The sequence below is a fragment of the Chelonia mydas genome, chromosome 11, assembly GCF_015237465.2.
Source record: "Chelonia mydas isolate rCheMyd1 chromosome 11, rCheMyd1.pri.v2, whole genome shotgun sequence".
In the NCBI taxonomy this organism is placed as follows: domain Eukaryota; kingdom Metazoa; phylum Chordata; order Testudines; family Cheloniidae; genus Chelonia; species Chelonia mydas.
Window position 1 is genome coordinate 75,296,963 of NC_051251.2, and position 72,089 is coordinate 75,369,051.

General features: G+C 47.2%; 1 protein-coding gene across 1 annotated transcript; it reads left to right on the top strand.

Moving 5' to 3' along the window:
• The first annotated feature begins 630 nt into the window (after positions 1-630).
• Positions 631-59,722, top strand: PCBP3 (poly(rC) binding protein 3). Its single transcript, XM_043525811.1, has 12 exons — positions 631-849; positions 1,652-1,675; positions 2,946-2,978; positions 3,617-3,733; positions 10,960-11,091; positions 11,596-11,724; positions 14,537-14,611; positions 25,717-25,758; positions 39,195-39,273; positions 40,188-40,247; positions 45,698-45,750; positions 58,953-59,722. Exons 1-12 carry the CDS (start codon positions 835-837, stop codon positions 59,124-59,126), a joined length of 933 nt encoding a protein of 310 aa, XP_043381746.1. The 5' UTR covers positions 631-834; the 3' UTR covers positions 59,127-59,722.
• Positions 59,723-72,089: the final 12,367 nt, after the last annotated feature.

The following is a 72,089-nucleotide window of genomic DNA, read 5'->3' on the forward strand; positions in this document are numbered from 1 at the left end:
TCCTGCAACCCCCCATGACTGCAGCCCCCTGCCCTCATCCCTGCACCCCCGCACGACCCCAGCCCCCTGCCCTGAGCCCTACATCCCCCGCACACCCCAGCCCTCTGCCCTGACCCCTACACCCCCACACACACATCGCCGCCCTCTGCCCTGAGCCCTGCACCCCCCCAAGACCCCAGCCCCCTGCCCTGATCCCTACACCCCCCCACACACACACCCGAGCCCTCTGCCCTGATCCCCCCAGCCCTCTGCCCTGATCTCGCACCCCCCACACACTGTAGCCCTCTGCCCTGAGCCCTGCACCCCCCCCCCCCACACCCCAGCCCTCTGCCTTGAGCCCTGCACCCTCCACACCCTGCCGGCCCCACTCAGCCCGCTGCCGGTGTGGGGTCCTGGCTGCAGGCCCCGCTAAGCCTGCTGCTGGTCTGGGGTTCTGGCTGCCAGCCCCTTGCCAGCTGGTGCCCCAGCCGCTGGCCCCGCTCAGCCCACTGCTAGTCTGGGGTCCTGGCCGCTGGCCTTGCTCAGCCTGCTGCCGGCCTAGGTGAACAGAACCCCAGGCTGGCAGCGGGCCAAGCGGGCCGGCGACATAAGATCAGCATTTTAATTTAATTTTAAATGAAACTTCTTAAACATTTTGAAAACCTTGTTTACTTTACAAATGACAATAGTTTAGTTCTATAATATATAGACTTATAGAGAGAGACCTTCTAAAAACGTTAAAATCTATGACTGGCATGCGAAACCTTAAACTAAAGTGAATCAGTGAAGACTCGGCACGCTGCTTCGGAAAGGCTGCCGACCCCTGCTCTAGAGGAAGGTCCAATTCTCCGACTGATGGCGTTTGGGAAGGTGTGAGCCTCCTCCCCCATGTGTCAGTAGTGCTCTGAGTGACAGTCATTCCTCTCTCTTGCTCACTGTGGGGATGGCTGTGCTAATCAGCCGCCACACAAACCGCTTCTGAACTCGCCGGGAAGTCGCGTGGCGTAATACAGCCTAGCTGGGAATGTGCAGCCAGCCGCTCTGCTTGGCTGGCTGACCGTGCCAGAAGACAGGCATGCCCATGTGCTGGAGCAGGGCCGTGTACCGTGGAACTGAAACACAACCGATGGCTCCATTCTGAGAGTCCTGTGTAGGAGACATCTTTTCTTTAAAAAAAATTAACCCCCCTTTAATTCATAGATATTGGTTTTTGCACATGATGCACGAGAGTGCGAGAGCTGTGTTCTAGGCTGCCTCGCAGCCAGCTTGTCCAGGAGATCATGCAACCACTCGGCTTCACTTTCCAGACATCCAGGCCCCATTCAGGAAAGCATGTTCTTACGTGCAGCCCTGAACAGGGGTGATCTCTAGAACGGGGGCCATAGTTGAGAACCAACACGGTCTATGAGGCACCTCAGAAAGAAAACAGCGTTTATACCCTCCTCAGGGCAGAGCAGCACGTACCTTTGGGAAACACATGTGACCACCCCCTCTGAAATAAAGAAGTAATTCCCTTTCTGCTCTGTGTTTTTTGGGGCTGTTTGAAAATCGCTCTGGTGGTTCATAATTCATTGAGCTCAGTGCGTGCACCAGCTCCTGTACGTCACTAGGAGATTTTATTGGAGTTTCGTAAATTCTGTAATTTCTGTCTTTGTGTTTGGGTCTTTTTTAGGAAGTTGGAAGCATCATTGGGAAGGTAAATATTTCTTCATATTCCATCATTGTACATGTTAGTTGCATAGTAGTTATAACCTGTATTTTTACAGCTGTTAATTATTACATTATACACCTCTGACAATTGGCATCATGTGGCTCTATTGCTCTGATTGCAGGAGAGATTATTCAGGTATCTGAAGAAGAAATCAAATGATGTTCTCCTTTCCAAATGCATCTAAAATACTGTCAGTTTTCGAGTCTTACTGTTGCTATATCACTCTGGCTACTAATATGTATGTTCATTCTGGGAAGGTGATAATTTTGTTCCCACTGATACATTAAGGAAAAAGATGAATCTCATCACAAGAGTAGCAAGATGTCAGTAAATAGATTGGTCTTCACAACCTTGGTAGCTGTAGCTCACGAAAGCTCATGCTCAAATAAATTGGTTAGTCTCTAAGGTGCCACAAGTACTCCTTTTCTTTTGTCATAACAACAAAGAAATTCCTCCAATTCCTCTACAGCAGAGTACTGAGTTATAGGTGACCTGTTTACACAACTGCGCCAATTACAATTACAACCTTCCTGAAAAGTGGACAGGTGCTTATGTGTTAAAATTCAAAATGGGATGGCACTTACAGTAAAGAACATAGACTATCATTGGCCCCAGTGGACCTTCATGAAAAGTGCCATGATACTCCATGGCACTGCCCCCAAAGAACAATGCTTGCAGTGACATTACTACAGCGTTATGGAGGACCATTGCTGGAGTGTTTTTACAGGTTGGTAGGTCGGTAGAAGACGGGGTCATTACAATGACTGGTAAGAGGGAGGACGCCTGTCCCTCTACACATGGCCCTTATTTTTTCCATTATTTTCTTATCAAACTTAGATTGTTTAGTCAACTTTTTGATGGATATGAATGTCTTTGAGCTTCTTCCATGGAGAAGGACATTTGGAAAGGAAGAAACTCATTGTGAATCTCTATCAGAATGATCTGAATGCTGTTTTGTCAGTGAAGTGAGCAGACTTGATTCTAGTACATGCAGGGATAAAATCTGTAGAGTATGAAAAGGAAATTGTTAATAGCCCATTTTCAGAGTACAAATACACTTCAAAGCTCTAGCAGGGCGGGACTGAAGAGCGGGAGCAGGGGGTGAACTCTTCTCCCAGCTTTCTAAACTGTATTGTATGTATTTGTATTTTATGAAAGTGTATTAAAAACTTTCTGAAGTTTCAGTATCGGGACAGATGTTTGGATGAAGCTATTGATGATATTCTAATGGTTGTGTTTCTGCATCTTATTTCAGAAAGGAGAGACGGTGAAAAAGATGCGGGAGGAGGTGAGCTACCCAGACATTTGAAATGATTTCTAATGAAAGCGACATGGAGACTAATGGAAAGGCCTTTCTCCCATGGCCCAGTTCGTGGAAGCTTCAGTGAATAGTTGCCTAGAGCTTTGCAGACATTTGATTTTAGCTGTGAGAAAATGTGCAATTAGTCACTTACTCAGTTTTAAAGACCATTGACCCATTATTCAAGAAATTTAAGCAAGCTGCAGAATAATAAAAGTAGGCTATGGCCAGAGACCCTTTGTCAGTTTTTATTTATGCCGTACTCAGGAAAGCTCCCATTAACTTCAGTGGAGATTCACCTGAACCAGTAATTTGCCTTACAAGTTCATGGTCCGAGCACTTTGAGCTTTTGTGCACTGCTTGGCTGTCATAGCCGAATAAAAGGTTTGTTTGTTTTTTAAATGAGCCTGACCCCTGCCAGCGTACCTTTACATTAGAGGGGAGCCACCAGCAGTCCACAGGGGTGCAGGGCTCTGCCTACACACTGGTCAGATTGCAGGAGCTGAGGTCACTGGTGAACCTCTAGCCTGTTTCTCTAGGTCAGTAGCCAGCTCTGGTTCAGTGTGTGGCTGCCAGGTTGATGGGCTTTTTAATGGGATGAGAAGATTTTTTTCTTTTCTTTCTAGAGTGGAGCAAGAATCAACATCTCAGAGGGAAACTGTCCGGAAAGAATTGTGACCATCACAGGCCCCACTGATGCCATCTTCAAGGCTTTTGCCATGATTGCTTACAAATTCGAGGAGGTAAGGAAACACACACACTCCTTTGCAGACGGAGAACTGGTGACCTGCTTTTTGGTCAGGTCATTAGGAATGGTCCCCCAGTTCCATGGGGGACCATCCCTAATGCTGCCAAGACCATTAAAGTCTGGTGGAAATAATTGTGGGTCAGCGCACATGTTTATCATGCTGCCGTGCCTACAGCTCACTATTATGATGTAGCATTACCTGGCATTGTCATAAAGCGCAGTGTTAGAAGGTTGCGATGTAATGTCAGGACACAGCTGTCACCTCAGGCTGGGGATGGGGGTAACAGGACAAAGTTTCTAGGCCTGAGCATCAGGTAGTGAGGCGGGGTGGGAATGCTTTCTGAGGCGGCTGCAGCCCTCTCTTGCTGTGCACCCTCTGGCTGCTGCGGTGAGGAGCCAATGGGTGTGATGTCGGTGGCAGTGCTGTATCAGGGAATGCTACCAGACGGACCTGGTAAGAGGGCCCGGGAGCTTGGGAAGCAGGGGAGACGGAAAGGTGAGGCAGAGGGGGAAGGGGAGAGCTGGGGGGAGCATGCGTGTGTGAGTGTGTATGTGAGTGTGCATGTGTGCACACGTGTGTGGGGAACAGGGGTGGTGGAGAGGGTGGGAGGGAGGAAAATCACTGAGGGATGAAGAGGTGACGCACTGGTCAGAAGCTGGAGTGAACAAGTCCGCACAGAGCCACCTCGTGCTGGGAGATACAGAGTGGCCCTGTTTCCATTCTTGATTTGGAGCCTGTCATCCTGGCAACAGATTCATTCCAGCCCTGAGAGTGAGATCCGTCCGTTTCTTAGTGGAGAAGGGGGTAGCCCTCTCGCAACAGGAAGGTCACTACCTGGCATCGTTTCCGGTAGTCTCAGCAGAGAGGCCAAGAACCAAAATGGGCTGGATTAGAACCAGAAGTACTTATTTTTAGAGCTCGTGCCTGCTGGCTAAGGTTGAGCTGCCTGGATGGGGTGGTATGGAATAGGCCAGCATGGGCGCTGCACCTGTTCCTGAGTGGGGAAAGTCCGTTTCCGCACCTCAAAAGTACAGTACTTTTCAGAATACCCAGCACTTTTCATCGGTAGATCTCACAGCACATTACAAAGGAGGTCAGTATCATTAGCCCCACTCTACAGATGGGGAAACTGAGGCATGGGGCAGTACAGTAACTTGCCCAAAGTCAACCAGTGGCAGAGCCAGGGCTAGGAATCCCAGGACAGGGCACTCTCCACTAGACCACACCCCTTCACTACACAACAGATGAAAAATACAGCCACCGAAATCCCTCTGCAGTAGAGGGCTTTGTGCATTACACAGAAAGTGGATTTGCCATTATACGGAGTTGTGAGCATTGATGGCACAAGAAGCAGTCTCTTCCAGGGAGGGCGAGAAAAGCAAAAGCTTTACTCCTAGGTAAAACTGTGAGGAGATATAGTTCACAGGTGGTATGTGCTGGGGCAGATACCATCCCTGTATATTACATGGTCGCTGTCTCTAATTTTGCCAGCAGGTGATCTCCTTCAGGTTTTGCCTCACGTTTAATTCAGTCTTTGCCCATTGTCTTTCTGCCAAGTGTAAGGGTTCCATGTAGTCTTGTGGGAATAGAGGCAAATTCAGCCCCTTAATCGGTGCCCTCGTGCTTCCTGGTTGCATCCTCTCAAGACAGCCCTTCTCATGCTGATGGGAATAGGAAGGAGGTATCTGTAGACTTGATACAGATTGTTCCATTGAGGTTCACTTACTCAACAGATAGATCTAACAAATATTTATTAAGGGAAAACACTCAGCAAACAGTGATCAATAACTTACAAGTAGGAAGCTCATTAGGACGATCTCATCACAATCACCGCAGCACTGACAATACAGCTTCAACTTCCCTTTGTTACACAAATTATTTATACCTTTTTGTTATCTTGTCTTATACATATGTATTAGTCTCTCATTTCCATGTCAACTCTTCTCCCCCATCAGTACAGGTGTCATGTTAGTTCAAACCGATCCTTTCTAGCTTTTTAGTGATTTTATCTGTTCTTGTTCTCACAAACACGAGTGCTCTGTAATTTCTCACACATGCATGGTTCTACTTACGCTTATACCGTTAAATGTTCTAAGCACAGACTCTTAAAATCCCCAGCAGGCTTCTGTCAGGCCTACATACGCCTTCGCTCCCAAAACTCCCCACTGTGAAGCCATAGAATCCTTTCTAAGGCTTCATCTAAGCCTGTATTTTATATACATCTCTTCTCTTTCCCAACTGCCTCCTACCCTTCCAGATCAATGCAATTAACACCCCTACGAGTAAGGCTTGCACAATTGCGAAGTCCACTGATATCATACGTATCCATGGATGTTCCCCAATATTATATACTAACTCCCACCATGGGGCATTTCCCAGAGTATTTATGTCACTTTGAATATTTCAACTCTCTTGTCTTAAGGTCAACAAACGTTCTGGGCATATGGTCATTGAGGCCTGCACATTTCAATGCAGTGGTGGTATGACTCAGCTTAGCTTTATCACGCAGTCTAGGGCAGCACCAATCAGATGAGCATCAGCTGAAACACTGTGGATCTCATGCTGGGGAACTGAAAAAATTACCTTGTCCCCTAGTCAGGTAACATTTCTTGGCAGAAGACTGGCCAGTCATAACAGCATGTTTGTGTCCCATACTGGAAGTGTCTGGCCCAAGAGCTTATACAATATTTGCCTTCCCCAGCCCTTGCAACCTTGGCTGACCTTGTCCCCCTTGCCTCAGCCATACTGTGCAATTCCAGGTTTCTTCATCCAAAATGAAACCCCATGCCAGCAATGCACTCTGCAGTACATCACAAAAACACAACCAAGTACGAGGCCTCTTGGAACAATGTGAGGTATCTGGGGCTTTCCAGACTCCCACACCCATTCTCTCTAGTGTCTGAGGATGAGTGACATGTTCCTTTGAGATGTGATCTGTCACGGAAGTTTCCAACGTACCTATGGACTGGACACTATACACTCTTAATGCCTCACTTAGTCCTGTGGCCACTGCACTTCTAGTACCATAGAAAGGATCCATGTTTCATCAAGTTTGCACCTTTCCTCAGCATAACAGACCCTTGAGTAGCACCTAACCTTGCACCAATCTACTCCCCTTATTTCTGTCTAGCATCTTATTTGTTCTGAACCCAGGCACTTCCGCACCTCGAGTTTCCTTTAGTCCTACCTGTAGCTCCAGTATTAGGAAGCTGCCTTACCTTATGCCATACTATATCATGCCTTTGATACATGTGGATGATTCATAATTTTTCCCATTTCATTGATTGCTGCTTCCACTTCCCTAAGTTCTCAGCTGTCCTGTTATCCTAGCATCCTGGACAGCCTTTAAATGCTCCCCATACCCCCATGCTGTTGTTGACAGGTTTTGTAATTGAAGTCTCATTTACTGGTTTTCCTCCCACAATACTGTGATATCTATATGATTCCATAGGGAAGTTCCCAACACCCCAACTCCTAATACTGGTCCTAAATCTCTTTCTTTTATATTTCTTCCTCTTTCTCTTTCCCTTCTCAAGCCACCAAATTTCCTCCTCTTCCACCCCATCCATTGACTGTCTGAAATTTGGTACCACTTTCGCTGGCATTTGCCTATAGAAATGCACGTATTTTGCATGACAGAGCTTCTGTGCTAATGTAAAAATGGTTCAGTTCAACACTGCAGGTATCATTTGGTACTGTACATTATTATACACAATCTGGTGTTCACGATTTATCACTAGTCTGTTGTCAGGTCTCACTTCTATTTCGGGCATGTTTCATCACCTTGCTTCAATTCTGGAGTAGGAGGCATTGTTACTCCAGCGTGTTCAGGAGTGGTGGTGGTACTCTGCCAGTCCTTCATCGCATGCTGAGAGAGGGTCAACGTCTCGGTCACTTTGCTGGCATGATAGGTGGTAGTCCAGCAATCTGCTGAAGTCACTGTATTAGATCCCACGTGTCTTACCTGTGCCCTATGAATGGTTAGGTTATCCATTACCATCCCATGTAACGCACTGCCCCGTCTAAGTCCCCCGTCCAAGTACCTGCTCCCGAGAGTCGCTTGTGCTGCAGGATCCGCCACCTTGACTGTGGTCCAGTCTGCACCAGGATAGGGCAGGCTTTCCTGCATGATTACCCGGGAGCCATACGGCTAAAGTGGCATTCTCCCCCTCGTGCGTTGTCATGGCCTTGTTCCTCTGCTGGATCACGAATTTCACAGACCCCAAGGCAGTGCATGTTATGCCTCCCACGATGGTCAACACCTGAAAAAGAAAACAATTATTCTCACTTCCCTCTACTTACATCAGTGGATTCCCTTCTGTCCTGCTGCCTGTACAGTTTCAGCTGCATAGCATGCAACCGCCGATACACCATTGATACCTGAACCAGGTGTACTGATGGACTAGTCTTGTCCATTACATAGCAGTGACCCTCCCAAATGGCTTTTGGAAGTGGCCTTTTATCTAAGACATGCTGCACAAGTACCTGATCTCGCACTTCATTCTCCTCACCAGAAGCTTGGTCATCAGAATATCTTTTCATTTTTCCTTGGGCTTCCCCTAGGTTTCCTGCCACCATCTTGTGTCTATCTTGTATATGCCATACCAATGCCTTGGCCCACTGATCTGTTACAATGCCCTACTGCATTACATCTGCGACTGGGATAATGAATAAGCGTTCCCAGAGTCTCATCTCCCTTCCAGTGATAGCCTCTGTCAGGGTTCCTTCCCCACTCTGAACTCTGGGGTACAGATGTGGGGACCTGCATGAAAGACCCCCTAAGCTTATTCTTACCAGCTTAGGTTAAAACTTCCCCAAGGCACAGATTCCTTTCTTGCCTTGGGATCGCTGCCACCACCAAGTGATTTAACAAACAATCAGGGAAAAAGAAAAGAAGGACTTGTGGCACCCTAGAGACTAACAAATGTATTTGAGCATAAGCTTTCGTGAACTACAGCTCACTTCATTGGATGCATGCAGTGGAAAATACAGTGGGGAGGTTTTATATACACAGAGAACATGAAACAATGGGTGTTACCATACACACTATAATGAGAGTGATCAGGTAAAGGTGAGCTATTACCAGCAGGAGAGTGGGGGTGGGGTGAGGGGGAAGAAAACTTTTGTAGTGATAATCAAGGTGGGCCATTTCCAGCAGTTGACAAGAATGTGTGAGGAAGTGTAGGGTGGTGGGGGGGGGGAATAAACATGGGGAAATAGTTTTATTTTATGTAATGACCCATCCACTCCCAGTCTTTATTCAAGCCTAAGTTAATTGTGTCCAGTTTGCAAATTAATTCCAATTCAACAGTCTCTTGTTGGAGTCTGTTTTTGAAGTTTTTTTTGTTGAAGAATTGCCACTTTTAGGTTTGTAATCGAGTGTGCAAAGAGATTGAAGTGTTCTCCGACTGGTTTTTGAATGTTATAATTTTGATGTCTGATTTCAACAAAAAAACTTCAAAAACAGACTCCAACGAGAGACTGCTGAATTGGAATTAATTTGCAAACTGGACACAATTAACTTAGGCTAGAATAAAGACTGGGAGTGGATGGGTCATTACACAAAGTAAAACTATTTCCCCATGTTTATTCCCCACACCCACCCTACTGTTCCTCACACGTTCTTGTCAACTGCTGGAAATGGCCCACCTTGATTATCACTACAAAAAGTCCCCCTCTCCCCGCTCTCCTCCTGGTAATAGCTCACCTTACCTGATCACTGTCATTACAGTGTGTATGGTAACACCCATTGTTTCATGTTCTCTGTGTATATAAATCTCCCCACTGTATTTTCCACTACACGCATCCGATGAAGAGAGCTGTAGCTCACAAAAACTTATGCTCAAATAAATTTGTTAGTCTCTAAGGTGCCACAAGTCATCCTTTTTCTTTTTGCGGATACAGACTATCACAGCTGCTACTCTTAAACCAATCAGGGAAAGGACCACTTGGAGTCCTATTCCCCCAAAATATTCCCCCAAGCCTATACCCCCTTTCCAGGGGAAGGCTTGAGCACATATCCTCACCAATTGGTTACAAAGGGATGACAGACCCAACCCCCTGGGTCTTAGAACAATGAAAAAAATCATTCAGGTTCTTAAAAAGAAGGATTTTATTTAAAGAGAAAAAGGTAAAAGAATCCCCTCTGTGCTTAGGCTGGTAGTTAACCTTACAGAAAATTCAAAGAGCACAGAGGAACCCCCTCTAGCCCTAGTTTCAAAGTTACAACAAAACAGGAATAAACCTCCCTCTAGCAAAGGGAAAATTCACAAGTTGAGAAAACAAAGATAAACTAATACGCCTTGCTTGGATGTTACTTACAAGTTTGAAACAAGAGAGACTTGTTCAGAAAGATCTGGAGAACATGGATTGATGTCCGGTCCCTCTTAGTCCCAAGAGCGAACGGCCACACAAACAAAGAACCCAAAACAAAACCTCTCCCCACCTGATTTGAAAGTATCTTTTGTCCCCATTGGTTCCTTTGGTCAGGTGCCAACCAGGTTACTTGAGCTTCTTAACCCCCGACAGGTAAGGAGGAATTTAGGCTTACCCCTATGGTTATGACAGCCTCAAAAGGAGCAATCCCTGTACCCTTCACCAAACTTCCTTTATGGGCATTAAAACACCTTCTTCAACATGGTTTTGTCAGTCCAGTTGGCTCATACCACCAACCCCCAGCGTTGCAGGTGGTATTGTGTATGGAATTTTGGATCAAGTTCTAGTAACTCACAAACCTCCCTCATCACCTTTCCCATAAATCCATTATCACGATCCACAGCCTTCGGAAAACCTCACCTAGAGAACATCTCTTCTGTTAGCACCTTAGCTGTTGGGGTGGCTGTACAGCCTTGAGTCGGGATAGCTTCTGTCCACCTAATAAAATATCTACAATTACCAAAATATACTTGTTCCCTCTAGTGGCTGTAGGTAATTCTCCAGTATAGTCCATTTGGATTCCTTCCCAAGTACTGGGAGGTACGGTCTGTGGACAGCTACGGGTGTAGAGCAGTGACTGGAACCAGACAGACACCTAAGAGAGATAATTATGAGCTATGGAAATAGTTGATCGACAGTGCTTTTGGTTTCTGACCGCACGCTATGGTCCTATGTGCAGTCTAAGGCAAGATTAAGCTGTCCCCTTCTGTGTATATTTTCACCGGTTGGGATAGGGTGTGTATGGCAGAATAATAGAGCCTGTTTTCATTTTTCCCCTTCCCAAGGACATAATCAACTCAATGAGTAACAGCACTGCTACCAGTAAACCACCAGTAACACTGAGGTTGGTCGTGCCTGCTAGCCAGTGTGGATCACTGATTGGCAAAGGAGGCTCCAAGATTAAGGAAATCAGGGAGGTAAGGCAGACCTTTTTCTTAAACCTCCCTTTTAAGTGCACTGTTTAAAAGCTACATTTAACTCAAGTGAGAATGGAAACTGACTCTGCAGCGGGTATCCACATGCAGCCAGCTTCACAAATAGCGTCGCCTCCAGCAAAACGCCTGCCACCAGAAGCTGACTCGGAAATGCTAAACCAGGACTTTTGATTTCCTAAGGATCCCAGCATGTAACTGACATGGGCTCCTGCCAGCACTGGCATGACATTGCATTTGACTTCTACAGGCCTTGAAGACTGACATATTCACTGTGTGCATGGCGTGGCAAGAGGAGGGAGCGTGATTGTCATGTAATGTTTGCAAAGCAATTCTTAACCAGGGTCTAACACACCAAAAATCGAGCACATTGAAGTTACAGCTGACTACAAAAAGGAAGGGAAGGTGTTTTCATTCTTACAGCTGCTGCGCATTCAACTTTGCTATTCTTCCTCTCTCTCTCTCTCTCTCCCTTCCTGCTTTCTCCAGTCAACAGGTGCTCAGGTTCAAGTGGCGGGGGACATGCTGCCCAACTCCACAGAACGGGCAGTGACAATTTCGGGGACCCCCGATGCAATTATCCAGTGTGTCAAACAGATCTGTGTGGTGATGCTGGAGGTACAGTCTGTAACAATGGGGGTAAAGTATATAGGAAAAGCTATCAACAACCAAACTACAGTGAAAACCCTGGAATAGCTATTGATGTTATTGTTCACCCTCACTTACTGGTACCATTAGTTTAAAATCCTCACCATGTGTTTTTGCCCAGCCATGCATTCTGTTAATTTACTAGGTATGGAGTCTGGGGCTGAACTCTAACTTAACTGAGAAGTGAAATATGATGTTTTCTCTTTAGATTTGAAATGAGATGGAGGGGCAGTCAGCAGTAGAGTCACAAGAAGGTTGCTTTTGAAATTAGGAGGCCATAGGCTCTCTCCCTTATACTGGATAGCTTGTGCGGTGGGACAGAGACGGCTTAGTGCGAGAAAAGCAAGGGGAGTAGGAAGGGCATAGAGAGAAATAAGATCTGTGACGTGAGCTGGAGCTAGTCCATGGAGCATTTGAAAAATTAGGAAGATCATTTTGAACTGGATCCTGAACTGAAGGGGGCAGTGGTATTGTGTGAGGACCGGAGCGATATGGTCACTGCATTGAGTGTGTGAGAGAAGGCAGGAATCAGCCTTCTGCACACTGGAGGCTGGGGAGTTCTTAGCAAAGGAAGTTGGGAGAGGGAGGAGGATTTTGGCAGAGGTGGGTTTGGAGCAGTAGTAATCACAGGCCGGGCTGCACAGGTGATGGACAGGTTTGCAGCACCAGGTACCTGTTTGGAGATGCAGAATTCAGTGCCCATTATGGCAGTAGAGGCAAATGGGAAGCCTGCGTCAGAATGGGAGATAGGTCTACAAGCTGAAGTATTGATAATTATTGTAATGCTTTACAATGATTTTCACTACAATCCTGTCACCTTTCTGGTACTTAACCAGTGGAATTCTCATTTTCCCTATGTTGTTAATGCAGTATGAGAGAAAGCAGACTTGTGACTATCGAGCCCTGAAATTCTGTAGCTCATTTGGGGGGTTTGATTGCACAGGTTTCTGTGTGTTAATATTTATTGTGAGGTTCTTAATACTCATATTGATTTTATATGCCATGCATTCTGCAGATAGTAGTTGTGTGTGTAATTACAATTATAGATATAAACTATAATGACCTATAAATACGTACTGTATATAATATAAACAATAATGGATACGAATCCAAACATTTTGGTCTGAAATCTCATAGGGAGAGGCTTTCGCAAGATTTCTTTCGTGCATTAACAATGATTTGGTTATCAGACAGAACTCGGCATACACCTCTCACAAACACCAGTAAGAGCAATAGTCACAGAATACAGCTCGTGCATTGCCTTCACAACAGACAGGTCAGGCTGAAGCAGGAGACTGAATTGGCAAATGGTATTGACTTGTGGCAGGATGAAAAGACAGAGGGTGTGTGTCGGGGAGAACCCTCCCAATGGCATATGGCTACATGGTGGCTCTTCGGTCACTGCTCACTCACTCCACCAGCACACTGTTGGGGTTTGTGTGCGTGTGCAGCTTGCACAATTGCTGCGTGTGCTGTCCCTGTTCTGTGGATAAGCAGAGGACTTGAATCTCCGATGCCCCCAGGGTGATCCCTTTCATAAGTACGGTAACATCACGGAAAGGGGTCTCAAGAGCTGTATGCTATTTCCTCTTTAAACCAGGAAGTGAGGAAATCACTTTCCACGGAGTGTAATAAACAGAATTTCTTATTTGCAGGTTTATAATAAAATGCTTTTCTTCTAAAATATAGAGACCACGGGAGAGGCGGGGTAATTTCCAAGCCTTTGTTTGTGAGCTGCCCTGTGTGTGTATATTACAGTCACCAGTTCATTACTATCGTTATTGATACGACTGCACCACATAGCAGGCCCCATTCCACTAAAGCCCTGCAGTGTCCTGTATGGATACATAGTAACCAGATAGTCTCTGCCCCAAAGACCTTGCAATAGTAGCTGTACAACCAGGCACAAAACCGTTCATAAGATTAGAAGTGGGCCCAGCAGCACGGGTGGCCTATCTGCGTTGGAGGAAACTAAAAAGGATTTTTTTAAGTGGAGAAGACAAAGATGGTCAATCTGTTGTACAACCTTCTCACTCTTTCTAATTTCCCCCAACACACTGATAGTTGCTGTGCTCTACAATAGTGCCCCAGCATCGTATCCAACACCTGACACCACCGATGCGATGCTGTAATCAGGTGTTGAGATGTACAGCGTAGCTTGATGATGGTAACAAAGGCCATGCTATGAAGACAACTTCCCTGTATGTACGCCTAACGAGTTATCTCCCTAGCAACCCTGCTGCGTGTCCCATAGCCAGCACATCCTGCTATTGCCACGTGTCTCTGGGTACATGTGTTCTTCAATGAGAGTTTGAGGGGTGCTGTTCAGATGTTCTCTCATGCACAAAAGCCTGGTAAATTATGAATGTAGATTAACAGAGAAATCAGTCTATACAGTGTGTGTGGGGATGAGTGCTGGAGAGGGAAATAGATTATGCTGAGAAGGTGCACTGGCGTAACGCCCGTAGGAAAGGGAATTGCTGAGAAGCCTCACCTCATTTACTTTAATGACTTCTCTTCCCCCACCCCCCCACTCACATGACTGTTTCCCTTGTCTCCTCTCATTTGGAAATCATATTCGCCCAGTCCCAACGGCAATGTTTCTGTTAAAGGTATTGAAGGAATCTCTGTGGGGCAAGGACAGTCTGATAGAATTCATGGGCCTTGTGATGTCGATGTCCATGACCTGGGTTGGGTTGGTTGCTTTCTAACTTTCTTTTTACTGATGTTTCAGGAAAGCTGTTCTAATGTTCTCTCTCCCTCTCCTTGTCCCTTTTCCTAGTCCCCACCGAAAGGTGCCACCATTCCCTATCGCCCAAAGCCCGCCTCCACCCCTGTCATTTTTGCAGGTGGTCAGGTAAGAGCCGACCCGCTTGCGGCCTCCACTGCCAACCTCAGCCTCTTACTGCAGCACCAGCCGCTGCCTGTTAGTGCACTCAGGTTTTCTCGCCTTCTCACTTGCATGGTTTCATCCCATTCATATTGTGCCAAAGCAGCTGGACTGAAAGCTCTTTGCTAAACTGCTCTTGGTTAATTTGCCGGAATACCTGGCTTAGTTGCTCCATCCATGGGGGCGAGTATGAAAAATTCTTCCTCTGGCCAAATTGCTGGGAATAGAAGTGAATTTTACAGTCCGCTTCCATGCTGTCTTGCATTCTAGGAAACAACTGAACATTTGTAGCAGGCAGGCAGGCAGCACTCAGGGTGGAATGTGCTCTTCCCCACATTTGGGGCTTGAGTCTGCAAAGGAAGGTGCTGGGCGCGCTAGTCCTGATCCAGGAAAGAACCTTAGCCCGTGCATATTCAGCACACGATGAAGGGCTGTGCTGCGTTTGTCTCGGAGAACCGAGCACCTTGCAGGATTGCTCCCTTCGTGCTGTGAGACAAGGGCCGTGAGGAACGGGAACGCTTTCCACTAGTTTGTTTGGGATGCTTACACGCAGTGAAAATACCACTTGTGATGTAAAACATCACGCTTTGGCATGGGTTTGCTACGGCTCCATCTTTGCTGGAACCTTAGCTTTATTTTTCATATATTCTGCTCAGTTTTGAGCAACATTTCACCTTTAGATGCAGAGAAATGAAGGCGTTTTCACTGACATTTTCCCATTTTCTAGTGAAAATGAGCTTTTCATATGAAGATAGGCCAGCTAATATTTTCTCAGAGGAATCCAGAAGCTTTCTAACGTCTCGTATTTTCAGTGTCACTCGGAAAGTTTCACACAGCTCTAATTAAACATCACTTCGGTAGCAGTAGGACTGGACTTGGAGCTAGGCTGCTCAGCGCTTCCCAGGGAAAACTCAGCCCCTTGGGTCCTAATGGGGTCCTAAGTCCTTACTTACACAAACCTCGCATTAAAGTTTTGCCTGAATTGGGCCTTTTATTAAAGCCCACAGCACAGGGCGGTGTTGCACGTTTTTTGCACAGTTAGCGGAAGGTAATGCGGTACCAGTAACGCGTGCTACGGCATAATCGCCATTGTTTTTAATGGAGGGACTGAAAAATAACAGGGAGTATTGCACTGGCTTCAGTACCTGTAAATCAGAGCAGAGTTTGGCCCACGATTAGGGAACTTTGAATGTGTTTATAATAACCCTTTGAAAGTGAATCTGCACTTTCTTTTCCATAGAGACTCGTGCCTTTCATGGCACTCACCCACATTGGCTTGCCGGAGATTTGCAGAGAGTCTGAACTCTTGGCTGCTGGCACTGCTTTTTGCTTAAGATAATCAATGCACATTTTAAAAAATCAGACACGGATCAAGAATTACATGGATTTTAAAAGCTGATCTACACTATGAAGTAAATGTTAGCATCCCCACCTCTTCTGTAGCTTTGAGATTTCTCATTACTCCTCAAGCGTGGAAGTGATGGTCAGCGAGTCCCCCGTGAGACCTGCATTGCCATATTTATTACCCATCATTCCTTAGGGCTGGAGCTGGCTGCTCTAAACACCTCGTTGCACTAGTTTAACTGAAGTCACTTTAAAAAATCAGTTTAGTTAAAGCAATGCAAACCTCTGGGTGGAAACCCTGAAACTGCCTTCTAAAACCAATCTGAATTAAACCCAGGCAACATTGTAGAGAGAGGGTTTAAGTGCTCAGGGCATTTTCAGATGTGTAGGTAGCCATATTCTGAAGTTCGGGGTCCAGCATGCAATGACATTAATAACACTTATGTCATCTGTCTAATCTAATTGTCTCCGATCAAACTCGGTTTTCTATAGGATTCATCATGTTGCATCTAAGAAACAAATTAGGATCGGAATTCTCCCAGGCTCCAGTAATTTCCCTTCAAGCCAGAATGATAGCAAACAGAAACATATGTGACCAAAAATCCCCAAATCATCCTTTTGGGTGCCTCAGTGAGTGGGAGCCCAATTGGAAACACTCAAGGCTGATTTTCAGAAGGGACGAGCACCTGCGGGTGCCATTGACTTTCAGGGGAGTCCTGGGAGTCAGGCCCCAGTTCTCTCCAAGTAGATGCTCAAAAATGGAGTCACTCCAATGTGTGTCCTTGGGAAAATGGGCATTAGTAGCCAATTTATATCTTTGTGGTAGCTCAACATCTGTGTGCCTTCCAAGACAGCCCTGTTTAAAGCATGTTGTTCCCCCAGCCCATAATTGCTAGCGGAAGTGCAAACCAAGTATGGGAGCACATGATAAGGGGACACAGCAGAATGAATTTTAACCAGGTGCCAAAAGCATCACCACCCTCTGAGCAGCAGTCCTGCAGACGAGCTTTGGGTCCAGCTGTGGAGTGAACTGTTTCTTCTCAAAAGGGAGAGTAAGATGGAAGGAACTTCCCCCTGCTGTTAAATTGTTGGTGTCTTGAGCAGAGGTTTATTTCAAGGGAAGAAGTGGGGCTCTAGGGGTCGGAAGTCCTCATTGGCTGTATAAAGGAAAACTCCTTAGCTACTCTGCATAGGAAGCTATTAGTTGTAAGGGCTCTGCCTCAGAAGGGGCAAGTGCCCTGTCCTGTGATTGGAGGAACAAATGTATGGGGGAAAATGCCCCCAGCTGCCTCAGGTCTCCCCATGTATACAGCAGGGCTGAGGAATGTCAGGGGTTCAGTGCCAGACTCCCACGTAACCTCACCCCCGCAGGCAGGGTCCAGCTCACCATCCTCAGCTACAATTCCTGGCACAGGTACTGCCCCCCATCACTTCCCCCAACAATCCCCCCATCAGCCTCAGGCTCTGCCACACCCCACCCACCTCAGGCTGTTCCACCCCCACAACAGCCCCACAACGGCCTCAGGCTCTGCCACACCCCACCCACCTCAGGCTGTTCCACCCCCACAACAACCCCCCAACGGCCTCAGGCTCTGCCGCACCCCACCCACCTCAGGCTGTTCCATCCCCCCAACAGCCCTCCAGCAGCCTCAGGCTCTGCCGCACCCCACCCACCTCAGGCTGTTCCATCCCCCCAACAACCCTCCAACTGCCTCAGGCTCTGCCACACCCCACCCACCTCAGGCTGTTCCATCCCCACAACAACCCTCCAACTGCCTCAGGCTCTGCCACACCCCACCCACCTCAGGCTGTTCCATCCCCCCAACAACCCCCAACAGCCTCAGGCTCTGCCACACCCCACCCACCTCAGGCTGTTCCATCCCCCCAACAACCCCCAACAGCCTCAGGCTCTGCCACACCCCACCCACCTCAGGCTGTTCCATCCCCACAACAACCCTCCAACGGCCTCAGGCTCTACCACACCCCACCCACCTCAGGCTGTTCCATCCCCACAACAACCCCCAACAGCCTCAGGCTCTGCCACACCCCACCCACCTCAGGCTGTTCCATCCCCCCCAACAACCCTCCAACGGCCTCAGGCTCTGCCACACCCCACCCACCTCAGGCTGTTCCACCCCCCCCAACAACCCTCCAACGGCCTCAGGCTCTGCCACACCCCACCCACCTCAGGCTGTTCCATCCCCCCAACAGCCCCCCAACGGCCTCAGGCTCTGCCACACCCCACCCAGCTCAGGCTGTTCCATCCCCCCAACAGCCCCCCAACGGCCTCAGGCTCTGCCACACCCCACCCACCTCAGGCTGTTCCATCCCCCCAACAACCCCCCAATGGCCTCAGGCTCTGCCACACCCCACCCACTTCAGGCTGTTCCACCCCCACAACAACCCCCAACAGCCTCAGGCTCTGCCACACCCCACCCACCTCAGGCTGTTCCATCCCCCCAACAACCCCCAACAGCCTCAGGCTCTGCCACACCCCACCCACCTCAGGCTGTTCCACCCCCCCAACAACCCCCAACAGCCTCAGGCTCTGCCACACCCCACCCACCTCAGGCTGTTCCATCCCCCCAACAACCCTCCAACGGCCTCAGGCTCTGCCACACCCCACCCACCTCAGGCTGTTCCATCCCCCAAACAACCCCCAACAGCCTCAGGCTCTGCCACACCCCACCCACCTCAGGCTGTTCCATCCCCCAAACAACCCCCAACAGCCTCAGGTTCTGCCACACCCCACCCACCTCAGGCTGTTCCATCCCCCCAACAGCCCCCCAATGGCCTCAGGCTCTGCCACACCCCACCCACCTCAGGCTGTTCCATCCCCACAACAACCCCCCAATGGCCTCAGGCTCTGCCACACCCCACCCACCTCAGGCTGTTCCATCCCCCCAACAACAGCCCTCCAACGGCCTCAGGCTCTGCCACACCCCACCCAGCTCAGGCTGTTCCATCCCCCCAACAGCCCTCCAACGGCCTCAGGCTCTGCCGCACCCCACCCACCTCAGGCTGTTCCACCCCCACAACAACCCCCAACAGCCTCAGGCTCTGCCACACCCCACCCACCTCAGGCTGTTCCATCCCCCCAACAACAGCCCTCCAACGGCCTCAGGCTCTGCCACACCCCACCCAGCTCAGGCTGTTCCATCCCCACAACAACCCCCCAACGGCCTCAGGCTCTGCCGCACCCCACCCACCTCAGGCTGTTCCATCCCCACAACAACCCCCCAACGGCCTCAGGCTCTGCCACACCCCACCCACCTCAGGCTGTTCCATCCCCCCAACAACAGCCCTCCAACGGCCTCAGGCTCTGCCACACCCCACCCACCTCAGGCTGTTCCACCCCACAACAACCCTCCAACGGCCTCAGGCTCTGCCACACCCCACCCAGCTCAGGCTGTTCCATCCCCCCAACAACCCTCCAACGGCCTCAGGCTCTGCCACACCCCACCCACCTCAGGCTGTTCCATCCCCACAACAACCCCCAACAGCCTCAGGCTCTGCCACACCCCACCCACCTCAGGCTGTTCCATCCCCCAAACAACCCCCAACAGCCTCAGGTTCTGCCACACCCCACCACCTCAGGCTGTTCCATCCCCCAAACAACCCCCAACAGCCTCAGGTTCTGCCACACCCCACCCACCTCAGGCTGTTCCATCCCCCAAACAACCCCCAACAGCCTCAGGTTCTGCCACACCCCACCACCTCAGGCTGTTCCACCCCACAACAACCCTCCAACGGCCTCAGGTTCTGCCACACCCCACCCACCTCAGGCTGTTCCATCCCCCAAACAACCCCCAACAGCCTCAGGTTCTGCCACACCCCACCCACCTCAGGCTGTTCCATCCCCCCAACAACCTCCAGCTGCCTCAGGCTCTGCCACACCCCACCCACCTCAGGCTGTTCCATCCCCCCAACAACCCCCAACAGCCTCAGGCTCTGCCACACCCCACCCACTTCAGGCTGTTCCACCCCCCCAGCAGCCCCCCAATGGCCTCAGGCTCTGCCACACCCCACCCACCTCAGGCTGTTCCATCCCCCCAACAACCCCCAACAGCCTCAGGCTCTGCCACACCCCACCCACCTCAGGCTGTTCCACCCCCCCAACAGCCCCCCAATGGCCTCAGGCTCTGCCACACCCCACCCACCTCAGGCTGTTCCACCCCCCTGCCAACAGCCCTCCAACGGCCTCAGGCTCTCCCCCACCAGCAATCCTGCCAACCCCTGAGGCTCTCCCCCCGTCCCCACTTCAGGCTGTTCCATCCCCAACATCCCCCCACAGTCTCAGGGTCTCCCATCCCCTCAGCAACCCGCACCAGCCTCAGGCTCCACCAGCGCTTTCTCTCCACCCCACCCCACCCACAATGACTCAGTGAACCCAGTCCGCCACACTCTGAGCCTGACTCCCTGAGATGCTCTGGCCCCCACTGACTTTTGCAGGCTCCCCAGTCACTGCTGACTTCCCATTCCCCAGCTGCTCGTGCATCTGCCCGACCCAACCTCCTGTGCAGAGAGGGAGTGCTCCTGCCTCCTTGCCAGTGCAGTCCCGGGGCACCCTGAGGGGAGTCGGGGACGGTTCTTGGTGACACATGGCACCCCCGGAGCTGGGCAGGACTCGGCAGCCCTGATCCTGGATGGGGAGAAGGGGAAGAGGGGAGTGCCACTTCCACGGTGTGCTCCGGATCCGTTGGGAGCCCCTCTGTAGGGAGTGTGCAAGGGAAGGCTCTGCGGATTAGCAGGGCGCAGGGCTAGGGGCTGGCTGGGCACTGCAGATTCCACTGCTCCCCAGCACCAAGGTCGTACAGGTTAGTGCACGCTGCGCCTTCAGCAACTCGTTACAGCTTCCCCCTCCATGCTTCCAAGAGCCCCCCCCCACCTCTGAGCCTGGCAACGTGGCTCTTTCAGGAGCCACCCAAAGATCCCGGCCCTCTGTGCGGATGGCGCAGTTTAGGCCCCACAACCCCTGTCTCTCCAGGGAGGGAAGGCCCCACACCTGACGGATTGCATGGGACCTCCAGCGTCAAAGCAACTTGTCCCTTTGGGTCACTGGTATGCCACATAGCAGCAGCAGGGAGGTGTTTGAGAAAACTCCAGGGTGGACAGGGTCCATGGGGGAATGGGAAGTTGGATGTAGATCAGCTCAAGGTGCATTTTGACCTGTAGTAAAACTCCAGTATTTTCAAATATATTTACAGTGGTTCCCATTAAAATGTCAGTGTTTTCTGACAATTAGCACTCTATGGTTTTTCCATGTGCTTTGGACTGGCAATATCTCTGGGGTTTCTGTTGGGAAATGTTGACCTTTTAAAAACAACTACTCTACCCAGTTTATTTTTGAAGAAAGTTGATTTGCATCTGTCCGAGACACCGTCCTATCTGTGGCTAACTCTGTATGTAATCATCGAAAGATATCACAGAATAGCCTCAAGAGGTTGGACTGTTTATTTTGGACATTATTTAATGTTGTGCTTATTGGACCATTTTTCATTTCTACATCTCTAGTTACTGAGTCCCCATTACAAATAAGTATGTATATTACTGATACCTTTGGAGCTGATTTGTAATTCGGAGCTGACCAATGAACTATGTTCAGAGCCTGGTCATTTAAACAAAATTAAAGCAAAATATCAAATGGAAATTTAAAGGAAAAATTGAACAATTTAGAGAACATCCTCAGTCTGTTTTCCTTCCTATTACTATACCCTGTGTGAATACAGCCCAGGGAGTGAAAGATTTAGCGATGGGAATTTAACCCTTTGGAGACCGTGGACATGTATAATGCCAGTAAAATATATTACCTCACCCACCTTATCTTTGTCAATGTTCTAAGAATCAGATAATAGAATTTTTGATGGCAAGAAACCACTGAATTGGCTTTTGTTTCCAATTTCTCTACACTTGTTATTGATCTTCACCCCACCAAGCTGAGGATGTTACTGAGCCAAACAGCTTGTTGTTTGCAACGAGTGATGTAACTTTTCAAAGGTTACCAGACTTTCCTCTTCTTTGCTGTCTTTACTCTCCCTTTACAAAGTGTTATCCATCCTTTATGCCATTTATTTTGGAATCATCTGAAAAATGTTTTAATTAATCAGATATGTTTTATTACCCAGTAAACTCCTTAGCACTAGGGCGTCTACAGCTTTTGGCAGACAATAATGCTTATTTTCAAAGTGATAAAAAGAGTATGTTAAAGGATTGTTGCAAAACTTTACTGAAGATACCTAGGAAACACCCTGAACTACAGAGGGTGAAATTCACCACAATGCAGAGAGCCACCACAAGGCCTACATGCCACTTAAATGCCACTTGCGCTCTATTTTGAGGGCATAAGTGAGACATAAATGGCACACTGGACTTCTGCTGCATCTCTGCTCAGGGTTTCATTTCACCCTAATGTAGTAACATAATGTATGTACAGATTAAAAGTGTATAAATACTGGACATTTTATAATTTTAAACAAAATATTTCTCATTTTCTAAGACCCGAGAGCAGGATTTTGTGTTACCCCTACAAAAGCTAACGATGACATCACAAACACCTAAATAACTGAAGGGTTTAGGGTCTGATTCTGAGCTCACTTACACCATCAATGACGTAAAACAGAATTGGACCTTTCATTGCTAATTCTACACATTACAGGCCATTCTGTCACTGATTTGAGTGTTTCTTTCTCAACAAACTCTTCCAAGATGCTGAGCTGCAGGGCTGAGCAAACCTTTTGTCAGACCTGAGAAGCAAATCACACTCACTCTGCACAACGTTGCTGTTTCGGTGATCTTTGCTATGTCCCTTTTGGACAGTGAATAGAGACAATTCATCTGCAGTGGCCAGGAGGGGGAAATCGCAGTCTGTTGAAGTCAGTACCAAGGACAGAGACATTTCCTTAGCCCCCTTTTCCCTACACCAGCCACAGACCCTGGACTGACGTCTATGGGCTGAAATTTTCAAAGCCACATGTGGGATTTGGATGTCCAATTCCTGCTAACTGTAAGGGAAACTGGGTGTCCTAATCTCTTACCTGGCTTTGCAAATCCCAGCCATAATGTTTTGCAGGGTAGATGAATATGACTAAAGGATTCAGTTCTGCCAGTGGAAACCTTCCTCTGGCTACACTCCCACTGACAGGTGGAAGTTCTGTCTGGAGGAAGGACACTATAGCTGCACTGTTAGGCTGTGGTTTCAGAATGATCTATTCTGGGTAGGACTATAGGCCATGTACAGGGGGGAAAGGGAAGTAGTTGGTGCCCTTTGCAGTTGGTACGTTCTGTGCACATCGTATGCTTTCTCATGCTCCGGCCATAAGTGTAGCAGCAAGCTGGCAAATTCAGAGCCCTGGTTAATACCGACTTTCCAAATATCTGCTGTATATTAAGTTGTGGGATGTCACTTTTCATCCCCCCTCCCCCACAACAAAACTATTTAGCTCTATCAATTATGGTGCAAGCTATTAGAAAGCTAGGGCCCAGCCCTGACTTGAGGTTGCTGAGCTCCTGTCAGATGGCCAGTCCCTGAGGGATCAGGCTGGTCATTAGAGGTGACTCAGGCTTGCAGGTGCATTGTCTGTTCAGTTGTGCAACTTCTAAATTCAAGCTGGACTATCATGAAAGGATGGTCTCTAGATAAAAGAAAAAGGTTCTCAGAAATAAATTCAAACCCGCAGCCCACCCTCTCTCTAAGGATTGGTCTCTGCAGCATGGTGTGATTTACGGCTCGGGCAGAAGTACCCGCACTAGCTTTCATCTGGCTCGCACGCTAAAAAGGATGCAGTGATGGGGGCTTCAGGGGAGGCTAGCAATGACAACACGGACCCAGGGAGGCCAAGCGGGCTTGTACAGCCCATGCTGCCATGTCTTTACTGCTATTTTTAGTGAGCTAGCTACATTAAAGCTAGCGCGGGTATGTCTACCTTCCCCCTCCACCACTGCAGCATAGATGTGACCTAAATGCCTCCTGCCTGACTTGTAATGGTCTCAGTTCCACAGCATGTAGAATGCCCATCAGCTCCTAGAAGGAACTTCCATGATACACACAGGGAACAGATGGTCAGTGTAACCCCTAAGAACCACACGTGATATGTCTTTCATGGCACAGCATGGAATCCAGGGATGAATACATTAATTTGCTTTCCACTCAAATGTTTCCATAGCTGTGACCTCCCAGCCCTGGTCTACACTGCAAGCTTATGTCGGTATAACGACATTGCTCAGGGGGTGGAAAACCAGTGACATAGCTCCTGCCTCTCGGGGAAGTGGAGTACTTGCACCGACCGGGGAAGCTCTCCCATCAGCATAGGTAGCGTCATGACTAAGCACTGCCATGGCGCAGCTGGCGCGCTGTAAGTGTAGACAAGCCCTCAGTCTCAGCCCCTGTGATACAGTAGTGCCGACTACATATCTCCTCTTCAGTACAAACACAGCAGCATTCTGATCTCCCAACATGGCGCCCTTTCCTGTAACCTCGTAACTAGGGTCCTACCAATTTCATGGCCCTGAAAAACATGTCACAGACTGTGAAATAAGCCCTTCTCCATGAAATCTGATCTCCCCCTTACTGCTAGGACCGCCTCAGTCAGGGGGCTCCTAGCTGCAAGTCCTGGCTAGGCTGGGAAGGGAGAGGACTTGTCCTTCCCCTGCACGGCCACTCTCGTTCTCAGGGGCAGATCAGACCCACCTTGGAGTGCCTCCCCCTGCTGCAGGAAGCTCCAGCCCCAGAGGTTCCTGCAGCTGGAGGAGACTTGTGGAGGTGGGTCCAATATCCCTCTGCTCCTGGGAGCACCTCAGCTCGGGGGGCTCCTAGCTGTGAGTCCCTGCTAGTCTGGGAAGGGTCAGGACTTGTCCTTCCCTTGCGTGGCAGCTCTGGAATGGCAGGATCAGACCCACTTCCTGGTACCTTGTGGGTTGGGACCCCATGATTACAACACTGTGAAATTTCAGATGTAAACAACAAAAAACATTAAATTGACCAATTTAAAAACCCTCTGGCCATGAAATTGATCAAAATGGACCCTGAGTTTGATAGGGCCCTACTCATAACCTTAGAGTTATTTAATCAGATTCACACTGGAGAGGTTGGAAGTTGTCACATGACAAGGGATTTTCCAAGCTAGCCCGCTGCCGCTATGTATTTATACAGCTTCCCAAGCATGTGGCTGTTCAAAACCTTCAGGGCAATTTGTGCATTGGGTGTAAGGGCTGTGCAGCAATTCTGCGGTGACATCCCAGTGCTGACCTCTAAATGAGGATCTGTAATCCAAAGAGCGGCACTTGGGGACTCATACGTACCTTTGCTATAATTGTGTATTGTTAAGGGACGGCTCTGCAGTGGGCATTTGTAGTGGGCAGCGCTGCTCTCTGTGACAGAAATCATTTCAAGCCGAGAGGCAGGCTCATGGCGTAATGCGAAGGTTAACAGTGTGCCGTCAGCCTGGGGGGCTGAGTGCTTTATAGTGGCTAGTCCAAAAAACCAGTGCTGACACCCGTTGTGAGAGGAGCGGTTTTAAGAGTGATGATAGGGTTCTTTATGGGGAGGGGGTGGACGCCTGGTCTGGCTTCATTTATACATAAAAATACTTTCCCAAAAATCGTAGGGGGCTTCTCCCCTTCCCAGATTGGCTATTAAAAGGGGAAGGGATTTAGATGAAAGCTGCAGCTGAGGCATAGGGCTTAAATAGACCCGACATCCAAGTCTAATGACATATCTTTTCCTTTCACAGGCCTATACAATTCAGGGACAATATGCAATTCCACACCCGGATGTGAGTTTTACCCTAATTTTTCTTATACCCATTTTGCTCTTTTATGTCACCTGCATGATACTGTTAATTACTACGAATATTAATATTAGACAATAATATTAATAGCATATTCTCAAAGTAACAGTCTCTGTGTAGTATCTGTAATACCTTGAATAGCCTTTTAACCTATTAGCACTAAACTTTATTAATATTGAGGACTTGGCCTGATGTTAAATTCTTTGTATTGTTCAGTGCTATCCCTTTACTAAGACAAACCCTATATGCATTTTGTGCCCCAGAGAATGGTCAAAAATAGTCTTTTCCCTCTGTGTCCCTCCCTCCATAAAATGTTGCTAATGAAATGCGTACACTGGCTTATCCGGGTGCTCTCATGGGGGGGTAGGTATGTTTGAAACCTTAGAGACTTATGGCTGTCTCATAGACTTTGCTTTCTAAAAGCGGTGCCTTCCCACAGGTTGGTCTGTCTTTGGGTATGTTGTCAGTTGTATTGCAAAGGAAGTCTGGGTGTCTGGTGCTGCTGAATTCTCTCCCCACTATTATTTTAGACTGAGGATTGATTTTGCAGTCAAACTGATCAGTCACCTAAGCATAGATACACCCATTCCTTGTGTTTTGGCGGAAGGGACGAAATGTCCCAAGCTCTCTCTTTGACATGGCTTACAAGCAACATGCAAAAGTTCCCTAGAAATGAAGGGCAGTACAGGTTGCTGTGTTGAGTTCAATTCCCAGTCAGGGCTGTATAGGAAGGCCCTTCGTGCTCTCTGTCTTTTCTGGTAAGGGTGAGGATTTTTTTCTGTTGATCTTAATGTTAGTCAAGGGGGGAGGCAACAGACGGAGGAGAGAAAGAAAAGGAGGTTCTGTGCCAGATTCATTCCTGGTTAATGCTTATTTCTAGTGAGAAAAGCTGGGCACAGGTGAGCAGGGAGTAGACACATCCCCTCTGCAGCTTTCACCCATGTGGCTCATATGCAGCCCCCAGCAGAAATTTAAAATTATCCTTCTTGACAGGTCCCCCAAGGGAAGGCGGGATGGATACGGACGCCACCATCTCCAGGAGACAACTCTCTCCTGGGGTATAGGCCTGTTCCGTATCTTCCCTTGCTGGCCCGGTCTCTGTCATTTTGCAGCATTCCCTCCTTAGTGGGAGGAGACACAGGGAAGAAGGCAAAACCATATGTTTTATAATAGTGGGTGTGAACGAGGGCACGTGCAGAGGCGGGGTGAAAAGAGGCAGTCTCTTAGCCTTCCATAGGTGGAAGGAAGAACTCCCAGCTACACTGCTCTCGGTGAGTGCTCGAGTAAGAGTGAGTCTAGTAAGACCTCAAGGGTGGGGACCACTTTTACAACAGGTGTGCTTATTCAGGTGGGTGGTTTAAGCCAATTGGCTTCTATCCAGGACCCCATCCATCTCTAGGAAAGCAAGGACATGGTCCCGCCCAGAGTCAAAGAGGAGGCGAGACAGAGCTGGGTGTCCTCTGCCTCTTGGTGACCCTTTGGCCCTGAGGTCTTTATGACCTTCCCCAGTGGCTTCACACAGGTGCTGAAGGGGAGTGACAGAGACACCACAGCAGGCAGCCAAAACAGCCCTTTGCACTCTCCTAAAATAAGCCACTTTTAAGGACTACAGCCCTGACCTGCCAGGGGCCACAGCTGGATCAGCAGCACCTTGTAGTCACTAGTACCTAAGGCCACTGACCAACCTAGCAGTGTGAGCCCAGATGTCCCACCTCTGTTCGTTGTCGTGAGGAGACCACTGACTGCCAAGACCATGCTATTGCCATGCCCTGGCCCAGCTGGAAGCCTGATTGAATGACACTGTGGCGGCTTGCTCAACTCACCCAGATCTGTGAGCCACTGCGTTACCGCTGTGCCTTAGCGGGAGGGTGCTTTGCTGCACCCTGGGAATCTGTCCCTGAAACCCTGCAGCATCTGCCAGTCCAGCCCTGCCCCGCAGCGATCCCCACTCCCGGAGTTCACAGGGACGTCTCCCTGCAGCGTCCAGCCCCTCTCCCTGGGACCCGCTGCCTCCAGAGAGAGCGAGCACACAGCACCCTGCTAGGCTGGCTGAGGACTCCCCCTCCCCTGCTAACACACAGCACTGGGATGGGTGTGTAACAAAACAAGTCTGAGTTTATTAACAAAGGACATAGGCTTAAGTGATTGCAAGTACGGGTGAAAGCGATATGAGAGGTGTGACAAAGTCAAGTGGCGCAGCTTCAAGAGGGTGGTCCTCTTGGGTTGCGGGAGGTGGGCGGGTGTGTTAGCCCTAGAAAGATAAAGGCCCTTTTCCCTATAGCGGGGGTCGGCAACCTTCGGCACGTGGCCCATCAGGGTAATCCGCTGGTGGGCACCGAGACATTTCGTTTATGTTGACTGGCCGCAGGCGCGGCCCCCCCCCGCAGCTCCCAGTGGCCATGGTTCCCCGTTCCTGGCCAATGGGAGCTGCAGGAAGTGGCGCGGGCCACAGGGACATGCTGGCCACCGCTTCCCGCAGCTCCCATTGCCTGGGAACAGCGAACCGCAGCCACTGGGAGCTGCGGCGGTCCATGCCTGAAGACAGTCAACGTAAACAAAATGTCTCGCGACCCGCTGCTGATTAACCTGATGGGCCGCGTGCCAAAGGTTGCCAACCCCTGCCCTATAAGCTGAGAAGGGGCTATCTCAGGTCAACTAGGGACACCTGAATGCAATTAAGGGCTGCCTGAGGCCTTTAAAAACCCCTCCTCAGGGAGCTGGGAAGGAAAGAGACAAGCTGGTGCAGGGCAGTAGGGGGATAGGCTTCTCCAGGGTAAGAGGATGCTCTCATCTCTACAGGGGAAACAACCAAGCTGACTGCCTGTTTAGGGGAAGGACCTGCACCTGGGGCCAACAACAGGACAACCCCCCTCCAGGGAGGGGGGCAGGAAAAGGAATCCCCCTTTATTTTGTGTTTGTGAATTTGTTTCTTTTGTTTGGTGGAGGAGCCCTCGTTGGGCCTGCCCCGAGGCCTACCTCGAAAACATTGATAAATAAACCCCGAGTGGGAAGACAAACACTGTCCAGGGTGGACTGATTTACCCCAGGCACCGCCAGAGAGGGAAGTGCTATGCCCAGTGAGACAAAGAAGGTGTCTTACCACAAGGTTATAAACAAAATGAACAAAAGACACTTTCCAGTGACTAAACTGTAACTTCAGCAAGTTACTATCTTTCTCTGAGCAGGTTTCTTATCTATAGTCCATTCCTAGAGACTTCAGGCTCCTTGGTTGAAGGAATGACCCCTGAAATCCACCCCCCTCTTTTTTTGCTTTTTGAAACCCAAAATGGAATTTTTTCATTATTTCATTTTTACCTTTTTCTACCACCGCCTATTTCAGAGGCAAAAAGGAAGGGAAGAAAAGGGGAAAACATAAAAACGAAAATAGTGCAAAGTGCAAAGTCATGCACTTAGTAACCAACAACAAGAATTTTTGGTATAAGCTGGGAACGTAACAGAGGAGGAGAAAGAAAGAGAGAAACATGGGTGTATTACTCTCTCTAAATACATCAAAGGGATAAACACCAGGGAGGGAGAGAAGTTATTTAAGTTAAGCGCCAGTGTTAACACATGAACAAATGGATATAAACTGACCATTAACAAGTTTTCTAACCATCAGAGGAGTGAAGTCCTGGAACAGCCTCCCAAGGGGAGCAGTGGGGGGCAAAAAACTAGCTTGTTTCAAGACTGAGCTTGAAATTTATGGAGGGGATGGTATGATAAGATTACCTACAGTGGCATGTGGCTCATCTGACTGCTAGTAGCAAAAATCCCCAACAGCTGGAGATGGGACACTGGGTGGGGAGGGCTCTGAGTTACTACAGACAATTCTTTCCCAGGTGTCTGACTGGTGGGTCTTGCCCACATGTTCAGAGTCTAACTGATGGCCATATTTGGGGTCAGGAAGAAATTTCCCCCTGGGTCAGACTGGTAGAGACCCTAGGGGATTTTTGCCTTCCTCTGCAGCATGGGGCACGGGTCACTTGCTGGTTTGAACTAGTGTCAATGGTGGATTCTCTGTAACTTGAAGACTTTAAATCATGATTTGAGGGTTCAGTAACTCAGCCAGAGGTTCGGGTCTTTTAGAGGAGGGGTTCTCAACCTTTTCTTTCTGAGGCCCCCCCAGACATACTATAAAAACTCCATGGCCCACCTGTGCCCCAAGAACTGGTTTTCTGCATCTAAAAGTGAGTGCCAGCGTTAGGGGGTAGCAAGCAGGTCAATTGCCCAGGACCCCATGCCACAGGGGGCACCGTGAAGCTAAGTTGCTCAGGCTTCTGCTTCAGCCCCAGGTGGTGAGGCTCAGGGCCCCACGCTTCAGCCCCATGCAGTAGGACTCTGGCTTTCTGCCCTGGGTCCCAGCAAATCTAACACTGGTCCTGCTTGGCAGACCTGAAACCTGCTCGCGCCCCAGACCCCTGGTTGAGAACTACTGTTTTAGAAGATGGGGTGGGTGAGATTCTGTGGCCTACAATGTGCGGGAGGTCAGACTAGACGATCACGATGGTCCCTTCAGGCCTTAAAGTCCATGAGTCGCGGAGACCAGACTCTTAGAGCTGGTCCATTGCTGCATTAGCATAGTGGAAGGACCCTCCTGCAGGAAGTGGTGATTAGACCATGATGAAGGCATATTCCTCTGCGTACTATGGTCAGGCTGTTGCCTAAGATGAGCTCCATTGTGTCTGTTGGCTTGCACAGCCTCAGAGACGGTTCAGGATATGATAAACCCGTGAGGGTCATGAATACTGATCCTAGTGATTTAATGGAATATCAAGCTCATATTCTGTTAGTCTGTTTGCAAATGCATTCTGTGGGCCTCATGATGTGATTTTGTCAGATCTTTTAAGCTATGAAGGTTGGCCATAATCAGTACTTGGATGTGAGACTTCCAGCTACGACATATACCGGCAGGTGCTTTAGAAAGTAATACTGGAGATTCAGTAGGTGGAGCTCTTCCCTCGGAGGCAGTACTGAGGTCAGACATCATATGGGGTTAGTAGCTTTGTGCTGCTAGAACCCTAACTTTTACACAAAGTGTAAAGCGGAGGTCCTGATCAGTTGTGTTCAGTAGAAATGCCTTTGCACTTTCCACAAAAATGAGTGCCATGGTGAAATTCTACTCCCTGAAATCTGTGGCATTTCCATTGGTTATGATATTCTTCCCTTCCTGGACTCCTTTGTTGTATATTTTTTCTGTGCACAGTTTGAAAGCTGCCAGCTTCTACTTAGGTTGCATTTCAGCAGTGGGTGAGATGGTCACTTTCTCTATAGTTGGCAATCATTTTATGAAATTTGTGGAGTGTGTTGATTGAAGAGCCAGTCGCTGGATGAGTGATAGACAGGAGCTGTGTTGCTATTAATATGCTTGATTGTCCTGATGCTTGTATTTAAATGCTAAGCAGATATGGGCCTGGTTAGTATTTAGATGGGAGACCAGGGCAAGGAGAGGTCTGTGGAATACATGTATCCTTTGTGTACCAGGCAGACGCTTACTGACCTCAGCTTTTGCTAGCTACTAACAGGATACCAGAGTCTCCTTTTGTTTGATAGGTGACCTTATTGGTTTTGATTTACTATGTCCCTAGAATATGTTAATCACAAATAAAGACAATACCTTATTGGACAGAGAGCTGCATGGATATTTCGCATAAGCCTGCACAGTCCACATCAAGTTTTGCAATTTTTATTCATTCTTGCCAGTATTCACATTTGTTGCTGCTTTTATTATTCTGTAGTGGAGATGAAGGGAATACAGAAGATTTTTGAGGAGAAAGTATACAGATGACTATTGGGACGTATTTTTTTGACAAAATACTGATAAAAATAGAAAACATGATTTATTTTAAATGTTTGTCCTTTTTTATAAACAATAAAGAAATAAGATGCAAAAGGCTGCTTTACTGCAACGTGAAGACAGAGATTTAATTGTGTGCTGCCAGGAAGCCAGATGCTCCCCTGGTGTAAACTGGCATAGCTTCAATGGACAGTCTGGCCCAGAGCATTTAGAATTAAGGTTCCATGGGCAACTTCCATTGTGTCCCCTTCACTTATGCTTCACAACAGCATCTCTTATAACATGATCATACAACTCTAGGCTATGTGACATGTTGGACTGGATCACCCTATCCCTGTGACACACGTGCCTAGCACTTCATATCACTTATGCAACAGATGTCATTACAAAAACAAAATATGCCACGGTGGCCTCTCAGTTCAGCATGAGGGCAAACAATGGCAACCTCTTGACAGCACTCTTTGTGAACCATTGGCAGATGCTGTTGGCAAAGGAGCCAAAGGGAATTAGGTGCTCAACTCCCAATGAGCATCAATGAGATGTGGGCACCTAATTCTCCTAGACCCCTCTGAAAATCTTAGCTGTCACCCCCATCACTCTGTGTTGTGCAATCTGCTGTTGAACAACCCATTGCAAATCTCATGTTGTTCAATAATCAATATGGTTTAACATTTGTATTTCTGGCAAGTGGGTTTAAAACCCACTACTTCTTGCATAACAACGTACAAATAAAAGCTTTTATGGTGTCACAAATGACACTTCTGAAAATGGAAACTACTGAAATGATGTTTACTATGCAGCCAAATGTAGTGGTAATAACACACAGACTGGGCCAAATTCTGTTAGAGGCACTGTTTTAGTCAAGTCTAACAAAGATCAGTGTTACCCATCCCTTTTAACATAGCATTGTCTATTTTTTCTAAGAAGTTTTTGTTTTATATATTTCAAGTTCTCTCCTTAAATAGACTGTGAATATGATGAGTCTACTTTGCTAGTCAGATCAACATGCCCTTTCTCCTAATTGTCCTTCTCAATACACCCCAGCATTGATTCAGGCTGTACTTCTTGTTATGATGCAGCTCTCTGGCAGAGGAACAAAACACATTATGGTATATACTGCATTGTGGAAGCATTTGCGCTCTGGTCAGTAACAGGCAAATAATATTTGTGATTTGTTCAATACCCTGTGGCCAAATCCTGCAGAATTTACAGAGACCTCATTCAATGCCTGAGTAATTTCGCTCTGTAGTTGTATCTCTTTCAAGGCTTTAGTATTTAAAACAATGCTCAATTAGTTAGTTAATGGAAATATGAAAACAATTTTACTAGGTAATTTGCTCTTTCACTTGCTGCAACACACATTTGTCTTTGATCTTTCCCTTTTTATTGATACCTCAGCAATGTTGTTATCCTGGGGATTTGGAACTATCTGTAAGGAATGAATGAATATGGACATCCTGGGACAAACCCCGAATTCCTTGCTCAGTTTTCCCGTGGATAAATTCGTCACTCGAGTGAATGGGAGTTTTGTCTCAGTAAGGACGGCCATTGGGCATTCATGTACAGACCGAGACAGGTAGTCTCCATTTGGAATTTGCAATGGAAGGGAAGCCAGTGGTGACTGGGAGGCTAGGGGTTCTTTGGATATGATGAGCATAGGAACTGTTTTAGCGTAGTGGGATCTCAGCCCTGAGCCATGCGCCAGAGCCATGCACCAGATTGCCCAGTTACCCGTAATAGGGTATAAGCAGACATTTTGCCAGTACGTAGTGATATTCTGCATCACTGCACATTGGTAGAAGCTAGTGCTCTCCCATCATGGCAGCTTGGTTACCTGGATATGTCATCATAGTTCTATACTGTGAACCTGAGTAAAGCGGAGGAGGGGACGGGTGGTGGTGGTTCGGGACTCCCTCCTAAGGGGGACGGAGTCATCCATCTGCCATCCAGACCAGGAGACTCGAGAAGTGTGCTGCTTGCCTGGAGCTAGAATTCACGATGTGACGGAGAGACTGCCAAGACTGATCAAGCCCTTGGACTGCTACCCCTTCCTGTTTCTCCATGTGGGCACCAATGATACTGCCAAGAATGACCTTGAGTGGGTTATTGCAGACTACGTGGCTCTGGGAAGAAGGATAAAGGAGTTTGAGGCACAAGTTGTGTTCTCATCCATCCTCCCTGTTGAAGGAAAAGGCCCAGGTAGGGACCATTGAATTGTGGAGGTAAATGCATGGTTGCGCAGGTGGTGTCGGAGAGAGGGCTTTGGATTCTTCAACCATGGGATTTTGTTCCGGGGAGAAGGATTGCTAGGAAGAGACGGGATCCACCTAACAAAGAGAGGGAAGAGCATCTTCGCAGGCAGGCTTGCTAACCTAGTGAGGAGTGCTTTAAACTAGGTTTGCCAGGGGACGGGTGACCTAAGCCTGGAGGTAAGTGGGGAAGTGGGATACAGGGAGGAAACATAACAGGGGAGGCCTCCTGATTCATACTCAGAAAGTAGGGCAACCGGCTAGTTATCTTAGGTGCCTGTACACAAATGCAAGTAGCCTGGGAAACAAGCAGGAAGAATTGGAAGTCCTGACACAGTCAAGGAACTATGATGTGATTGGAATAACAGAGATTTGGTGGGGTAACTCACATGACAGGTCCACTGTCATGGATGGGTATACACTGTTCAGGAAGGACAGGCCAGGGAGAAAAGGTGGGAGAGTTGCATTGTATGTAAGAGAGCGGTATGATTGCTCAGAGCTCCAGTATGAAACTAGAGAAAAGCCTGTTGAGAGTCTTTGGGTTAAGTTTAGAGGCGAGAGCAACAAGGGTGATGTCCTGGTAGGTGTCTGCTATAGGCCACCAGACCAGGGGGATGAGGTAGATGAGGCTTTCTTCGGACAACTAACAGAAGTCTCCAGATCACAGGCCCTGGTTCTCATGGGGGACTTCAATCACCCTGACATCTGCTAGGAGAGCAATACAGCAGTGCAGAGACAATCCAGGAAGTTTTTGGAGAGTGTTGGGGACAACTTCCTGGTGCAAGAGCTGGAGGAACCAGCTAGGGGCCATGCTTCTCTTCACCTGCTGCTTACAAACAGGGAAGAATTGGTAGGGGAAGTAGAAGCGGGTGGCAACCTGCGTAGCAGTGACCATGAGATGGTCGAGTTCAGGATCCTGACAAAAGGAAGAAAGGAGAGCAGCAGAATAAGAACCCTGGACTTCAGAAAAGCAGACTTTGACTCCCTCAGGGCAGGATCCCCTGGGAGAATAACACGAGGGGGAAAGGAGTCCAGGAGAGCTGGCTGTATTTTAAAGAGGCCTTATTGAGGGCGCAGCAACAAACCATCCCAATGTGCAGAAAGAATCGCAAATATGGCAGACGACCAGCTTGACTTAACAGAGAAATCTTCGGTGAGCCTAAACACAAAAAGGAAGCTTACAAGAAGTGGAAACTTGGACAGATACCTAGGGAAGGGTATAAAAATATTGCTTGAGCATGCAGGGGTGCAATCAGGAAGGCCAAAACACAACTGGAGTTGCAGCTAGCAAGGGATGTGAAGGGTAACAAGAAGGGTTTCTACAGATATGTTAGCAACAAGAATAGGGTCAGAGAAAGTGTGGGCCCCTTACTGAATGGGGGAGGCAACCTAGTGACAGATGATGTGGAAAAAGCGGAAGTCCTCAATGCTTTTTTTTTGCCTCGGTCTTCACAGACAAGGTCAGCTCCCAGACTGCTGCACTGGGCAGCACAGCGTGGGGAGGAGATGAGCAGCCCTCAGTGGTGAATGAACAGGTTAAGGACTATTTAGAAAAGCTGGACATGTACAATTCCATGGATCCGGATCAAATGCACTCGAGGGTGCTGAGGGAGTTGGCTGATGTGATTGCAGAGCCATTGGCCATTATCTTTGAAAACTTGTGGCAATCGGGGGAGATCCCGGACGATTGGAAAAAGGCAAATATAGTGCCCACCTTTAAAAATGGGAAGAAGGAGAATCCAGGGACTACGTACTGTTCATTCTCACCTCAGTCCCTGGCAAAATCATGGAGCAGGTCCTCAAGGAATCCATTTTGAAGCACTTGGAGAAGAGGAAGGTGATCAGGAACAGTCAACATGGATTCACCAAGGGCAAGTCATGCCTGACCAACCTGATTGCCTTCTATGATGAGATAACTGGCTCTGTGGATATGGGGAAAGTAGTGGACGTGATATATCTTGACTTTAGCAAAGCTTTTGATACAGTCTCCCACAGTATTCTTGCCAGCACGTTAAAAAAGTATGGATTGGATGAATGGACTATAAGGTGGATAGAAAGCTGGCTATATCATCAAGCTCAGTGGGTAGTGATCAACAGCTCAATGTCTAGTTGGCAGCCGGTATCAAGTGGAGTGCCCCAAGGGTCTCTCCTGGGGCCGGTTTTGCTCAACATCTTCATTAATGATCTGGATAATGGGATGGATTGCACCCTCAGCAAGTTCGTGGATGACACTAAGCTGGGGGGAGAGGGTAGGGATAGGGTCCAGAGTGATCTTGACAAATTGGAGGACTGGGCTAAAAGAAATCTGATGAGGTTCAACAAGGACAAGTGCAGAGTCCTGCACTTATGTCAGAAGAATCCCATGCACCGCTACAGGCTGGGGACTGACTGGCTAAGCAGCAGTTCTGCAGAAAAGGACCTGGGGATTACAGTGGACAAGAAGCTGGTTATGAGTCAGCAGTGTGCCCTTGTTGCCAAGAAGGCTAATGGCAAACTGGGCTTCATTAGTAGGAGCATTGCCAGCAGATCGAGGGAAGTGATTATTCCCCTCTATTCGGCACTGGTAAGGCCACATCTGGAGTATTGCGTCCAGTTTTAGAATCCCCACTACAGAAAGGATGTGGACAAATTGGAGAGTCCAGCAGAGGGCAACAAAAATGATTAGGGGGCTGGGGCACATGACTTACGAGGAGAGGCTGAGGGAACTCGGGTTATTCAGTCTGCAGGAAAGAAGAGTGAGAGGGGATTTGATAGCAGCCTTCAACTACCTGAAGGGGGGATTCAAAAAGGATGGAGCTTGGCCGTTCTCAGTGGTGACAGATGACAGAACAAGGAGCAATGGTCTCAAGTTGCAGTGTGGGGGGTTTACGTTGGATATTAGGAAACACTATTTCACTCGGAGGGTGGCAAAGCACTGCAATGTGTTACCTAGGGAAGTGGTGGAATCTCCGTCCTTAGACGTTTTCAAGGCCCAGCTTGACAAAGCCCTGACTGGGATGATTTAGCTGGGTTTGGTCCTGCTGAGCAGAGGGTTGGACTAGATGACCTCCTGAGGTCTCTTCCAGTCCTAATCTTCTATGGTTCTATGAAATGCTGGCTCACAACACTTTCCTCACAGCTCTTGCCAGCTCGTCAGAGTACAGAAATTAGAAATATAGGAGATGTTGTAAGCCTTTTAAGCATTGGTTCAAACAACTGCTTTACCTTACTGCCTGGCTGTGGAGTCCCCTAAGTCTTCTGAGTTTTTTCATTACACTCATATGCTTTTGTTACATATCCACATGTAAAATATTTTCATTCAATAACAGTAACAGAAAGGGTTTCACTGTTTTCCCTGGCCCTGAGCAGCTCCAATGAATGGTCTGTGGCTCCCAAAGTCGTTCCATTCGGCAAAACATCATCTCTTCACACTGACGTAGTTAGGAATGCTTAGGTTAATGAGCAATCTGGTTGGCTTTACTCCGGTTTCCATTTCACAGCCCAAACAGCAGTGGGCAGGGGTTGTGTCGTTCAGGGCAGGAAGGATGGGAAAGCTAGGCTGGTAATGGTGGCAGTGAGGAAAGAGCTCTTGTAAGATACTGCACAGCAGCTGTCCTTGGATTGCAGCGATGAGAGGCTTCAGCAGGGAGATGCTAATTTTAAAAGAGAAACGTGAAGGGCTAAAGAACCATTGAAAATTTTATCATTATCTTTGGAATGAACCCAAGGAGACTGTTTTTGTCTCCATTTTAGTGTAAAGCAGGATAAGGTCTGTTTTTTAAAAAATAATCCTGTTCTTTTTTTGTTTCAGTTAGAGAGTTGTCATGCCCAGTGGACTAACACGTCTTATCCCCGGGTTTCCATGTTGGTTTGCTGGAATCATACTGCATGTGACATTAGGGGTTATTCTCATTTTGATTCATTGGGACTTATACACAAAACTCTCTGTGCACCGGCATGACACTGTGCCCCCTTGATCAGTAAAGCCTTGGGAGAGTTTAAAAGCTGATACTCCATGTCTGTTGTTGCACTAGAACACCTGATGCAAGCTCGCCCACTCGGGTTGGTTGGAATCTGGCCTACTCTTTTCCACTAGTTTGTTTAAAAGTTAACCACTTGCATGCCAAATGCTTCTGATGTTCTTACTTGCCAGCTCTCTGGTAACTGACTGTTAGATACCATTTCCAAAACTCCTCTCCGCCTTCCCACCTGTTTTCTTCTGCCTCCAGTGCTTCACCCTCACCACTGCTGATGTCAGACTCCCCTGCACTCCCTCCCTCAGATGTGCTGCAGGAGCCAGGACTTTTCGGATGTTGTTTCACATGCAAATTTAAATGACAACTCCCCCACTTACCTGCAGGGGACTGGACTAATTGACCTAACAGGTCTTTTCCATTTCTGATGTCTATGATTCTGTTAAACCTCCCAGGCCACCCAAGCTCTCGAAGATTATTGAAGGGGGCGTGATACAGGGCACTCCTTCCTGCATACACAGCAAAATCTCAAAGGGGGCCTTATCAGGATGAAATTTCTACCTCTTCAGTTTTCTTAAATTTGAAGCAATAAAACGGAGCACAAAATGTATTCCAAACATATTCTTCTTCCGAGGTCTCTTTTTAAGGGGCCAGGAAAAGACTCCGAGCACAACAAGGGATTTGCAGGCTCTGAAATACTTACCTGTTTTAGCTGAAGCCCATGTTTTGTCAACTGCTGGGTGGTTTGTGTCGATAAAGTGACGACTTTAATAGCTACGACTGGTTTGGCAACTAGATAAATTTCCCTTTCAATGTGCAGTATTCAAGTCAAGCAAGGGGAACATCCAGTGGGTAATGAAACAAAATGGCCAATTACTGTACACTTCTGATAGCTATCCCAGGGACTATCTGTGCTTTTTAAATATTGGAATTTGATTTTTATGGACCTGGCAGCATATTTGACACTGTTCAGATATTTTGACTCCTATTCTTCACTAGCAGCAGTCAGTGACAGTGGGTTACAAAGTCTGATCAGCCAAGTTGCAGCTGGAATTGCTGTGCTTTGATACCGTTCTACCGGCTTTGACAGCTCCCTGTTCCATCAGGGCATGTGATGCTATCTGTGGGCTGGCAGGATCAGGAGAGATCTGCACTGACAAAGTTAAATGATTTCAGTTAGAGACCAAAACTGGGCTTGCTGCTGGTATTGTACTTCAGACCCTGATCAAGCACTTCTGCTAAAGATTTGGGCTTTACTGTATCTACCCAGGCCAAGTCCTTCTGTTAATGTCATGTTTGCCATGTCTTAACATGGCGTCCTGCTTTGGTTTTTTTATTATAATTTTGTTCTTAATTTTTTTGGTGTGACTTGTTGTATTCTATAACAATAACCTTCTTAGTTCTAATGTCCCTCCTACCCCTCAGCAGTTGACCAAGCTCCACCAGTTGGCTATGCAGCAAACCCCCTTTACTCCCCTTGGACAGACCACCCCCGCTTTCCCTGGTACGTACCCAGATGCCCTTTACAGATTTCCTTCTCTTCTTACCTGTAGAGTTTCTCTCTCTTTCTAAGCTTATTTTATTTAATGGAAATAAATAGGACAAGTAAAGTGAAGTTGCAAATGTCAATGGTGAAAAGTTAACAAAGATTAGTATTTCAAAGTGCTTTTCCTTATGGCTCAGTTTGCTGTAATTGTGCTTTTACAGTCTGCTCTTGGGAAGCCATGTTTATCTGCTTCCTGCTTTGCTAGCTTGAATAGAGGTGAATCAACCTTGGGATAAAACAAATGCTTGTGGGCCCTTTCTAGCACAGAGGACTGGGTATTCATTGCCGCGGGTTGGTATGTCCTTTGGGAGACATCCATACACTCTGACAATGCTTCATTTGTTGAGCATTGTCTGCAGATTCAAAAATCTGTAAAGGCTGTGTAAATTCCTTTCAGCTCTTCCTATTGATCTCAGTCACTGTCCAGGATGTTCTCTTCATATGCACAAAGTAGCTGTAGAATGTCAACAGAAACATACTGTACGTGAAGCCTCTTTGTTTTGTGCTTCATGAGAAGTGGTGGGAATTAGCCATAGTTTTAGGGGGGAATCCTGTCCTCTGATGAAGGAGGCCTTTGAAGCAATATGCTATAATGGAGGACCCGCAGAACTCTAGTTAGGGCTATATGTCTCAAAATTTGCTAGCAGAATTGATAATATAGTTTACATTTTTCATTGTGAACTAGGGTGGCAACTATAGAGTCGGGAATTAAAATACTTAAAATACCTTCATTTCTCTCGATGGTCAAAATGCCAACTGGAAATTCCTTTTCTGCCATTTTGTCCATCATATTTTGAGCTTCCTAGATGAAGTGACATTGCTTATCTCCTTGAAGGCAAAAGCATTAAATCTGTTTCTTCTTTGCTCTTCAGGAGAAAAGCTGCCCTTACATTCCTCCGAAGAAGCTCAAAATCTGATGGGCCAGTCATCAGGTAAAATAAAAGCTATAGGGAAATTAATAGGCTTCTGTTGCAATATTTCTTGAATAGGACCCCATCATTGTTGATAATCATACATAAATTGTCTTATTGTGTTGACAAGACAGTACGACTTCCAATGGGCAAGAACCGATGGCGTAAGACAGTACCTGCCATTTTCTTTCCAAGGAAGGGCATAAATTTACCCGTACTGTACTGTACTTCAATAGTCCATTAATATCGTCTCTTGATATAGGTGTATAATCGCCATTCATGCTAATGGGAATTATGCATGGTCAAGAAAATTATAGAATTATGGCCTATATTATTGTATTTGAGTTTTATACAGTTCTCCATGAAATAACAGAAGAATACCCATGGGAGGCAAGAGACAGCAATCCTACGTTAGTGTAGCTTTATTAATTCATCCAAAGGAAGGTAGCTTTCTAAGCTATGCAATGCATTCATGTATCTGAGTAAAGCTATCATTTTTGATAAATTCCTATTTCAAATTTTCTGCGCTGACAATTGGCTAAGAAGCTAACACATGCCAGTGCAGACTTTCTTTAATAATAATTGTTTATATCTTAAATGCAGTCAAAACAGGGTGTTTTAGCACTTGAGAGTAAATGATAGAAGAAATTAACCACTTGAAAAATATTGTTGACATTCACAACACTCAAAATACCTTTAATTTAAACATACATTTGGAAAATAATCATTTCATAATGTGGCCTAATGCTAATAAGTTAATGTATTTTCTGGTGAAAAATATTTTATTCTTCATGCCATTGAAAGGAATTTTGGGGATCTTATTGTATTATAATATCTCTTGTTGGGGAATGGAAGTACATTTCGTTAAAGCAGTATGGGTATATTTTATGGGCTATAGCCTCAGCTCATGTAAATCAGCTTAGTTCCAACGAAGCCAATGGAGTCATGTCTATTTATATCAGCTGAAGATCTGGCCTTATGTTTAAATCATAACCTTACGTATAGTCCCGGGTATTTTTAGTAAAAATCATGGACAGGTCACAGGCAATAAACAAAAATTCATGGCTCGTGACCTGTCCATGACTTATATTAAAAATACCTGTGATTAAATCTTGGAAGGGGGGGCATCTCGGAGGGTATCGGGGGGGGGATTCCAGTCGGGGGGGCATCCAGGGCCAGCGGCACCAGCTGTCCGGGCCAGCAAACTGCAGCTGCTCCAGCCAGCCAGTCGGCCAGCCGGGGACCGCTGCCCGCAGCTGCCGGAGAAGGGGCTGGTGTGGCTATGCCCCAGGCCGCTCCAGCAGTGGCTGGTGTGGCTGTCCTGGGGGCCACCTGAGCAGCTGGCCCCGTCGCCAGCCGCTTGGGCAGCCCTGGGGTCAGCCACACTGGCCCCTGCAGAGTCACAGAGGTCACGGAAAATCGCAGAATCCGTGACTTCCACAACCTCCATGACGGACACAGAGCCCTATTTATAAATACATAAAAATGCCAACATAAATGTGCTGGTGACATCATAAACATAGATCAGGCACACTGCAAAATGTTCTGATGACATTACTTAACCAAAAAGGCAAACTTTGACCATTGAAATGGATTCTGCAAGATTTAATCCCCGCCCCCCAAAATATAACAATGACACGCAAAAACTTACATTTTTCTGCATGTGTTGGTTTAGTATTTTTGTAATAGTTGGACAACTTTTGACCGTTGTTTTGTGCACATGACTACAACTCACTTTCTTGCTCTGGCATTCTTCAGTGCTCATGTCACACTAGTGTCATCCTAGCTCTGACACATGGAGCTAGGTTCTCAGCTGGATTAATTCAGCCCAGCCCTTCGGAAGTCAATAGGGATATGCTGATTCACACCAGCTGACGATCTGGTTCATGACCTTTCATTAGATAGCGTCCCCTCGCCTCACTCCCAGGAGATGCTATAAATTGTAACTGTGTAACATATTGATTCAGAAAATGTCTCCTGTGGAATTCCAAGCGGTTACAAAATTGAAGCTCATAATGCACGTGAGAACCCCCTGAGAGAGTTCAAGGTCATGCACTCTGGGATTTTCCATCACTGCAGTGTGGTGCACTCTAAGGTGCAAGTAACGGGGACAACCCCAACTCCAGCACATGGGACGTGATAGTTAGGGTGGCACCCAGCAAGGAAGCCAGAAGACCTGCTGGACCTTACAATGTTCAGTGGGGGAGAGGATGTTGAGATGGGCTCATCTAGGGGAATGAGGAGTAGGTTCTAGACAGACATAGTGAAGAGGGATCCATGGGGTCAGGACTGGATCAGAACTGGGAGCAAGGGGGAGATGGAATGGTGGAGAGGAGGGAATTTGTCCAGACCTGAGAAGAGTTTCCAGTCCCATCTGAGTATGGGCAAATATTAGGACCGGCTATTATTTTGCCTCAGTGGTTTGCCCTTCCCATTAACACTGCGGGGGTGGATTTGTTAACCCAGAAAGGGAGTATTAGTGACAATGTGGAGTAATATAAAAGAAGGCTGCATCTATTTCAGTAAGTGTGTTACTCTGCAAGCCTGACTGTTGAGAAGTGCTTTTCACTAAGTCTTGGCACTTAGGAGCCTACTGCTGACCAGTAAAGTCCTTCCTCTGCTGTAAAACCAATATTAAATGCAGGGGAGAGCTAGTAGTGACAGTCTCTTGAGCTGGTGTCCCAGCCAAGGGCTAATGCTTTGTGCCCACAACAGAGGGCTGCACGGCAGGATGGGTGTTCTTATGGTTAAGGCATGTGATTGGCAATTGAAAGTCCTGGCTTGTATTCCCAGCTCTGCCACTCCCGTCTTGTGTCCTTAGACTATTCATTTAGGCCAAAATACTTAAACTTCGGTGCCTAAGGTTACGCAACTAAATCTATATTTAGATATTTAAATAAGTGCCCAGATTTTCAGAGGTTCTTAACAAATCCCTTGGAAATTTCTGGGACTAGTGAGAGCTCATCAGTTCTGAAAATCTGGACCCTTCGGTGTCTAACCTTGAGCAGCCAAGTTTGAAAATTGTGGCCTTACCTTTCCTTCAGTTTCTTCTTCTGGGAGATGGGTACAACACTTACCTGGCCTCCTGGGGTGGTCGTGAGGCTAAATTCAGTAATGTATGGGAAGTGCTATATCTTCCAGCAAAGCAAAGCAATTTGATATAGTTATTTCCAGGAGTAGTCTCCGAAATGCCTATTTAAACTTTTTTTCAATGTGTTCATAGATTTCAGTCTTGGTGAGAAGTACTTTGTATCATGTCAACTCTGGCATGCTAAGGACAAAGGCAACACATCACATTTCTTTTAAGGATTTTTCCATATATTCACTCTTCATTGTATTATTAATGCAACATCAATCTTCCTTATGGACTTAATACTGTAAAATATGGTTGTTCTGTTTTGAATTCTTAAAACACAATGATACCAACAGAAATGGAGCTCATTGGTTCCAGGGGTGCTGGAACAATTTGTACAGTGGGGCTGCTGAGAGCCATTGAACCAAACTGGAGACAAAAATGGAAACCACTTCAAGCCAGGTGGTGCGGCAGTCCCCCCAGCCCACCCCCAGCACTCCTAGTTCCAGCATCTATGATTGGTTCGTTCATTTTCTAAATGTACTCTGTTGTTATCAGCAAAATTAGTTGGGAAATCCTCTTTAGCAGTACCGAAAATGTTGGCGGAACTGAAGGATAGCAACACTAGATCATTGCTTGTATTGTTTGTATATTCCTTTTGAAGCAACTACAAAATACCACATGGCATGCAGCAGCAATTCCGGGGTAATTTCATTTCGTGACTTGCATGATAGAGTTCAATAATGCCGCTGTGTTATTTCATAGAGACACTGTAAGTAACTGGCTTCATCGCTGTTAATTGGGGGAAATGATAAAACATGAGGCATTTTAGGAGCCGTGAAGGCCATCTGGCCTTAACGTACCTGCCTTTTCTTTTGTTTCATTTTAATCCTACATTCTGTGTGCTTTTTCTCCATGCTGTTACTCCCCTATTTCTCCAGACGCAAACCTTGGTGTCTCTTGAACTCATTTATATTCTTTGCCTCAAATTCCTTCCCTTGTCATTTATTCTATATACTGATTAAAGTTTTTGTGAGTAACTGTAAATTTATGTTGGCTACTAGACAGCTTCACTCTCCCAGTGCTGTAAATAGGGATATGAATGTCACTATTTCGGCAATGATGAAGATCTAATAATCTTATTTAGAGAAACTACTGGTGACATATGCTTGGTCCTGTACTGAGAACAGTATGAAATGCTGATTGATTACATTTCAAGCTGCATAGATTTGTCCCCTGACACCTCCACTTTCATATTAATGGAAAGTGTTCTTTATCTCTTCAGGGAAACTGAAAGGAAATATATGTCTCTATACATATCAGTCGCTAGGTACAGCATGTTTCTATCTGGTTAAACAATAATTCAGGCTCTAAAAGTGGATGTCTTGCTTTTCCTGTGGTGGAAGAATTCAGTTAGTCAGTTCCCGTTTCGTATTTTGTGTCTTTGATTCATTGCTGAGTGTAAATCTGTAGTGCCTGGACTCCCAGCGTTGCATCGCAGAACACAAACGAGTCAACATGAAGAACTTCCACTCTCAGCCTGTGTTATCTGATGCATTGTGACACAGTATTCCACTTTCACTACCATTTGTAAACCACTTGTGAAGACTGCTGCCAGAGGGACATGCAGAAACATATCATCTAATGTAGCACTGCCACATGTCCTAACAAAGCCCATTCTTGATCTATCTTGTACCTCCTCTCCATGACTGTTTCTTAAGCATATTTTGCTGTATCATGTGATCAGAGAGGTTTGTAGTGTGTATACTACTTACCCCTTGATGCCATCATCATGATGATAAAGCATTCATCCTATAAGGCATTTACTACCTCTAATTTGTTGTGGGCCCTGTGATTTCTCACTCTCCAGTGCTTACTTACAGACTCCCCCACACAAAATGCACCTCTTATTTCTCATTGGCAGACTTCAAGCAATACAGGATGTTGCTTGCTTAACCTATTTCAGCTTTTCCCAGGTGGGTCTGTAATTTTGCACAATGGTTTTCAGTAATCTAGGGATTGTTTGAGTGTTAAAATAAAAGAAAGAAAGCATGGACTAGCTGGCAGTAGCAAGGAGCTCTTCCTCCTTGTTTCTTGGAAGGAAGACAAAGTGATGGAAAGGCACCTACAGTCACTGGCTTTTAGTCTGGAAGCTGTGAACCTCCTAATGAGAACCAACTGGGAGGGTTCGGGGTCCCAGAAGAACAGTGGTAACCAGTTGTAGGAGCGTTGGTAGTAATTTTGTTCCTTGTTATTATACCAGAATGTGTTGTCCGCTTACTCTCCTGGCCCTGAAGGAGTATGGAACATTTGTAATGTCTGCTATTTGGGTTAAATACCAGGCAATACACAGTGCTTTCTCTGCAAGCTATAATCATTTTCCCTTGCATATGCTCAGGTTTGGATGCCAGTCCCCCGGCCAGTACTCATGAACTCACCATTCCCAATGATGTGAGTATAGCACCTTTGAATGCTCTCTGTACCAGGATATATATGAAAGCTACAGATAAATCAGTTAAATAGCTATGTAGCAGCCAGTTCATTGAGCCCAGCCATGTTGTTTGGCAATGTTGTGTCAAAACATTTAGTATGATTGCTAGACTTAATGCACAGAATAAAACAAAGAAAGTTAAGAATGGGTCAATCTGGCTCTCCCCTTTTTTTCTTTGCTAGTTTAAAATCTATGACTATGTCTTTTCTTTAAAGTGAATTTAATGCTCATGAAATATGTCTGGTTGACAGCTCTAGAGAATGAGGTCATCTAATATTCCATGACCGGTACAGCACGAGGAGACTCTTTTCATGGTCCCACCAATGTGCTTTAGCTGTGTGGACCCCTGTGATGTAACTGCCCACTCAACCCTTGTTCTCTCTACTGACTGCCAGTTTACTATGTTTAATTTATTGTAAGTGGATCTGGAAAGGGATTAACTATAATTTAATCTTGTTGGACAGAGAAAGGGAAATCCCAATTTAGGAAAAAAAATTGGCAGGTATGTGAAGGAAGAGTCTGAGACGATCGAGGTTCCTCAGCAGGGGCAGGGAAATAGAATGTATATTTTTGTAAATATTCATGCACATTGCCTACGGGTGCACGTGCCCATGGTTGGTCTGACAGCGTCTGAGCTGTCGAGTGTTACCGGTGTGTTAGTATACAGTAAATGTCAAACTCACATGCTCAAATTTTCACAGAAATGAAGCATTTAAGGGCTAAACTCAGCCCCAGCTGAGGCACGGAGTTGTCCCAATGGAAAATCCAAGGATTCCAAGGGTCATTTCTCAGGTGGAGCTGCATGGGCATAGCCAGCTCTATGCTACTGGCTCCTCCCACCCGAAAAGTTGAAGAGTGTTAGGGACAGGGATGAAAGAGGCAGAGTACAGGGCACTTCACTGATCCTGGATTGCCACACTGGTTTCCCCAGGACCACTGCAGGCAGCATATTTTAAAGCAGCCCTGAGGCTGCTCTACATGCCATCCAGGGGCATTTTGGTCTCCAGGCAGCCCAGGGTCAGGGAAACCGAAAATTCTCAAAACCTTCTGCACCTTGGCAAGCTTCAGCTGCAAGTAGGAGGGAAGGTAGCATAGATGACATAGCTAGTCACAGGACATTTTCCAAACCTACTCTTATTCCTCTGGTTCATAGACGCTGACTCCCCTGTTTTCCCCTGGGTGCTTGACCCTTGCACTGCTCCCGGCCCCGCCCTCACGCTATCCCTTCCATGCAGCCCCGCCCCTGCCCCGCCTCTTCCCACCCCTGCCCCGCCCCTATTCCAACCCCTTCCCCAAAGTCCCCTCCTCAACTCCGCCCCCTCCCTGCCCCTATTCCAACTCCTTCCCCAATCCCTGCCCCAGACCCGCCTCTTCCTCGCCTCCTCCCCTGAGCATGCCACGTTCCCGCTCCTCCCCCTCCCTCCCAGCATGCTGCCAAACAGCTGTTTGGCGGCAGCTGGGGGGAAGTGCTGGGAGGTATGTGGAGGAGCGGGGACATGGCGCGCTCAGGGGGAGGGGAGGAGGACGTGGGGCAGGGGATGAGGGGAGCTTGGCTGCCATTGGGTGCAGAGCACCCACTAATTTTTCCCCATGGGTGCTCCAGCCCTGGAGCATCCACGGAGTCGGCGCCCATGCTCTGGTTCACCTCTGGAAAAAGGGGCAAAGAGTGATGTGGCAAATTTGCAGATGGTACAAAATTATTCTAGATAGCGAAGTCCAAAGCAGACTGGGAAGAGTTACAAAGGGATCTGACAAAACCGGTGACTGGGTGATAAAATGGCAGATGAAATTCAATGTTGATAAATGCAAAGTCATGCACATTGGAAAACATCCCAACTCTACATATAAAATGATGGGGTCTAAATTAGCTGTTACCACTCAAGAGAGAGATCTTGGAGTCACTGTGGATAGTTCTCTGAAAACATCCACTCAGTGTGCAGCGGCAGCCAAAAAAGCGAACAGAACGTTAGGTGCCATTAGGAAAGGGATGGATAAGACAGATAATATCATAATGCCACTATGAAACTCCCTGGTGCGCTCACACCTTAAATACTGCGGGCAGTTCTGGTCACCCCATCTCAAAAAGCATGCATCAGAAATGGAAAAGGTACAGAGAAGAGTAACACGATGATTGAGGGGCAGGGAACGGCTTCCCTATAAGGGGAGATAAACAGTCTGAGTCTTTTTAATCTTAGAAAAGAGACAACTAAGGGGGGATATGGTCAAAGTCTACAAAATCATGAATGGTGGGGAGGAAGTGACTAGGGAAATGTTGTCTACCCCTTCATATAACACATACATTAATAGGCAGAGGGATTAACACTAACACAGGGCAGTACTACTTCACACAACGCACAGTCAGCCTGTGGAACTAGTTGTCAGGGGATGCTGTGAAGGCCAAATAACTGGGTTAAAGAAAGAACTGGATAAGTTCATGGAGGACGAGTCCATTGATGGCTATTAGCCAAGATGGTCAGGGATTCAACCCCGTGCTCTGGATGTCCCTAAACCTCTAACTGCCAGAAGCTGGGACTGGATGACAGGGGATGGATCACCCAATAATTTCCCTATTTTGTTCGTTCCCTCTGAAGCACCTGGCCCTGATCACCGTCGGAAGACGGGACACTGGGCTAGATGGACCTTTGGTCTGACCCAGTCTGGCTGGTCTTATGTTCTTAGGAAAATCCTCTTGGGGAAATACTTGATGCTTTCCTGTGCCTTGATTCCCAAAGTTTCAGGTAGTTGCGTCATCTCAGGATTGGAAACATGAATGCAGAGATGGTTAAAGCATTTTTGTGAAGATTGGAGCAACTATTTGCAGAAGGATCTAGTCTCTGATAAATTACAGCTCTCTGTGAAGGTGATGTACAAATGTAAGCGGGGGAACAGTCCCGCTATTGTGGGGAACTTTCCTGGCTTCTGCACGACCCCGGTGAAGTGGGCTAGTGAAAGGATCTGAGTCCTTGCTCCCACTTCCTTTACCCAGTGGCCTCCCTGCCCTTGAGGACTCCCCTTCCACTCTCCTGTCTGGCAGAGTCCTCGTAACCCCAACAAGGCTGGGCCCAGGAGTCCTGGGGGCTCGACCCCCAACCCTGCTGTGGTCACCTAGGACAGGGGCTAGGGTGTCCCCACTCCGGGGTACCCTCTGCACTGGGCACTTCTCTGACCCACTGACCATTACATACAATTTAAAGCAAATGCAAGTTATTTAATCAACAATTAATTTTAAAAAGAATAAGGGAAAATGGGAAAGGTTAAAGGAAACACATCACCCCGCTCTGTGGCAGGGAACATCACAAACAGTGTCTCTGGAATGTCAGGGCAGTTCACAGTCTGCTCCTTGTAAGTCCCAGGCCCCTTCTCCGGCCCTGGCTGTGCTGCAGGGATGCTGTGGGCTGGACACTTGCTCTGGTGGTGGCCACACGCTCTCAGGCTCTAAGCGGTAGGACCCTTCTTCCCAGTGTCCCTGACCTGTTGGGGTTACGATCCAAGCCTGGCCTGCAGAGCCTCTTGGCTGAGGCGTCTCCCTGTGCGGGGCCCGCTGCCCAGGGTCCCCCTTGCTCTTCCCAGCTGCTCACCACACCCGGCTCCGGACTGCTCCAGCCCCAGCTCCACCACTCTGTCTCTGCACTGCTGCTGCTCTGCCTCCAGCTCCCTGGGCTGCTTCTTTGGCCCCTCTGGCTCTGGTTGCTACAGCTCTGCTCCCAGGACAGGTCTGTTCTCTCTGGCCTGTGCCTCTGGCTTTGGGGTGCAGCTCTGCTCCCAGAACAGGGTCTGCTCTCTCTGGATCTTGCCCAGCTCTGCTCCCCAGCTCAGCTTGGGCCCCTGCTTTCTCCTTAGCTCGGACCCGCTCTGTCTGACCCAGGCAAATCCAGCTCACACGGAGGAGGGGACCTCCCTGGCCTCCTGACTCCCTGGTTAGCCTGCCTGCCCTGTCATTCAGGCTGACTTGGAGCATTGGCCTCTCCCCATTGTTCCTGGAGACTGTCAGTCTCAGGGTCCTGATTCCCCATCAACCCTTCCCCTTTTTTAGTACTGGGAGCTAGCAACTAAAACACCCCCACTGAATGTTAGTAAGGGGGCACTAGTCCCCTTACACAAACTCCTATATATTACTTCAATGACTTGGGACTTGCAGTCACTAGAAACTAAACTTGTTCTCACACAGCTTTTGTCAGACATTGACAGCATGCTGAATATCTACAGCTGCTTTCTCATCCAGTGTGCTAGAGTATCCTTTTTTCTTTACCTCTTGGTGACCAGAATAATTTTGAGCAAGAAAATAGAGAAGTCTTTCAAATCCACTAATTTATCTTCACTTGGAGAAAAAGGGCTCACATGCCCTTCCATATCGTAAGGCAAATAGCCTAACAACTCTTTTTAGCAGAGGTAGAATAGCTTTCCTTGTATTACAGAAGAAATCAGTGCCAGAAGTCAAGGGATGAATGCCCTAGGGTTTGGAAATTCTGTGTGACTAATGATGATTTAATACATGCATTGACGCTCCTTGTCAATTGTGTTAGGCAGGGTGGAGAGAGTCGAGGGAGTGCAAGGGAGTGTAATGGAGTGAAGTATTTTCTTTGATCCTAGAAGGTTAATTTCAGAACTGCTCTGCTTATCAAAATATTATCTTAAAATCAAAACATTTTGGAATCCCCAAATCAGAAGGCTTCCATCTCAATTTGATTCTTTGCAGCCAAAAAACACAGGAAATCTTGAGTTGTGGCAGAACAGAGAGTCCAGAAGCAGTCAACAAACACTCCCCATCACCTCCTGGGTTTTTGCAAAAGCGTTTAATATACCAGACCTGAACGAAAGAAACACCATTGTCCTTGGTGCTTCATGGTTAGCTGATAACTGTTCTAACGTGAAAGCAAGCTACACTTTGCAGCCACATATGCAAAAGACCTCTTTCATGCATACTTCAACTTCACTAGCTTAAAAAATCAGCCCTGAAACTTGGTCTCTGAATTAGGGTTCTTTGTTCCAGTAGCACATGTAGATGAGGTCAACCCTGAATTTCTTCTGGATATGTAGCATCAGTCAGTAGTGAGACAGAAGCTTCAAGGTTCATGACAAATATGTTGGAGGAGCAGAACACCTTTAAGGTATTCCTGAGGGACACCAAAAGCATCACTTGGTCCCCAGCAGATAAATCTCCGTTTCCAGTTTGGGAAGTTTCATCACCAATAGTTCAGAATTACCACAGGAATTGTAGTCATGCATATAGTGAACATCTGGTGAACAAAACCATGCTTATAAAACAGATAATACAATGGCAGTCTAAGCAAACTGGGCAGTGCAAGACACAAGACCTACCTCACAGGGATGTTGTGAGGCTTGATGCATTAATAAATAACTGTTGTTAATAGTTGCATAATTCATAGATTCCAAGGCCAGAAGGGACTGTTATTATCACCTAGTCTGACCTCGTGTATAGCATAGATCAGAGACCCTCCCCAATATAATTCCTAGGACAGACCTTTGAGAAAAACAGTCAATCTTGATTTTAAAATGGTCTGTGACAGAAAATCCACCACGACCCTTAGTAAGTTGTTCCAATGGTCAAAACCCTTGCAGTCAAAACTTTATGCTTTATTTGCAGTCTGAATTTGTCTGGCTTCAGCTTCCAGCCATTGGATTGTGTTAGACCTTTTCTCTGCTAGATTGAAGAGCCCATTACTAAATATTTTCCCCCATGTAGACACTTGTAGACTGTGATCAAGTCACCCCTTAACCTTCTCTTTGTTAAGCTAAATAGATTAAGCTCCTCGAGTTTGTCACTAAAAGGAACATTTCTTAATCCTTTCATCATTCTTGTGGCTCTTCTCTGAACCCTCTCCAATTTATCATCATCCTTCTTGAATTGTGGGCACCAGCACTGGACACAGTATGGCAACAGTAGTCGTACCAGTGCCAATACAGAGGTAAAGTATCCGCTCTACTCCTACTCGAGATTCCCGTGTTTATGCATCCAGGGATTGCATTAGTCCTTTGGGCCACAGCATCACATTAGAAGCTCATGTTCAGCTGATTATCTACCACGACCCCCATATCCTTTTCAGAGTCTCTGCTTCCCAGGATAGTCTCCCATCATGTAAGTATGGCCTACATTCTTTGTTCCTAGATGTACACATTTACATTTAGCCATATTAAAACACACAGTGTTTGCTTGCACCCAGTTTACCAAGCAATCCAGTTCACTCTGTATCAGTGACCTGTCCTCTTCATTATTTACCCCTCCCCCAGTTTTGGTGTCATCTGCAAACTTTATCAGTGGTGATTCTATGTTTTCTTCCAGTTGCTCGATAAAGAGGTTAAATAGCACAGGGCCAAGAACTGATCTCTGTGGGATCCCGCTGGAAACAGCCCTGCTCAATGACTACAGTAACCAGTTTTTAAATCCATTTAATGCATGCCATATTAATTTTATACTAATCAAAATGTCATGTCATACCAAGCCAAATGCCCGACAGAAGTCAAAATATCTTACATTAACACTATTACCTTTATCTACCAAACTTGTAATCTCATAAAAAAAGATATGAAGTTAGTCTGACAGGATCTATTTTCCATAAACCCATGTTGATTTGCATTAATTACAGTCTCCTCCTTTAATTCTTTATTAACCAAGTCCCATATCAGCCACTCTCACAGGATTGATGTCAGGCTGACAGGCCTATAATTACCTGGATCACCCCATTCACACTTCTTAAATATTGGCACAACATTAGCTTTCTTCCTGTCTCCTGGAACTTGCCTGGTGATCCAAGACTTATTGAAAATCAATATCAATGGTCCAGCAAGCTCCTGAGCCCGCTCTTTTAAAACTCATGGGTGCAAGTTATATGAACCTGCTGATTTAAAAAAGTCTAACTTTAGTAATTCTGTTTAACATCCTCCAGGGATACTAATGGAATGGAAAGAGTGTTATTGCCACCATATAATCAGACTTTATAATCTGTTTTTTCTCCAAATAAGAAACAGATATATTTATTGAACCTCTGCCTTAACTGCATTACTACTGACAATTCTACCATTTCCATCTGGTAATGGACCAATACCATGGTTAGGGTTCTTTTTGTTTCTATTTGAAAAACTCTTTCTTATTGGCCTGAACTATGCTGGCCATAGACTTCTCCTTGTGTCCCTTCGCTTCCCTTAGGAGTTGTAGAAAATTGATAATTGCTGATTTATATTCATTACTATCAAGTTCCCCTTTCTTCTATTTGTTATATATTATTTTTTAATTTTTGTATAGCTATCTTCACTTCCCCTCTAAACTAGGTCTTTTTTTTTTAACCCAGCACAGTCTTCCTCCTCAGTTGTGGGATTGGGCCTTTTGGGGGCATTTAGTAAGATGTTCTCCAGCAATGTCTGGAGGTTAGCAGAATCATAGATTTTTTTTTTAAGGCCAGAGAGGACTGTCAGGATCATCTAGTCCAAGCTCCTGTATAACACAGGCCAGAGAAAGTCACCCTGTGATTCCTGCACCAGACCCCGTAACTTGTGGTTGAGTTAGAACAGATCCTTTTAGAGAGACATCCAATCTCAATTTAAATACTTCAGATGATGGACAATGCATCACATCCATTCGTACATTGTTCCAATGGCAATTACCCTCACTGTTGAAAGGTATTGCCTTGTCCCTAGTCTGAATTGGTCTACTTTCAGTTTCCAGCCATTGTTATGCCTTTGTCTGTTAGTAGATTAAAGAGCCCTCTGTGGTCAGATTCTTCTCCTCATGTATGTATTTATAGACCATGATCCAAGTCATCTCTTAACCTTCTCTTGGATGAACAAAATATATTGAGCTCCTTTAGTCACTCACTATAAGGCAGCTTTTCCAGAGCTCAGATCATTCTTATAGTTCTTTCTGAACCATTTCTAATTGGTCAACATCCTTTCTGAACTTTGGATGCCAGAACTGGTCACAGTATCCAGTAATGGTCTCAACTCTGTACTGCTTGGCGATGTTCTTCCACCGGGGCCCCATGTCCTTTTCAGAGTCTTTGCATTCCAGGACATGGTGCCCCCTCCTGTGAGATGAACGATGTTGTATGAAGTGATGTTATAATTATCTCTGTGGTTGGCTCCTAGTGTTCAGAGTTAAGAAGCAGTTAGTTGGCGGAGGAGCCTCCTGTGAGATTTTAAAGAGGAATTCTAGTGGCCTAAAGTTCTGTGTGCTGCCTTCTCTAACCAGGATAACTCTGTTCACCTTCTTCACTTATCCCCACTTGATATTGCTCTGTTGGTTACTCTAGTATTATGTACTATGGGGCCACAGAAGAGGAAGGAGACATAGCATAGGTTACCAGTGAGGATTCCCTTTCCTCATCATCCTCCCTCAGCAGCCATTCTCCTCCACTTACTGAGAAGTCAGCAATACGAGGAAATCTGCACTGTCATAGAAGCAGCATTCTTACACTAAATCTAATTGCAAAGTGGAGCAAATTGTTGTAAGATCTATTAATGTGTCTTCAATGTGACAAAAGAAGAATAAACATTCAGATAAGAAACCGTCACCAGTTATACAGACTGTGACAAAGGGAGCACAGCTGCCATTTGAATGACATGCAGAATTTCAAGGCAAATTTCTTGAAAGTGAACTTAAATTTGCATGCCTCAATAGAATGTGCACACACAAATGAGACTGACATACATCGAATCAAGTAGTTAGACCACTAATTGATTTGTACGCACAAGTCCTGTTGGCTCTTGCAAATACTATAATTTGCACACACAAATGACAGGGAGTCAAGGGTGAAAGTAACATAAAAAGCTTACCAGTACAGGGGCCCGGCCGCAGGTGGAAGGGGCGGGGTCTAGGGCGGAAGGGGTGGGGTTGGGGGGTCAGCCTCCCTTAGCCATGTGCTTAAGTCCTGTTGAAATCAATGAAGCTAGGTCAGTTTACACTAGCTGAGGATCTAGCCCCATATTTCTTGAGAATTTTATCGGAGAGTCTATTGGGTTGCTCAGTGTCATAGCCTGGTTCTGATCCCCATACAGTTAGAGAGAGAGGAAATTGGGGAAGGAGTAGGAGTAACAAAGGGGTAGGAGTAATTATTGAGAACTACTGAAAATGTGTCAGCTCACCTCCTGATGGGACACTTGTCCTAAGAATCCACCTAAGGAGAGAAAGGGACTTCAGTGGTAAGTGACCTACCTGTTTTCTTCTAATTATATGACTCTGCCGAGCGGTTTCAGGTTGGCTGGGTCTGGAGGGAAGCTGTGAGTGGATACAATTCAGGAGCTCCATTCAGTTCTAACTTCAGGTCCTAACTGGAATGAGGGGGGAGAACTTTGTTCCATCATTAGTTGATCAAGACTCATTTTACCAAGCCAGTGTACACACGATTGACATCTTCAGCACGATTGTCAGTATTGGTCCTGAAGAGGCTCAGGGGTTGAATGTGCTTTGAGCAGATACTCCTGGACTGAGAAATGATGACATTTACAACAGCAGCATATGGAGGAACGATCACTCCCCGGAGAGGCATTGTATATCTCCACCCACCCAGTAACAGGGGACTTCTCTTACCTCTGAACTTACTGGACTCTACATCTGAGGCAATTGACTCTGAATTTGACTCCAAATTTCCAACAGGAAAAAATGTGGGTGGTGTTAGTGAGAAATGTATTAGTCCTGTTCAGCTGGAAATGAGCCAGACCCTGCCCTATCGGGTGACCATGAGGGGGATATTTGCATTTTTCTTCAAATACTGCAGATTCCAAGCTGCATGATAACACATCACAGCTTTGTGTTCATAACTTTGTGGCTGACCTGGTAATTGCATGCAGCACTGGATTCTTTATACAGGCTCTAGTCTGCCAGAGTGGGGTTATATTGTAAGGGAAATCCTTTCATTCTGTGGAAAGCCGTGCAACCTCTACCTCAACTGCTGATCTCCCTTCCTGCAGGCGCAGTGAACCACCTCCAGGCTAGAATTAACTTTGCTGTCAATGAATGATTCAGAGTTCAGGTGGAGCTGAGACTTGGGCTGTCTGTTAATCACAGTTAACTCACGTGATTAACTGCAAAAAATTAACCTCACCATTAAACCATAGAATACCAACTGAAATTTATTAAATATTTTTAGATTTTTTCTATATTTTCAAATATATTGATTTCAATTCCAACATAGAATACAAAGTGTATAGCGCTCACTTTATATTATTATTTGCACTGTAAAAATTATAAACAAAAGAAATAGCATTTTTCAATTCACCTCATACAAGTACTGTAGTGGGATCTCTTTAACATGAAAGTGCAACTTACAAATGTAGAATTGGTTTTGGTTATATAACTGCACTCAAAAACGAAACAGTGTAAAACTTTAGAGCCTACAAGTCCACTCAGTCCTACTTCTTGTTCAGCCAATCACTCAGACAAACAAGTTTGTTTTCATTTACAGGCGATAATGCTGCCTGTTTCTTATTTACGTCACCTGAAAGTGAGAACAGGCATTTTCATGGCCCTTTTTTAGCCAGCATTGCAAGGTATTTACGAGCCAGGTATGCTAAACATTTGTATGCCCCTTCATGCTTTGACCACCATTCCAGAGGACATGCTTCCATGCTGATGATGCTCATTAAAAAAAAAAAAATCATTAATTAAATTTGTGACTGAACTCCTTGGGGGAGAATTGTATGTCTCCTGCTCCGTTTTACCTGCAGTCTGCCAGATATTTCATGTTATAGCGGTTTGGGATGTTCGTTTCAAGAACTTTTACTGCAGATTTGACAAAACGCCAGGAAGGTACCAATGTGAGATTTCTAAAAATAGCTACAGCACTCGACCCAAGGTTTAAGAATCTGAAGTGCTGTCCAAAATCTGAGAGGGACGAGGTGTGGAGCATGCTGTCAGAAGTCTTAAAAGAGCAACACTCCGATGCGGAAACTACAGATCCTGAACCACCAAAAAAGAAAATCAACCTTTCTGCTGGTGGCATCTGACTCAGATTATGAAAATGAACATGCGTCTATATGCCCTGCTTTCTATCATTATCAAGCAGAACCCGTCAACAGAATGGACACATCTTCTGGAATGGTGGTTGATGCATGAATCTTTAGCACATCTGGCACGTAAATATCTTGCAACACCGGCTACAACAGTGCCATGCAAATGCCGGTTCTCACTTTCAGGTGACATTGTAAACAAGAAACGGGCAGCATTATCTCCTGCAAATTGTAATCAACCTTGTTTGTCTGAGCGATTGACTGAACAAGAAGTAGGACTGAGTGGACTTGTAGGCTCTAAAGTTTTACACTGTTTTATTTTTGAATGCAGAGGTTTTTTGTACATAATTCTACATTTCTAAGTTCAATTTTCATGATAAAGAGATTGCACTACAGTACTTGTATTAGGTGAATTGAAAAATACAATTTATTTTCTTTTTTACAGTGCAAATATTTGTAATAAAAATAAATATAAAGTGAGCACCGTACACTTTGTATTCTGTGTTGTAATTGAAATCAATATATTTGAAAATGTAGAAAACATCCAAAAATATTTAAATAAATGGTATTCTATTATTGTTTAAAAGTGTGATTAGTCGCAATTAATTTTTTTAATCGCTTGAGAGCTCTAATGAATTTACACCGTGTCGTCCTGTGAAATCTGAGGTAGGCTATGGCAGTCACTTTATCAGGTGTGAACAATGCCTAATTAGCTCAATGATGCATTAGCTCTGAAGCCCAATGAGGCCATTAACTGTTTCTGCTAAAATGTTCAACCCTTGAAACAATGAAATTCAGGTACTGTAGGACTGTGAGCAGAGCTTAAGTAAAGTGTCACCATTTGGAGTTTCCTAATCTTGCCCTCTGTCTGTTTCTCATGTCATTCACTGTGTCTGAGGGAATGCCATTGATGAAAGGCAGAAAAACTGAATATTTAATGTGGACAGGTCACTGCAAATCTCCTTAGCATACCTCACCACCACTTCTCAGGCCCAAAGTTAGCTAGCTCTCTTTGACTGCTTCGAACACAGTGGGGAAGCTCTGGAGATAGACACGCTTTTCTTACTTCCATGTACCTTAAAGTAGCCACTCTGGCAGTGTTTTGATTTTCTTTAAAAATACCCAGGCAACATTCAGAAATCCTCCTCTCACTTTCCTGGTTCCCAGTTTCCCCTCTCACTTTCTTTATCTATTCTTTCCTCTTACTGTTGATAAATTTATCCGTTGGGGGCCTATGCAAAGGAAGTTTGTGATCTCACTGCCGTCATAAGTAGACTGGCATTCCTTCTGTAAACACCTAACCCTTGAGGGCGGGCAGACGTTATCAAGTGCATGGGAATGGAGACCTGACCGACTCTCTCAGCCCGATAGCTGACCTTTCCAGAAAAGGGCTGAGGAAATGTCTGTAATGCATCTTCTCTGGGAATAGAGAACGTTAGTCTCTAGTGCTGTCAACCTGCTACCTTCCACTAGCACAAAAATAAATACCGCCACCTTCTCTCTGATGCTCATCTTTGTGAGCTCAGGCCACTTCAAACCTGGTTAGATGGAGACCTCTAGGATCTGCTTAGCAAGGGATTGATTCAATGTGGAGAGGCACACTGACCCAGGAGGGTGTCAGGGACAGAACAGACCCGTTCATGCTGATTCGAAGGGTAGCTGCTGTTATTAAAAGAAAGTGAAGGAGAAGGCAGAAGCAGATGATGTCTTTGGTGATTTGGCAGAAGTTCAGTGACCCCCCATTTTAAACTCCGTAACTCTCCCACACATTAAAATCACAATGCAGATAGATAGCCTTTCACCTCTGGTACGTTCCAACCAGCTGAGGACACAACTGAAAATGAGTTTGGTGACCTAGTGCTATGTCTGTATCTTAGCCCTCAGCACTAGCTGGCATAATCTCTGTACAATTAGCAGTCTCTGCTCAAGAGAACCAAAAGACTGAAATAGCACCAGGCTACTGCAGGTCAGGATGAACTTACAAGGGCAGAGCTTTGGGCAGGAAATTGCTCATATTACCTATGGCTTAAACCAGTGCTTTCAGTCTCCTGCCTTCATGAGCATTAAAGTCACTCACATCCTTTCGCAGAAATGATGAGTTGTCTGACAACCCCTGTGAGCTTCACCGTGTGATCATGCTTGCATCCTGCAAGTTACTGTCTGAGGATCTGCTTTAAGAAATTCCCTCCATACTTTTTTCTAGCTAATAGGCTGCATAATCGGACGCCAAGGGACCAAAATCAATGAAATTCGACAGATGTCTGGAGCGCAGATCAAAATCGCCAATGCCACAGAAGGCTCATCGGAACGTCAAATTACCATCACAGGAACCCCAGCTAACATCAGCCTTGCCCAGTACCTCATCAACGCCAGGTGAGATGTGCTAATCAAGGCCACGTTCATCCACCGCAGTCTCATGACCGCCCTGTAAAGAGAGGCCAACTGAATAAGTCATACAAAACTCAGACAGTAACATATACTCCAAGCATTACTTTCATGGGAGTGATTTCATTAGGTTCCAGGGCACTGCATGAAGTGAACACACCGGTGATTTTATTGGTTGTTGATGTTCAAAGCGAGTGGGAATATTATTTCATCGATGTGGGCCTTTCTCCCAGGAAAGCCTTCCTAATGACAACTCAGCCATTTCCTCAGGGTTAGAAGTCAGGCCACAACTTATGTGTTGCTCGAGTTATGGGTCTGTTAACGTCTCTGTAGTTGTACCTTGTTGGCAGGAGTTTATAATTAGGCTGTAATATTATGTTCCCTCAAAAGCAGGGTGAGTTCTCAGCCGGGGTGTGGGAATTTGCTTGTTTTGGGGGAGAGGGCAAAATTTGAAAACAGTTCATTTAGCCATTTTGTCCACGTGGCAAAAATATAAAGAACAGCAAATGCTGAATGTGAAGTCCCAGGTGCCTCTGTTATGTGTTTCCAAGACTCAGAAATGTCTTCCTCCTTCAAACTAATTAGACCAATAAATAACAAAATGGAACAGACTGTTTATTTTCTTTTAATAATAGCACACCTGCGATACATTTGAAACAGAAGATTTCATGAAGGTAATTAGTAGCTGAACTTATGGTGAATGTTCACCATTAACATTGGCCCAAACTGGAGTCATAACAGTGTCTGTGGTTCACTGGGGCAAGGATGCACTGAGCAAAACCTAGTCGTGCAAACATGAAAGTGCAAGTTTGGACTACTGAGTAAAACACGCTTTTTAAGAGGGCTGTAATTGGGTGTGGTTGGCTGAGTTTATCCCAGAGTGCGAGCTGTAACTGAGTCTCGAGGAGGAAAAGGGGTGGAGGTTGGATTTAGTCAGACTTTTTGTGTCTGAGCACAAATGCACAGGTGGTGAGATGGGGAGAGTGGACCAGACCTCAGAGGAAATGTGATAGTTTTCTATTTAGGAGCCCCTTGAACAATGCATCACATTAACATTAGAAAGAGACCAGTTGCAGAAGGGGTTCATACAGCTAGATTGACTATCAAATCTTTCCACACAGGGCAGAGTCTGTATCATGCCAGCCAATCATGAGAGGTCACTGGAATTTTAGCATTTAACCATCACATTTATTACCTTCTGATAGTGTTTCTCCACCTGCCCCATCACACTGTCAGGATGAAACTGCAGTAAGAATGCCCCCGAGGAGTGCTCTTCTCCTAGTCGCTTCATGACTTTGGTGCTCATTCAGGAGAGGGACTGACCGCACTGGCTAGATGAAGTATCGTGCAAGCAGGGTCGGTGTGAGCGTTCTTGCCATAATGGAGGCTGTGCTAACTAACCGCACTTCTGACCTGTCCCAACCTCTGCCCTTCTGTCCTAAACGTCGTCTTCCCACTCTGATGTGCTTCAGCACCTGCATTCTGACCTGTAGCCCCTCTGTGGGTCAAGCCCTGGGTCTCCCTTGAGCAGAGACTAGCACATGGCCTAAAGTCTCGTGTGAAATGTCTGTCCTTCCCTAGCTGCAAAGCCACATTTGAAAACCATGTCTGAGCTGCTGGCATAGAACTTTCTTTTAACTTTAAGTGCCTCTTTAAACAAACTCTCCTTTCTTTGCAGGTGGGGCTGTTATTAATAATAACTATTAGGCAATCTGAATTTCAGCTGTGAATAGCACAGAGGAAGAGATGGAGTTGGGATGTAGCAAAATTGTTAATAAATCATTTTCTCCCAACTTTTTAAAATCTATGGCAACATGAAAAGACCAAAAGGAACTTTAATATATAAACCCCTTTGTTATGATGCAGTTAGGGTTGCTACGAACACACTACACCTGACACAAACTCACAAAAGCAAGGAAATGAAAAGTTAAGCCACCTAACAGATCTGTACTTCACAGGCCACATCCACAACCTTAATTCTGCCCCCTCCTTTTGCCCTTCTACACACACTCTTTACCAGATTATTTCCCCCCCAACACTAGTAGTTGTGGCTGGAGGTTTTGGGGCATAGTAGTTGTTTGCGTTGTGAGAGGAAGTTTGGCAAAGGGTCATGTGCAAAAGGGGGTGCTGGAAGGCTAGCATCCTGTGGGCAGAGTTAAGGTTGTGGGGTCTGTGGTGTACAAGATGGGATAGTGGCAAGGTATGCACCTTGAAGGAAGAGCAGAGGGTATGTACTGTTAGGTGACTTAACTTTTCATCTCCATGTTGTTGTGGGCTTATGTCAAGTGTGCTGTGTGGGTGGCAACTTTCACTGCTTCACCATGGAGACTGTGTGTTCATTTCCAAGGACGGTAATGCTTCACTGGGGTGGAGGTGTGGGGGATGCAGACCTGTGTGACAGCACAAGTGCAGCTGCTGAAGGAAGATATTTTATCTGTCAGCATCTGTGCATGAGTTCTCGTGCACTGTGGGATAAACGCTGATAATTCCAGACAGGAAGTGATTTTTGTGTGCCCAGCCAATCAGTCAGGCCTGGGTGAGCTGAAGGTCCCTCCTCACCAACTAATCAGGCTTGCATGTGCCCAGGCTCATGTATATCAGGCTTGTATGCACAGTGCCATTAACTCCAATTCATTATGTGAATTATGTCTAAAAATCACCCGAGGCCAACCTTGCTCATTTTTTTTTTTTAGAATTTTTTTTGGAAAAAACCCTCTTCCCATTGGACGAGATCTCTGGGGTCACCTTTCTACTGAGCTTTGTGTAGATTGACCGTCTTTTTAAAGAGATGTCAGTCAACAATGAAACCAGGGGTGCTGAGGAAAGCAGCCATCTGGAGTCCCAGTTCAGAGACTTCCCATTAAAAGTTTATGGAAAGAGACCAAAGAGGCTCCCTCGACATTTCAACGGGCATAAAACTAACCTTGTGGGAAATTTCACTGATTGGCCACCTGCTCTTAGAGACCGGCAGACATTATTCCCTCCAGTTCAGACCCATTTTAAAATGCAGTCTTGACTATGGTGTCACTTCCAGGCTGATAAATGAACACTTTAGCTGGCAGGTTGCACTGGCGGAAAGGGAAGAGTGAATAGGAGACAGCGGAAAAGAGGACTTGTGAGTATGCCACAAAATCTTCGTTTTCTTTTCTAATCCTGCTGTTTGTTTTTATCTCTTCCCTTTCCCCTTTCTCTTTACCTTTGTCTATTCTAGGCTGACGTCTGAGGTCACTGGAATGGGGGCACTCTAATTTCTACCCGTCACCCTTCATTCTGCATCACCTGACCCTCTCAAGCCAATGACACTCCACCCAGCTTGAACAATCTGTATTTTTACTCCCTTCCCTTTACCTCCATAGATACTTTTTTCTTTACTAACACACACACACACACACACAGTTTCTTTATATAGTCCATACTGTGCTCCTGATATTGCTCCTAAACGCTTTTTTTATGGTCCCAGGCCTGTCCATGGTTTCAAAGTACAGTGTTAATTATTTTAACTACCTTTTGGGGGGTTTCCACTGGTGAGACTTCAGAAGAAGGCTTGGTCTCTGGTGTCAGCTTAGCTTAGCTATTTTAATGTTTGATTTTGACATTTTAACAGCACTTACTGTAGTGTATGATTTATGATGCCAGCTAGAGCTGTGCTTGCTTTGAAATACTCTGCTCATAATTATCCCATTGAAAGGTCCATTTTTCATTTTGCTTGTCCTGGCTCACCTTTTAAACCTGGAATCCATGTCCGGAGAATGTGGCATGGTTTACCCCATGTCGCTTTGGAAGCAGGATGTGCAGGAGCCAATGAATACACCTCTGAGTCCCTGTTGGTTCCCACACACAGTATATTCTTTCCAACATGGCAGGGTCCAAACAAGCCATTTTTATTACTAAAGAAAGAAGAAAAACAGTCAGTCTTATTTTTTAACTAGGAAGTACTTGGGAGTGGGGTGGGTGGGGGATTTAGGGATCTGGAATCCAAAGCCACAGGGACCTCTCCAAGTATTCTTAAGACAGTAGCCCATAGTGAATTTTGGACTTAGCTCAGGAAGCTCAAATCTCTGTGAGCCTGCTGTGTTTGCCATTGTTTGTATTCAATAAATATCTGTGCAGCTCTGCTACCAACGAGCTCTGACTTCTGACTCTGGTTTTCTCCCGGGGTTCTCCGAATGAGCTTCTAGGCTGAGCCTGGGCTTTTCCTCCCCTTCCACTCTTTCCATTTTGTCTCAATAATCTGGGCTCATCCACAAAACCTTCCGATCTGTTTTTTTTAAAGGTTCCCATTGATTGATGAATTGCTTGAGAGGTTTTGAATTCCCCAATGTTTTTTATAAAAGGAAGGTATTCCTGTTGCAAAATGATTCCATATCCACCTCAGATTAATTGACCTCTTCTGATATGAAAAAAAACCCCATACATCTCCAGCCCACTTGTCTGGACAAATCTGCCATGGGTGGGTCCTGGGCTCTCACCTATTGTTCTTCAAACCCAGCCCTGCTTTCTGCTTCCACAAGTTTATCTTTGTATCGCTATCCTATTTCCCATGTGGGGAAAATGATATATTTTCCATAAATAACAACTTTATACTGTATAGAATGTATAGCACATGTTTAATGTATTACACGTGTGTAAAATACCATGATAAGAACTAGCTACAGTATCTGTGCAATACGTTAGCATTGTAACACATGGGAAATGTTATTTTTCCATATGAGCTCCATGATCTCCTGCTCTTCCCCATTCTCTGTGTCTCTCACAAACGCACACCTATAAACACTCACGTGCCAGGTCTCCTTTATTCTGCCTCAGGAGCCGTGCTACTGGGCTAGCGCCCACTGGTCAACCAGTCTGCTTGGAATGCTCCTGGGTGTGGTCAGCATTGCTCCGGATGGCACAAATGTGTCTGCTGGCTCTGTCCATGGTTTCCCTGCAGTGCTGCACATGGCACCCACTGCAAGTTGATACGCTCAGCTGGGGAGGAATGAACATGGAGGTATTTCTGTTTCTCTAGCAGCTATAACGCCTCGTGGTCTAGCTATTTAAGCCACCGCCGTAGCCAGATGTGTGCGTGCGTGTGGCGAGAAGGTTTCTTCCTGCAGATAACAGACAGCCTGTGGGCTGGTGAGGAAGCTCATGCCGAAGCGACACTCATTAGTTGAAAGGATGCAGTGTGTGCTTCTCCCAGCACAGGCCTCCGTCTGTGAGCGAGCCTGGAAGAGGGTGGGGCAGTGGCCCAGCTCCTCCCATCACATCTCCATGTGGTGCACAGCACGGCTGGTTCAGTAAGATTACCCCACACCTGGTGCTGTGGGCAGGCAAGCAGCAGGATTCTGGCTGCCTCCTGCAAAGGTGTGAAAAACAGGCAGGGGTCCCTGCGCCTGCAGTGGAATCTGTCCCATAAAAGAGTCAGAACCTCAGGGGCTAGATTCCCAAAGAAAGGTAGGCATGGCAGCACTGAGCATCACACTGCCTAACTTTAGGGGCCCGCAAAATGCCCTGGGATTCACAAAGGCTGAGCTGGGCATGTAGGCTCCCAAGTCAAAGATCAGGGAGGGAGAGGCACCTTAGATGGGTCCACAAAAGCCAGCACATTAGGCATGGACCCACCCAACCTGACCTGGGAGATGCTGATCAGAAAGGGGTGCAATAGGCCCTGCCCCCTCAGGGAGAGGGGCCTCTAGGCCTGGTCTCAGAGAGCCATTGGACCAGAGAGAGCGCCATCACGTGCGTGATGCTGTAGCCTGGTGCTTAGAGCACTCCCCTGGGAGATCCTGCCTGTTCCCAATGACTTCTCCAGTTATTTATCCACAATTCCGTGGGCGAGCCAGAAGGAGTCCGCCATCAGAATACCCCCTAGCCCACTGATGAGCACTCTCACCTGAGAGGTAGGAAACTCCTGTTCAAATCCATCTTCCTCTCAGGCTGAGCGGGGACTTGAACCAGGGTCTCTCCCACTAGGCCAATGGTTATGAGGGTGCTCCTTCTCGCCCTGCCCTTCAGCGTAAGCTCACCTAGAGGGCGCGCTCAGCCCACAGGCTGGACTGGGCTGTGCAGGTGAGCTAGACAGAGGAATGCTAATTTGGGCAGTGCTCTGGGACTCGGGCTGGGGCTGCCGCACATGAGATCAGAGGCTACTGGGGAAACATAGGTGCCACGTGAGCGTGGCCACCCACAGGTTTGGGGCAGCTGCGCAGGGTTTTGGGCACCTAAAGTGGCAGTTAAGCACCTAAGTCCTTTTGTGAATCTAGCCTCAAGCGTTTTGAGTTCACTGAGGAATTTCAAGGCCAAATGTTTAAATGAGCGTCAAACTCCTTAAAACGCATTGTCCCATTCCTACCTTGCCGCCAGAGTGACTTGGTTCCACTCCCGTTTGTATTTCCCTGTGCACATGATCCAGCACCCAAGCGCACTACAAAGAGTCTCATTACGTCCAGGTAGTAGGGTGGCTGCGTGCTCCAAACAGGGCCAGCAGCCATGTGGCCAGGAGACAGTGATCGCAGGCCCATCTGTGCTGACATCTGGGCAAAAGAATCCATGAGCGCAGGCACCTGGCTGACAGCTGTCTCCTCATTTAAAAACAGACCAAACACCTGTAGGGTGGGCTTTCCCTTTTCCTCTGTCGCACAAACCACATTTTGGTTTAATAGCTTAGCCAAAGACCGGCTCCTCCAGTACCAGAACTCCTTGGAGCCTTCACATTTCTAACTCAACTACAAGAAACGCCCGTACATGAGCCCTAGGTACCCTGACAACAAACGAACATATGGTCCATGGAAGAATGCCACCCAGCAGTCGTTCACACCAGCATAAGCTAACACACCAGCCAGTAAGGAGAGCAGCAAAATGTCCCCCATCACACTGCACCTCGGGTTTGAAAGCATGCTCCGGAGGTCAGGCCCGGTGTCTGGGGAGAACGTTCCAGAGCCAAGGGGTCTTTGTGGAGACAGCCCCACCAGCAAACCTTTCTCCCAGCGACGAAGGCCACGGTGGTGCCCCTCCCCTCGGCTGATCTCAGCATCAGTAGTGCAGCAAGGGGAGAGAGGGTTTTCTCCAGCTCCCAGGCTTCATAAGTCCAAACCAGCACCGTCAACTCCACCGAGAGACAACCGGGTGTCATGAATCAAATTTCTTAACTGCAAGGAATTGTTAGCTCATGTTGGTAGGAGCGTGACTAGCTTTTTCTGAGCCTAGAGGGGCTCCGAGAAAGGCCCAGGACCGCCCTGGAGGGAGAGAAGGTGGACAGCTGCCTGATTCTTTGCCCTATCGGGCAATGATCTTCAGCCATGCCCTGTCCTCATAGCTAACACGCCCCCTGCACCACAGGGTAAAGGAGGGCACAAGAACCAGCTATCCCAGCCCTGCTCTAGCTGGAGACTTGAGGGAGGGTCCTGCTGCGTGAGAGGCACAAAGGGAATGAAATAGGGTCGAGAACCTGCCATAATATGCGTCAACAGCGTTACACTGTTGCAAAAAAGCGAACATCATTCTGGAATATATTAGCAGGACTGTTGTAGGCAAGACACGAGAAGTAATTCTGCCGCTCTACTCTGCACTGATTAGGCCTCAACTGGAGTATTGTGTCCAGTTCTGGGCACCATATTTCAGGAAAGATGTGGATAAATTGGAGAGAGTCCAGAGAAGAGCAACAAAAATGATTAAAGGTCTAGAAAACATGACCTATGAGGGAAGATTGAAAAAACTGGGTTTGTTTAGTCTGGAAAAGAGAAGACTGGGGAGGGACATGATAACAGTTTTCAAGGACATTAAAGGATGTTATGAGGAGGAGGGAGAAGAATTGTTCTTCTTAACCTCTGAGGACAGAGCAGGAAGCAATGGGCTTAAATTGCAGCAAGGGCGGTTTAGGCTGGCCATTAGGAAAAACTTCCTGTCAGGGTGGTTAAGCACTGGAATAAATTGCCCAGGGAGGTTGTGGAATCTCCATCATTGGGGATTTTTAAGAGCAGGTTGGACAAACACCTATGAGGGCTGGTCTAGATAACACTTAGTCCTGCTGGGAGTGCAGGGGACTGGACTAGACGACCTCTCGAGGGCCCTTCCAGTCCAGTGATTCTATAAAATACTGCTTTAGCGAGACAAGGCGAGGGAGGTCAGATCTTTCACTGGATCAGCTTCTTTGGTGAAGCAGACAAGCTTTCCAGCTTACACAGCGCGAGCTCTGGGGGACGCCCTCCCTGTGTCCCCCGGCAGCACACTCGCCTTGCACCGCTGTCACTGCACATGCTCCTAGGGCCCCTCTCAGGTCCAGGAAGCCCCTCGCCTCCCCCATGGTGGGTGCGAGAGGGGGCTGCCACCATGTGTGCGCCTCCTCCCCTGCTGCTGCCCCTCATTGTAGCTTCACGGGGGGTGGGGATGGGGCTGCCCCTTGCCCAGCATGGGGCAGGAGCGGTGACTGTGGGAGGGGATGGGGCTGTGCTGGTGGAGGGTCCCGCCAGAAGAGGGAAGGGTCCATCGGTCCGAGGCGGACGGCAGGGGCTGTGCTGGTGGAGGGTCCCGCCAGAAGAGGGAAGGGTCCATCAGTCCGAGGCGGACGGCAGGGTCAGGGTCAGCCTGCCTGGGCACAAGTGGTTGGGGGGCGCTAGGATCCTGCGGCGGCAGCTGATGCCAGGAGCCAGCAGAGCAGAGCTCAGTGCAGAGCTGCAGGAGGCAGCCACCCACTGCCCCGAGCAGGAAGGGACACTTCGGGGAGGCACGGGGTGGGCAGCAGACGGGGCTGGGGGAGAGACCCAGCCCTGAGCATTGGTGGAGCCGGGCCCCCGGGCCCTGAATATTGCTGGAGCATGGCACCATGGGCCCGTATAACTCGCCGCCCCTGCCCGTGTGCAGCCAAGCTTTCCAGAGATTTGTGCTGCGTAAACACGTTCTGAATCTTTGCACGTGACGGTGAGCACCAGTTCCTCTGTGTGGCTCAGCCTCGGTGTAACGGCTGGTGGTCTCTGCCATTTTTAGTTTTCATCACAATTAGGGGGATAGATGAATGTCTTGGTGCCTCACACTGAGAAGGCCCCACTCCTGCCTTGAAAGGGTTAATGAGAGCAAGATCGAGTGGATTTACTCAAGCTAGGCCCTTACGAATGCAACCTGAGATGATAAAAACGGGTGAGTTTTGCAGATTAATGGGAGGTGCACAGCGGAGCTTGGCAGCGTTTGCTTCTAGCCACAGCTGCGGGGGCAGCAAAAGCCGAGACTGCGGGACACTGGGAGAACTTCCTGCAGTTTGACTGGACGGTCTCTGCCCTGTGCTGCTTGGCTGGTTGCTCCCGTGCGCCGACCGGCTCTTCATTCAGCTTTGCTCTGTACCGGCCCCGCCCCCTCACCCCTTGTCTTTCCAGGGAGCGGATCCCTCCTAACTAAGCCCACCCCAAGTCAATACACCCGGGCACTACACGCCGTTCACTGTTCACTCTGCTGGTGTGCGCTACCCTTCCCCCACCCGCCTCTCTGCCTGGTCAAGTTCCAGTGCCAGCTCCTCGGGGCGGGGGCCAGCTGCTGTCTGCACAGTGCCCGGGCCCCATCCTTGGCTGGGCCTCAAGCCACGATTAACCGGGCTAACGACGAATGTTAGGGGCGGTGGTCACAGCCTCTAGTAAAACAGCACTCCTGCCTTTTGGTTTTCCGCTCCTATCCTGGCTGTTTCTTTCACAGGACCACAATGGCTGTTAATCGCTCAGCTGCAACCAGTGGAAGGAGGGTGCGCCGGTGTAGAGCGTCCGTACAAGGGCCCGTGAAACATTAGCGCCCTCGGGGTGGCATTCACCCTTGTGCAGGGCCCTGTTGGGAGGGGCTACGGGGGACTGACGTGGTGAACAGACCTGGCGTGGATCTGCACCCAGGTGGATTTCACCATCTATAGGGGACTGGAGGAGCCGGCAGACCCTCTGCACAGGGGTGAATGGCTGTAAGAAAGGCCAAATCACCCAGGTTTGACTGTTGTAGCAATGTGAAGGGGTGTGAAGCCCTCCCAAACAATGCAGTCATAATGGGACAAATTCATCACAGGATAACGGTGGAGTATGGTTCTCCTTTGGAATTGACCGAGACCAGGGTTCCTGTCTGGAAATGTTTGGCAGCCAGTAAATACCATTCCCTAGCTCGTAGGCCTCAAAGTGCTTTACAAAGGAGGTCAATAGCATTGCCTCATTTTACAGATGGGGAAACTAAGGCATGGTGGAGGGGAGTGACTGCACCTGGCACAGCTGGAAAAGAACCCAGGTTTCTTGAGTTCCAGGCCACTGGGCTAGCCACTAGGCCATGCTGCCAGTGCTAGCAACTGAATGTCTGGTGTTAGCAGATGAGTATCGGTCCGCTGATGTTTAGACATTTGCTATTCATACGTTGCCAGATTTACAGGAATAGTGTAAGTTTGTTTATTATTTATTGTTTGTATTGTGGGGCCTATGAGCCCCCACCCTGGACAGGCGCCCTTTGTGTAAGGTCCAGTACAAACAGAACAAAAAAACGGTCCCTGTCTCCTACTACAGCAGCTGGATACAGACAGATGAGGGAGCACAAGGAAATAATGAGATTTTGGACAATTTAAACAACTAAATTTTAAACTAGCCACTGTATGCTCTATTATTATTATTATCAACTACAACTAAGAAAGCCACTTATTTGTTAAAACTGACCCAGGGTAAAATACCTCATTTCCCCAAGTGACCCCAGCCCCTTTAGCAGCTGTAAATGGATGTTCTGCTTCTAGGGACCTACCTTCAAAATCAACCCTTCACCGAAAAGGGGGCTGGTGGCCTCATCCCACAATCTGAGTGCCATCCCAGCAAATCCCCGGCCAGTATGGTGGGCAGCCTCTGCTCACAAGAGGTCCAGGGCAGGACTGGCACATGGGCACTGCTGCGTGAGGTACGTCAGCAGAAGCTTGCCCAGTACCCATTTGCCCTGGGCCAGAGCTATGAGACACTCACGTTCGTAGCCACCGCATGGACATACAAGTGGTAAACCAATAATAATGTCATTTGGCTTATTTCAGGAGCCAACCAGATTGTGTGTTACGGTAGAGTCTTAGAGACGCTAATTTCCCCCATCCCCAGGGCGTTCTCTGCCTTGAGGTTGAAGTCCCTGAGCAGCAGTGGTTTTCTGTTATTTCTCTCCTGCAGGGTTGGTGGAGTTTTAAGGCTCCATGGTTGTATTACTAACACCCAGAGACATACCGATTTCTTCTATTTCTCACGTCCCACCCTGCTGTGACCTGTCAGTAAGCTCGGCAGGCCCAGGTCCGCTTGCAGATGAGGCCGCAAAGGAGAATGCAGTTGCTGCAGAAAGTGATGCTAGAGATTCACTTCCGTACGGCCTCCCGGCTCCCCATAGCAGTGCGGACACTGTGCTGCAGGAAGTGTCGTGTTTCAGGAGCGGTAAAACCACACAGACACATGGCTGGTTACCTGGAACCACGCAGGAGAAAGACAGGAAAGACATGGTTGTCATTGTGGACAGCTCAATGAAAACATCTGTACAGTGACAGTTAAAACAAAGCAAAGAGTAAGTTAGGATGCATACAGGGGTGAAAGTAAGTCGACTGACTCACCGGTACGCTGGGGCCAGCTCTGGCCCCCGGAAAGGGCGGGGCTGAGGGGGTCAGAGCCAGCCCCAGCTCACCCTGTAAGGTAAGTGCCCCCCTTTCTTCTCTCCTCCTCCCCCACCGGGGTAGCAGCAGCAGCCCAGGGCTCCCGGGGCTATTTAAAGGGCCCGGGCGGTAGAAGCAGGGGAGCCCCAGGCCCTTTAAATAGCCTCTGGAGCGGGGCTCTGGAGGCAATTTAAAGGGCCTGGGGCTCCAGCCACTGCTGGGAGCCCCAGGCCCTTTAAATTGCCCCCTGGGGAAGCCGGGCTGCCCCTGTACGGTGCACCGGCTCTTGCACCGGGGCGTACCGGCTTACTTTCACCTCTGGATGCATAAGGAATGAAAAAGAGAACATGAAAAGTATTATGCAGGTACACCCTCACCTGTCTACTGGTGTCAGTTCAGGGGTCCCTATTTATGAGTTTATGGTAAAGCCAGGATTAGAACATTCTAACTTCTAATTCAGCGCTTGTTCCCCCAGAATGCACTGCTTTACGGCTAGCAGCATTGAATAGGCAAGCTCCCATTGATAGCAGTTGTAGTTGTGTGCTCTCAGCACTTCTGCAAACCAAAACAGGCCAGAGCATTCTCAGAAAATGAAGAACACACAGTGAGTGGTCACTTGCTTAAACGAAAATGTTGGTGAAGAGCCTAGCATCACATAGAAACTCTGTGTCAGAGGCAGGTATGGAATCCAGTTCTTCTGGATTACAGTCAACAGCCTTCACCATGAGATCAGCCTTTCTCCTGCATCAGATCCCTGTCTCATTCTCAGCACAGCATCATAGCAATGTAGGGCTGGAAGGGACCTTGAGAAGTCATCAAGTCCAGCCCCCTGCTGTGAGGCAGGACCAAGTAAACCTAGACCATCCCTGGCCGGTGTATTCATATTCAATAACGCATTTCTTTAACCAAACATAAGATAACTTTAATTCTCTAATTTTACATTTATTCTGCAAGGGGTGGGGGAGATATTCTACTTGCACTAGGGTTCACTGGCTGAACCAGCTGGGGAGGCCTTTGGGATTAACTGTGACACTGATGCACCTCCTCCTCCTCTCCCTGAAACCAAACAATACAGACAGCAGCTAAGAGAAGAAGAGGCTGGCAGGGAGAGTAGGTCCCTGATCACAGCTGGATTTAGGGGAAGGCAACCCAGGAGACAGCCTGGGGTGCCAGGTTTGGGGAAGTGCCAGGCTTGGGGTGCTGTTTTTGTTGTTAGTGACAAAAGAGAAAATCAAATGTTTGAAGTGAAATGTTTTTGGTATTCCGTATGTGGATCACAGTTGCCAACTTTCACGCCGGAAATAAGCACCCCAACTTTCACAATAAGCCAAATATCAAACTAATCCCATTTCAAAACAA

Bases quoted from the DNA above. Each gene is read 5' to 3' on its own strand.
- PCBP3 (XM_043525811.1), top strand. The intron at 14,612-25,716 runs GTAAGAGCCGAC...TTCCTTTCACAG, and splicing joins TCATTTTTGCAGGTGGTCAG to GCCTATACAATTCAGGGACA. The intron at 39,274-40,187 runs GTACGTACCCAG...TTTGCTCTTCAG, and splicing joins GACCACCCCCGCTTTCCCTG to GAGAAAAGCTGCCCTTACAT.